At 41.5% G+C, this 60,948-nt stretch overlaps 2 protein-coding genes across 4 annotated transcripts; both read right to left on the reverse strand.

Moving 5' to 3' along the window:
• Window positions 1-15,384: 15,384 nt before the first annotated feature.
• On the reverse strand, window positions 15,385-16,691 carry LOC119648827. 2 transcript variants are annotated; one of them, XM_038050687.1, is made up of 4 exons: window positions 16,264-16,691; window positions 15,892-16,023; window positions 15,687-15,830; window positions 15,385-15,468 (listed from the first exon to the last, which is right to left on the reverse strand). In XM_038050687.1, exons 1-4 carry the CDS (start codon window positions 16,547-16,549, stop codon window positions 15,392-15,394), a joined length of 639 nt encoding a protein of 212 aa, XP_037906615.1. In that variant the 5' UTR covers window positions 16,550-16,691; the 3' UTR covers window positions 15,385-15,391. The 2 variants fall into 2 exon arrangements, with proteins under 2 accessions (XP_037906615.1, XP_037906616.1); XM_038050688.1 differs by lacking the exon at window positions 15,385-15,468 and adding an exon at window positions 15,519-15,635 and having other exon boundaries at window positions 16,264-16,689.
• A 19,530-nt stretch (window positions 16,692-36,221) lies between these two features.
• Window positions 36,222-56,460, reverse strand: LOC119649519. 2 transcript variants are annotated; one of them, XM_038051703.1, is made up of 5 exons: window positions 56,210-56,460; window positions 56,022-56,147; window positions 36,612-36,743; window positions 36,412-36,555; window positions 36,222-36,360 (listed from the first exon to the last, which is right to left on the reverse strand). In XM_038051703.1, the coding sequence occupies exons 1-5, from the start codon at window positions 56,235-56,237 to the stop codon at window positions 36,284-36,286; spliced, it is 507 nt and encodes a 168-aa protein (XP_037907631.1). In that variant the 5' UTR covers window positions 56,238-56,460; the 3' UTR covers window positions 36,222-36,283. The 2 variants fall into 2 exon arrangements, with proteins under 2 accessions (XP_037907631.1, XP_037907629.1); XM_038051701.1 differs by having other exon boundaries at window positions 56,022-56,454.
• Between the last annotated feature and the right edge of the window lie 4,488 nt (window positions 56,461-60,948).

The following is a 60,948-nucleotide window of genomic DNA, read 5'->3' on the forward strand; positions in this document are numbered from 1 at the left end:
CGCCCCAGTTGCCATATGTAAAGGGATTCACAGACCACAGTTTCCCAGTAAATCGAGTGTGACTGACAGACAGAGATTGGATCGATTTTAATAAGTTTTTGTTGAATGAATTGAAATAGATTGAAATAGCTTCAAATAATGAGTAATAAAATATAAAGGTGGGAATAGTAAAGTAAGAATGATCATAAAACAAAAGAAATCCGGTCACCAATCCTTAGAGCCCGGAAGGGGGGAGGAGGATAACTAAGAGGTAAAATTCATCTTTAATGAATCGACATTAATTATCTTATATCGAATATTTATGTTATGTTGTTTTGTTGTGGTTTGTTGGTGGCCTCCTGTAATTAACGTTAAAGTAATCCTTTTGCTTCTCTATCTTTCTAGGTCCTTCGAAACGTTGTACACATGAACAGGAGAAATCCAACCAGAAATTATCAGAACTTCCGAAAAAAGTGTTGATGATGAGTGGAATTTAACGCGATAGTTTTTTCATCTAAGAAGGATAATTAGGTTGTCGCAAAGCAATGCGATTGTCGTTGCCTCTCAATTAATCCTAATTGAATCAAATCAATTACTTATATTTGCAATATAATGGCCCAATCAATGCAACCACATGGCGTGAAGTATATAATATAGTATATATATAAAATATACTCAAATATCGATACAGGATTGATTCACAAAGATGTTCTGTATTCGCCAACATTCCGCATAGAACGGCTCGGAATCGTTGAAGTTGCATTTAATAAATTGAATTTCGAAATAGTTCAAATCACACACAAGTTCTGTTTTATAAATTTGTCTCTGTTTCTGAAATCTGTTTATTTTCAGACCTTCCCTCAATTCTAAAAGAATCCCTAAAATCTTTGTACATGCAGCGTTCAAAGTAATTTTTCAAGCCCTATCGCATAGATCTTTATTGAAATACAGAGCAATTTATACACCCATTTCTAAAAAAAGGTGTTTTTCTGCTGACACGCTAGATGGCGCTGCGATCGTCTTAGAGAAAAAGGTAAACGGCATTAACGGACTTAACTACAATCCGCAAACTAGGATTATTAAAAAATATTAAAAACTAAATTGTTGGTGCCGTTTTAAACTTTTTTTTTTGAATTTTGGCGTTTTTTTACGGCTTCTTCAATGAATAAAAAAAAACTACTAAATGAATCGCAATTATCCTAGTTTACGGACCGTAGAAATATGTTCTGAAGAAATCCTGAAAATTTCAAAAAATTCGGGTGAATAGATTTTGGGCTATAGTAGCAGCCGATTTTCAACATACGGTTTCGAGAAAAACGCATTTAAAAAGTAGAATGCGATTTTTGGCCATCAAACCTTTACCGACCATTAATCTTCTATACCTAGCCCATAAACCTTAGTTTTCTTCAAGGATGTATGGCCTTGGCTTCAATTCTTGTCTTACTAGCGAAGCCATTCGATCGATATTCGGACCGATAAATACGAGTTTTATTACCGCGATCGACATAAATCTGGCATGTGACTTATCACGTGTTTAACACTATAATTTCCGAATGACTCCGAATTTCAAAATATCACTTTGCCCATATATTCTACACTATATCTAGATACAATTGATGCCAAAAAAAAAAAAAAAATTCGATTCTGCGAATCCGACACACGGGATGACCCCCTTAAGCCATAGCCTTGCCTGCCTACTTTTGCGTCTTTGCACGCTTTGGAGTGAACTCCAACTGAAGTCCAGATGATGGTCGTTTTGATTTGAGTGTGAAACAATGGAGCCATGTTTCGTCTATTATCTTATATCGGCACAACTTCGGGTACTTTTATGGAGCGGCGTATGTGGCTATTGTCCCTAGCAAGGGAAACAAGGGAGTGATGCTTCTATAATTGTTGCACTGTGTGATATGCATTAATTTCCTGTCTCAAATCAAAGTTGAAGAACCGCTTAATCTAATTGGTTGTTTCTATGTTTAACCAATTTGGCTGTTATTCAATCGGCTCATTGCGACTTCTGGGTTTCAAGTCAATGAATTATGCGAACTGTTTTTTCCATGCTTGGTGTTGGCAGCATTTGCCCCACGTCTTAAGATAGCAAGACTTCCAGTTCGCCGATATTTTGGTTGTTGAACAGTTCATCAAAATATTCAATCCATTGCTCCAATTGCCCATACGTTCAGAAATCAGGCTCGCAAGATAAGCATCGAGGTGTATAAGGCTTTATCTTACTGATTTGTTAGTAAAAGTTCCGTGCCTGGTGCGGTTGCTTCCTGTGCTTTTTGAGTTCACAGACTTATCGGTTCTTTCTCAACTCATCGGAGTTCACGGTAGGTCTCTGCGAGTGCAGTATCGCTCGGTATGCAGCAGTCTTCCGTTCCGTTGCTACTCTACATTCTTCTGGCATCGTTCAATTTATATGTGGTCAATTTGGTTGGAACTGGTCTCGCCTGTAGAGGCCCAAATTTGTTTGTAGACCACTCTCCGCGCCAACCAGGTACTTTCAACAACCATCTTCGTCCTTACTTGACTGTTATGATTTTGATATCATACTTGGGACAGGCTTCGAGGGTTCGCTTAACTGCCTCGTAGAAGGTATCCTTCTTCGCCACTTTAGTCTCATCTGTAGGGGCGTGAAAATTAAGTAGGCTTACATTTCGAAATTGTCAGCCAAACGTGGAGTGCATAGCAGCCTGCTTATGTTTTCAAAGCCGCTAACAGCAGGTTTTTTCTGGCTGCCTAGGAAACCTACTCCGAGCAGGAAACCGGTCCTTGTTCAGCCCATCTCTTGCAACGCTGTTACTTCAGCCCGTATTGGAACAGAGTATTCGCGAACTGCTTGGCAGCTTCTTTTCTGTACAGAAAGTGCACGTTCCGTGAGAAAAAGTACAAATCGTTGGTTTGTTGTTCGTTGTGTTGTCAATCCAGTTCAATGCTTCTTTCGTGGCTCCGAAACTTTGGTTTTCCATGTAGGGTTGTCGGCCCTACCCAACCCCCAATCTAGAGGACCAGTTGGTATAAGTGGCTGTTTTTAGGCACTGGAAACTCGCCCTCTCCTTATCCGTTTTTAGTTTTTCATGAAGAAAGGACTCCCAGCGGTAACCATATGGAAATGGAGATAGGGTTTGGTAGTAGAGCTCTTGGTGGCCTTTCAGCAACCCTTTCCCAGGTGTCATGCTCCATAGTGAATATCAATCCACCTTTCGCCCTGGTTCGAATTCATCCATATTTCGCATCGATCCGTTTTTGCTCGTATCTGCTTCTTTGCAACGACATAGTCTTCGCAAGAGCCCCGCATTCGCATTTACATTTGTAATTATCAGGTTTATGGTGAAAACAACAGCAAAAAGGTTAATAATCATTTCCAGAATATTTGAAAATTTCTTTATTATTAAAAATATCTAAGGTGTGACATTCGATTTTTCCACATTATTTCATTTTTTTTTTTGGAACTAGAAAATAATTCGCGATGGTTTTGAAATTTTAATATGACTTCAATGGAATTGTATCTTTGAAAAGAAAACTTTCTTTGCTTAATTTTGCATTAATTTATTTTTTTTTCATGGCGAAAGTAAACTCCTTGAAAAGAAGATGACTTGAGTCAGGGAACCATACAGCATTCTGCGGTGATCTGAATTTAAAAAAAAGAGAATTATTATTATAAAAATTATATAAAATAAAATTTTTTTGAGGTTCCGCAAATCGGCATAGGAGTATATAATAAGACATTCAAATTTCAACTAGCTCGGTTAAGTAGTCTTTGTGAGTGCTTCCCCGAAACTTTTGACTTTTCATAACAACGCTGACTGATAACATTTTACCCGGAAAAGTAAAACAGGTATCGTTCTCAGACCCTGTTCAAACAAGACACCTTAAAAAATCACAACAATCACGAACCTGTATGAAATCGTGAAAGTACATCCTATTCCGAAATCTACTCAAATATAGTTAATGATGGCATATTACTATCTTTTAGAAATTTACTTAAAAGCTCTCCTCAACTTCATCCTACAAATACCCGTGAGTCACAATATAAGACATGATACTGGAAATTTCTAAGAAAATCTTACTATTATTAACAAAGTTATAGAAGGTGATAATTTCATGTGAATTTACTGTGCCATAAAACATTGCACATAGGATATATATGTATATAACCATCATACCATAATAGACTGTGCTCACATAAAGGGAGGGGGTCGGATGAAAATGCCTCAGGAGTATTTATATGAGTTATTCGAGACATATATACGTATGTATAAGAAGTGTGAAAACTACCTTGTAGATATCTTGAATGGTTTGGAACATATTAAGAGTTGCCATCAAAATTCTTTTTTTTTGGGGCGCTTCTTAAGTTATTGGCCACTTCCCGTGTCACAACACATCGCAGAATGCGACTATAAGGGATTGAATGCTCCGGCGCCCTATACGCTGCTGTTGTAACAGGTCGGTAAACCGGAAGCTCGGCACTTCAAGTATGAAAGGTTTTGTTTGTTTCTTCTGTAAGTATATTTGAGTGCAGAACTATCTCATTTGTACGTAGCTCGCGATTGCATCCAGATCAGACATTTGATAGAGCCAAATGGCGAAGCCGATCTCGACGAGCCGACTCCTTGTGGACGGGACAAAGGCTGAAGAAAAAGAAGAATGTTACTGCATTATCGGTGCATTATTCATGCTGACTTGGCTGGAGGACGTATAGGGCTTCAATGGACTATGAAATCTATCTTCAAACACCCTGGAGTCGCTATATCTGCAACATCCCGGTTTTGCGCCGAACTATTCTAATTTTATATCTCTCTGTCTGAAGTCCTTTTTCTACCGCAGCTATGGGGTATCAAATGAAAGGTCTCGATTAGTACTTTTCGAATCAGTGAGAAGTTCATGGGTTCGAAAAGGGGCAATTACTTCAAGGACCCATTTTCAGAAACTATCCAACCGAAAAATCTGGAAAAAAAATACTCTCCGTTACGATATCTGCTCAAATAAAGTTAATAATATACATTGTTTAATTTTGAAAATTTACTGCGAACTCCTTTAAGTTTATCCTAGATTGGTAAAACTTCTGAGTAAAATAGGTTTCGATAAGAAACATCATACTGAAAAGTTTGGTGGCACTATTATTAACAAAGTTAAAATTAGTCAAATTTGTTTCATTCGCATCAAATAACTACTTGCTAAGAAATAAAATGTTAGTACCACATCGAATTGAATATCGGGTATATTCAACGTATTTACACTACGAGTTATATATATTTATGTATATTTCAAAAAGCCCACGGGGGCGACCAACCTAAGGATGGGCTGAAGGCAACATCCAAAGGCCCGCATCACAGCGATGATGCGTTTTAGCGCAAAGTGTGTGCGACCATGCGGAAATGTATTGCTACATCCCGATTGTCGCAAACACTTCAGCCAATGCCGCGGAGGTCCTACACTACAGAGACATGGATCTTATATTGAAGACAGTGCGGATCAAGACTGAAACCCATTAGGTCAGATTGTTACCGGACAGGACTCTTCGGACTATAGCACAGGTTGCAAGGATAACTGCTTTTTGCATCTCCATGTATAGTCCAGCCCTAAGATCGAGCGTTTTCAGCGCTTTATGTAAGTTCTGCGGGACTAATCCCGTTGCTGAAATTATTACTGGGACTACTTGGATCTTTTGTAGTCTCCAAGTCTGCTTCATATCGTCTGCCAAGGGGCCGTAGTTCCGGATTTTTTTGTGCTGTTTTTCAACAGTGTTCCGGTCCAACGGTACGGCTACATCGATTATAAAGCACGCTCGTTCTTCCTTCAGAAGCAGAACTAGATCGGGTCTGTTATGATTTACACTGTGGTCGGTGGCAATAGTGTGATCCCACAGTAGTTTGACCCGATCATTTTCCAAGATTCTCTGCGGAGTATACTTATAGTAAGGATGGTAGGTTGCCACTAAGTTATACTTCAACGCAAGGTTTTGATGGAGAATCTTGCAGACGGAGTTATGACGATTGGTGTACTCGGTACCGCTCAACATCCTGCACGCAGATGTTATGTGCTGGATGGTCTCCTCTTCACAGTTGCATAACCTACAACTGGAGTTGGTGATTGAGGAGTCGTGAAGAATGTACCGTTTATAATTTTTTGTTGGGAGCGAAGCATCCTGAATTGAAGTTAGGAATGCTTCGGTCTCATAGAAAAGTACACCATTTGTCAACCATTTGTTGGAGGCTTCGATGTCAATGCCTGACAACAACAAATTTTTTATATGACCTCCGTGAATGGGTTTCTATTTCCACATGTCGATCTTCTGTTGGACTGAAGTAACATTCGACATGGGATCCCATTCTCTGCTTCTCAAGTTCAAAGGAGATAATTTATTATCTGCCATGACGGTAGCCTGATGTATTTGGCTAGAGGATTGTTTCTCATAGAAAAACTCACGAAGAGAATGCACTTGATTGTAGTGCAACGTTTTTAAATCAAGTACCCCCCTTCCTCCCTGATGACGTGGGATAGTGATCCTCAATTTTTCGGCAGCTCTATTGTGCATGTTGTTGTTTGCAAGAACTACCCTTACCCGTCTATTGACAGATTCTAAATCAGTATTACTCCACTGTATCACACCGAAAGTGTATAGAAGGACGGGAATGGCAAAGGTGTTGATTGCCATGATTTTATTTTTCCCGTACAGCTCAGTTTTAAGGACAAGATCCAGACGCCGCTCAAATTCCCCCAGCAACTTAGATTTAATTATTGCTACAGCAGGTGTTGTTGCTTGCAATATGCCGAGGTATTTGTAGACGTCGTCCGAATCCATGCCCTCAATTCGGATGTTATTTTGGCTGTATCCTTCGTTGTCGGTGTGTTTTCCCCGAACAATTGTTTTTATGCGACATTTCTCCAAACCCAACTGCATGCCGATATCCCTGCTAAACTGGATGGTGATGTCCAGCAAGGAGCGAAGTTGGTTCTCGTCTTTGGCATACAATTTGATGTCGTCAATGTACATTAAATGGCTTAATGTACATTTCGACAATATGCCATGCTTGACTTGGAACCCGTATTTGCTTTCATGCAAAAGATGGGATAGCGGATTCAAAGCCAAACAAAACCACAGTGGGCTTAGAGAGTCGCCTTGGAAAATGCCACGCCTGATTGGTATCTCTCCTGATGTTTGCGAAGATACCGATAGCTTCGTGCTCCAATTCTTCATTACTGTTCTCAGTAGAAGAACAACATTCGGGTTGATTTTATACAAGCGTAACACTTGTAGTAACCACGAATGTGATATGGAGTCAAAGGCTGATTTATAATCGATGTAGGCTGTCGAGATGTTTCGTTTTTGGTGGACAACCTGCTTTACAGCTACCGTATCGATTATAAGCTGTTCTTTGCAGCCTCGGGAGCCTTTTACGCATCCTTTTTGCTCCTCAGCTATCAATTTATGAACATCAAGATGTTTTGAGATGTTCGCGCACAGAACTGAAGTGAAGACCTTGTAGATGGTAGGAAGACAAGTAATTGGTCGACATTTTGAAGGGCAAGAGACACCCTGGCCCTTGGGGATGAGGAAAGTTATCCCCTTGGTGAAAAATGGTGGAACTAAATCAGGATCGGCAATCATCTGATTAAATTGATTTGCCAATATCCTGTGAGTGCTCTTGAACCGCTTCAGCCAGAAGTTGTGAATCTTGTCAACTCCTGGCGCCTTCCAGTTACCTGCCTTGTCAAGGACTGCTTTAACGTCGACTTCAGTTACGTCAGGCATGGTCATTTCGGGGAGGGCCTCGCATGAACGCATAAGGTGTGGGAGCCACGCTGCTTCTAAATTGCAACGACTGGATTCGCTCCAAACACTTCTCCAGAAGTCTTCTGCCTGATCCAGATTGAGGTTACTTTCCCTACCTGAGTTGATGAGATTTTTGTAGAATCCTCGTTGGTTCTGGAAGAACAAGGTGTTGTCTGTCCTTCGCTGAAAGCTTTTCTGATACCTACGGATGCGATTGGAGCATACCGCAAGTTTCTGCTTCAGCACCTCGAGGATTTCTTCGATTGGCATATCATTGGACAGATGGTAGTTTCCAATGATGTTCGCAACGCATCTGTGCACTCTTGGTGATGGATTTCCAAGGAGTGCTTGCGTCACACGACCAATCTCCTTTCTCAACTTTTCGACTCTTTTGTTGAGTCGAAACACCCAGAACGGCAAAGTCCTTCTGCGCATACCTCTGTTATTCGCTCTAAGATGTTGGTTATGGAGACGAATAACCGTGGCAGCTGCAACGTAGATTAGGCTGTGAATCTCTGTAGCAGTAATCTCGCTAGCCAAACGATCAGCCAAAATTCTGTCAACGGCAGCAATGATGTTAGTATTAGTAGTTGCCGAAGTAAACTTCAGTTTTGGGATCCTTGGCCTAGCGTCTGGGAGAATCTCAGCATACTCTGTGAATGCGACCTGGAATGCGGTCAAAGCCTCATTATAAATTGGGTCGACATCCCCAGTTACTAAGCTTCTCCTGGCTACTGGATTCATGGAGTGCCTTACAGGTGGAGTACTTGTGTTACTCCTTTGACTAGTCCGGTAATTTGATGACTCCAGCCCGAGCTCAAGTGAAACCTCTTGGAAGATTTGTTGCCTAGTTGGTAAGGCAACTCGGTTGTTATTCACGATCACTCGGTACTGGTTGACGACGTTCTGTTCCGGAACATGACTTAGCTCCGGAAATCGGGTTATGAACGCGTCATGTAGTCGATGTCTGTACCCTGATGGATTCCGTTCCAAATCCGTGACACGGTAATAGGCGCGGACGATAAATTCGTTGAGTTGGTTCGTCCAAACCATACGACGCCTAGGTCTCCCGTCCCTGGAGGTTGACGGCATACCCGCCAAAACATCCAAGGGCGAAGAGCCGCTCTGATGTTGTTGAACGACCCTTATCCGTGTTGGGTACTGTCTTCGTGTCCCTGGGGTCCCATTTAAAGAATTTAAACCAAAGTCCCCAATTTTATTCCCACGAGTAATGGGGAACCAGTCAGCCCTGCAACAGAGCCCCAATGTTGCAATGCCCCATGGTTACCTCCAAAGGTAGGGAAGGTATTTGGAGGGGAGCCGCTGAAATACAGTGTAACGTCACTGCAATTCATCCGATAGGCGCGTCGATCCCTTCACCCCGGATTACGGATTTGTTAAGGAGGTTTACTCCCCCTGAACGGGAAGAATCGGTAAGGGAGGACGAACACAAAGGGAAACGTTCTGCTTGTCCGCGGCTACTTATTTACAAGATTAGCTTGCGATATTCGTAGCTGACCCGGTGGGTCATGTCATTATCCGCAACCCATGACACGCGCCTGGTCGCATGCAGCTCTGCGTTTGCAACTCAGGTGAGGGTAAACCTGGTACGCCAGGAATATATTGTATATATATATTGTATATATATATATTTACATAAAAATCAACATCTTTCATACCGAACGCCGTGCCGTACGATCCAGCTTTCCTCTGATTTATGCACCTCCAATTAAATTGCACGATATTAGGTTCACACTCATGTCTTTCCTTAACTTTGTTCTCTTCTCCACGAACTTCAGACGACGGAACATTACTTATTGGGGATATTTAGATGCAGGCGTGCATTCGGGATAAATAGAGTGATGTAACGATTTCTATTTTTATGTACAATCTACACCACATGGCAATAGATTTAGATATATGAACGTATTTTACGCATGGTGTGAGTGATTTGTTGGCTTCCGTTTTTAAGGTATTGTTTGTAAAACAAAACCATATTAAAATCGGTTCAATGTCTGTCTGTTCGTCTGTCTGTCTATCTGCCACACGCACTTTTCTCAGAAACGACTATACCGATTGATAAGAAATTTGATGAGAATGTTGGAACTGTGAACGCCCAGATATGCAGAGTGAGTGATATCCTTCTACGTTGATATTTAGTGGGGAAGGGGGGGTTCCCATACATGCAAAAGGGGGGTGTAATTTTTTTTTTCACCGAATATAGTCATGTTGGGTATCATCTGGATTATTACGTTGCGTTATGCTCCTCGCATAAAACAAAACACACAAAACCTTTTATTCCTGAAGCGTCAAGCTTCCGGTTTTCCGACCGGCAGTATAGATTTGCTTTTTCTTGTTATGTTTGTTATATATATATTATATATATTATATATTATATGTTATATATATATTATATATATATTATATAAGGGTTTGTGCGAACCAAACCCTCATTGAAATCGATTCAATGTGTCTGTCTGTCACCCCGGATTTACTCGGAAACGATTAAACTAATTATCACAAAATTTGGTAAGAAGTCTGTGCACCCCTTTACACATGATAAGTGGCGCAATGTTGTGTTGAGTTTGAAGGGGGACTCCCCATGCATGTGAAAGGGGAGTGTAAAATTTTTTTCACAGAATATGGTCATGCGAGCTGAAAATGTGCGCACCAAAAAGTGAAACAGGTCTCGTTCTCAGAATCTATCCAGCCGAAAATTCTGAAAAATGGAATCTTCGTATAAATCTAGGCCTCAAAATACATCCCCTTAATTTCATCCTAGAGGTGTGAAATTTGGCAGTGGTATACGGGATAATATAAGGGATAATTTTGAAAAGTTTGAATGAAAAAACCAACAACAAAATCTAATGGCTGATGGGTCCATAGGCGGGGCTCTCACATAGAAAATGTTCCATTCATTCCGCTTCCTCATTATAGGATGGACACGTATCATCTTGGATAATTCCTAGTCTGAACATACGCCCAGCTAGTGAATTATGGCCAATCAGAATGCCCACAATACTTCTGCAAGTCTCCCTGCTTTTCGTCTGGATATACTTTGCAATATGTTTGTTTGGTTCTGATAGTAAAAGTTTGATGTGTCTAGCAGCATTTAGGTTTCGTCACCTGTCATTATGGGAAGACGTCCGTATATCCTGACATGCATTTCTCTGGTTCGTTCCAGTGTTCTCTTTGTTTCAAGATGACATAATATTTTCTACCATACAGATGTATGGGGAACTGAGAGTCGAAAGGCATTGCGAAAACTAAATTCAGTTCTCCCAGTTCCACCTTAACGCACCACCCTACGGATGGATAAGCGAACATCGGCCTAATGATAGCAACATATTTCCATATTACCACCTGGGGCCTAAGTCCCCATGTCGAGGCAAAGGTCCGTCTACACAGCCCATAAGCTGTGAGAATTCGTTTCATCTTTATCTCTACATGTTCGTTCCAAAGAAGTTTCTTGTCTAGAATAACTCCCAGATGTTTCATTTCTCCGGAAAGTTGAAGGGTTGTATCCCCCATCTCCGGAAGGCAAAGACCATTCAGTTTCCTCCATTCTGTAAATAATACCATTGGATTTACTGAAAGTCAATGCCTGAGACAACAACTGTCAATCAAATCAACGGCGTGTTGTTTATTTCTAAACACCATTCCAGATCGCGACCAACAGCCATCGCAGCCACGTCATCCGCATAAGCTTGAACGTGTATTGGCAAATTTTGAAGTTCGCATAGTAGTGAGTTGATCAGCATACTCCACAGAAGTGGCGATTGCACACCTCTTTGGGGGACAGCCTTTTATCGCTTTCGTTGTGAGGTAGCGATGAACTCCCACTTCAGCACACAGCAATCTCTGCGTTAGCATAGTGGAGATCCACTTTATTGGAGTTTCGTCAACACCAAGCTCTCTGGGGGCATCACAGAGCTTTTGGAAGGGCGCACAGTCAAAAGCCCTTTCAATGTCCATGAGCACCCCCATTGCGTACTCACCCTTCAGAGTTGCATCCTCTATCTTTGTGACCAAAGAATGAAAACCGGACTCAGCGGACTTTCCACATTAGCAAGCATGTTGATTCTCATTTAGTGGGTGCGACCTTGGTACTTTCTCGCGAATGTGACTCTCAACCAATCTCTGGAGACCTTTTAGGGAAAATGATGCTAAGCTGATTTGCCTCAAGTTCTTTGGATGTGAATAGTCATCTTTCCAAGGCTTTGGTATGTAGACTATCTTTACCTTCTGCCAAGGGGAAGGCACGTAGCCCAGAGGAAGACATCCTCGAAAAATATTTGTTAGAAGTTGCTCTAAGCGCCCTATACCCTTCTTTAGCACTTCTAACTAACTTGGCCAAGTCATACTTATTAAGGACTCTGCACAGTCTGGAAGTCCCCTTTCATCTTCCAGTTCCTCACAGTATGCTCTAAGGGAGTCTCGTTTCGAACATTTTACGAGCCTCTTATATTCACGTTGTGAGTTCCAGAAGTTTAGCCAGTCTCCATTTTTATTGCTTTTGCAACCACGATTTAGTTGTCTGGTTGATTTCCTTAGTCCACCATGGAACCATTTTAACACGTTGGCTTCGGGAAATAGTACAAGCCTCTCCAAAGCACTCTAAAAGTGTGCGATTCCAAAGAAGTCCTCAGTCGCCTAGTGAGCTCAACTTTGTCGCCAAGAAGTTCATTAGGTTTTTCACTGAAGTGGAGAGCCTGGCTTTATATGAATTAGGTGAGCCTCTAAAATCCGTGCCTCGGGAACGACCTGATTTCTCAAAGTTGCGGCTGGATTCTTTCCCTTTGAATGAGTAACGGTAAAAACCCTATGTTTTGGCTTTTGGTTCGATTGGGGAGTTGTTGAACGGCAACTTTCGAATTACATTTAGAGTACACAGCGGTCAGCCAATAAGTGCGGATGAATGAAAAAACATCTGCCCAATTGCGGTTTTCTTTAGACGTGCGTTTTATTGGTATTTGCGTTAAAAACAGGGCTCCCAAAGTAGTGACTTCTGTACGAGAAAAGAGATTGAGGAAGTAATTTTGCTGAGTTATGTCACAGCTGACGTAGAAGGTTTGGAGCTACAGCGGAAGAACGCGAAATACCAACATTCGGGTTGTTCCCATAACACCGTTTGAGGTTCTAATATATTTTTAATTTCTTTCCTATTACTGCACCTGCATCCATACGTCGTGATTATGTAATTTCGCCAAAGAGACAAAGAGAAAGAACCACCAAAAACTCAATCTCTGCCCGATGGAACCACCATACAGTCTTACATTACACGACGAATTTAGCCCACTCGAGCTTGGTCTCTTTTGTTTTATATATGGCGTTCGTAAAGGTGCTTTTGTGGTCTCCTCTCCTTTCCCCAGTTCACTCTGGATTTATTCAAGCATGGAGTTGATCGCATCCCAATCCTCCTGATATAGTATCATAGTCTGCACTAAATTTTCTGGTACCACCGCCTTTTCTAGAGTTTCATCTAGGCTCCTCCTTACTTCCACAAAGCTTAGGGAGTGGAAGAATACATGCTCTGGATTTTCCGGGATTCCATCGCCGTTTGGATAATTGGGTGAGGTAGACTTTTACAGGTATTGGCAATATATAATATATTATAATTGATCTTCTCACGTTTTCTCTTCAACCATTCCTTGATAGTAGGGGTCAGCCGGTGCACCTGCCGACCCTTTCCGGACCATCCCCAAGGCTAATATATTTACGGATGTTCGTTTGCGATAAAGGAGAAATTGACTTCACATTGGACATGCTCGTCATGGAAAAGTGTCTCACATGGAAAAGTGTCAGTCTGTATCATTGCTGAGGTAACGAACGCCACATCATCTGAGACAGTTCTGATGGCAAAACACTAACTTATAGATGTTCGTCTGTAGGCTTCACTCAATTTATAGTGGTTTCTTCCAAACCCTAACTTGGGCCGCGAGATAGAACTCACCCCCTGTCACTATATTCAATTGCGAAAAAGCTTCTAGCATGTTGCACTTCCTTGCACTTGCTTCCCTGCTACACCGCTCGAGGGCCCAAGCCAAAAAAATGACAGTAAGTGACGTGAAGTATAAAGGAAGGTTAACTTAGCATCCTAACCCCTTAATCAGGAGACTGGTACATCAGCCTAGTGTCAGTCGATTATGAAAAATAACCATTATAGAACGTAGATAAAATACTTACAAAATGTTGTGTAAGCAAACACACTTCAATCCTACTTTTTGAATAATGTATTCTGAAGCACTGGAGTACATCTGAAGTTTAGCTATAAGATTTGAACATTTAGTCGTTCAGAAAAAGTTTTCAGGTTCTTAAAGTGAGACTGAAGTGGGAAAAGGACCCCTCCTCCCACATTCCTGAGTCTAGCCAGCACAGAGGCGTGCAAGCATGTGCCGACAGGGCACTCCTGTGGAGCTTCAGGATTTGCGGGCGGATCTTCAAGGGATACTTCTGCACTCGTGGTCGACAAATCGACAAATCTGATGGTCGCTAGCCATGCTCCGATACCATATGCTATTACAAAGTTTACTTTGGTGGAGATAATTGCATTTCACTTCCTCTTGTGAACGCTCTCAATGATCCGCCAACTAATGCAAATATAAAGCGTTAGACTGGGAACCTTGGTTTTAATTATATTTATCTTTATTTAAACTCTGTTTGCCTCCTTCCCTGAATTATTTGGCCAAGGCACAATGAAAGAGCGAGTAGATGTCATTATCGTAACCGAGGTTTTTTAAAAGCCTTCCACGTCCACATACCTTAAGAGCCCGATCCAATTAGATTGTTGCCCAATGATTTTTATTATTATTATAATATCTCCGGAATGCTTGGCTTCCACTGTTTCACTCAAAATTGTTGTCCTTTTTGGGAATATTAACGATCGGCTACGTCTTCTACTCTCTGGGAAATATACTAGATTTCTTATATTCCCGAATAAGTGGAAGTAACAGTTCTACGGAAACTGCGGGAACTGTGATGAATAATTTCGCAGGGAAATCGTTAATAGTCTAAGAGCTGGCTACATAAAATTTATGGAAAAGTGCTACTCTGTCGGATGGATGGATATCAATGGATGACAAATACGAATTTCGATGGTTCAATGGATTACAGCTTCGGAATCCTCGTTTCAAAATGTTTTGTCCTTGAGCATGGGCGAGATGTAACGAAAATCCGATCAGCTGTGTTGGACATGCTACCCGGACTTGCCAATCACTGGTGAGATCGGCAAGTTTCTGCTTATGTACTCGTATAAGTATATCGCGGCAGTAGTACCAGAATAGCAAAAGCTCGCCGATTTCTCTCTTTCCAATACGATTTGACGAAGATTATGCCTTTTCCTTGTTTAGCGTCTCTGATGTGTACAGATAAGCTTCTGGAGCACATTCGCAAGTCAGGTCATTTTAGCGTGGGTACTGCCTAATAGATATACTGCGACCCAAACCATAATCCCCCCTCACATGCCCAAACAAGGTGGTGTCAGAGCCCACTTCGGATCACCCATCACGATCAAAATGAACCTTAAGGAGCCATCAGTTGCTTTTAATGCTCGGTAGCCTAAACATTATTAGAGTGAAACTACAGAGAAAGTGACTGAAATGATTTTGTAGAATGGAAAATTTCACTTTTACCCTTTATTTATGGTTCGAAATTTACATATGCTTGACAACGTCCTGCGTTCTCGCTGCAACCTCCATCAATTACCAAAAGAGAATCTGCAATGCAATTGTTGAAAGGATCCATATAAACAATAGATTGGCGCTTCTTGAAATAAAAACATCTTTTTAATGGCAGCTCCGAAATTTTCTAACATCTCCCAAATGATCAAATACACATAACTAGTAATACGGGTCACTATCAAGCGCACGCATCATATCATCATCTATAAGAGATACGTCTACAGTAGCATATCGGCGGACATTTAGACAATTACCTTCCACTTCAGTGCAGTTGAAGAACCAGCGGCTGTCAGTCCTCCATGAGTATAGGCAAAATAACTTCACTTCCGTTAAATCGGGAGCGTCAGCCATCAGAAGCGGCTCTGCCTGACTTGGAATTGATATGTGTAACTGTCCACCTAAAAACGATGTTTCTTATTGCTTCCTTGATACTTACATATATCAACTTTTAAAATTTACTTGTTTTCTGTAGAACAACAATTGGAGTTGGATAAAGTGGTGAGAGGATATTAGGCAGACGACTATCCTGTCCGACTATAGTATCCTGTCTATTACTAATCCAGGAATATGTATTTTCCACACCTCCAATAACTGGAATAGAAACAATTTTAGGAGAAGTCTATTAAAAAATGGCAAGAATAAGGTGCTTTTTCAAAACTTGGTTCTTGTTAAAAACATTAGGAGATGGTGTTATATTATGCACTATTAATAACGTATGTACATTAAAGTTCATATGCTCTACTGAGATAATGTGGAGTTTCAATTGCCGGGGGTCGCTTATCTCTGTAGCTTTGCAGTTGAGACGCCATAATCGAAAATGAAAGTACCCACCAGCTGTATACCGAGCATCGTTTTCTCCATAACCACTCGAAAGTACAATGTTTGCATCCCTTGCGGCCATAACATAAAACTTTAAATGGATTTTATTTTCCTTCGTTTTATAATTTTTAACACTTTCAATTGGAAAGAAGTGCATGCACCTTTCCGCATTCAGAGTGAATTCTTGACAAGTTGCTAACTTTGAAAACGGTACTGGATTTTGATTATATACACTCTGACCGGAACCGGAAAGCAGAACAACAAGCATTATCGGACGAACCACCCGCGTAAAGAACATAATTAAATAAAATAATACAAATTCTAATACGCGACAATTGACTGTTTCAGGCTAAGATCTTGCCTTGTTGTTAGAATGCTCATTATCTGCTACACGATCTGGAATCTCAACTCTCAATCATAATCTCCTTAGTATTATGCCAAATTCGGCTTTTTTCCCCCCGTCAATGATACATAAACTCGCATCAAAGCTTTCTAAGGCAGGGGACTGCCACACTGAGAAGAAGTCCAACCATCACAACTTAATGGAAAGCTGAAGCGATGCTTTTAAGGTTTTGTGTGAAACAAAACATTATTAGAATCGAGTCAGTGTCTGTCTGTCTGTCACACCCGATTTATTCGGAAACGACTAGACCGATGGTCACGAAATTTGGTGAGAACATGTGTCTGTGAATCGCTTCACATGTAACAAGTGGCGCCATTTGGAGATGAGTTTAAGAGAGGGGCGGGGGGAAGTGCACATTTTTGTTACCGAATATAGCCATGTGGAGTATCAAATGAAAGGGATCGGTTGGCACTTTTCGAAACTCCCATCTTTGATATCACTTGAGACGTAGGAGGATCTGAAAAAATCATAGTGATGTATCTAAACGAAAATCTAGGCCTGAAAATACATCCTGTTCCGAAATCTGCATAAATAAAGTTAATAACAGTATATTAGCATATTTGGCGGGAACCCCCTTAAGTTCATGTTATAAATTCAAAATTCAAAAATGGCTGTGGTAGAAGGGATAACATAAGGCATAACTTTGTCAATTTTGAGGGAAATCCTGCAATTATTAACACTTAAAGAAGGTGAAACTTTTAACGTATTATTTCGTCAATGCTATAGCAAAGTGAGCTTATATGAAAGGAAGGTCGTAGGGAAGTGTTTCGTTTTAGTTTTTTAATCATTTATATATCAGTATCACTTACTGGAGACAGAAATAAGTGTACATTTACACAGTGAGTCAAAAAAAGTATTCGTCTGCTTACTTTTCTATGATTAACTTAGGATTTTTATAACTAAGTAAAAAAGACAATATTCAGTTCGTGTCCTCGATTTTCCATTATTATCTATTCTTTAGGAATAAAATAAAAAACACTTCACTCCATTATTATAAAGAAAAAAACAAAAACATAAAATACGCCCCATAACTATACATCAAACAAATATTCGTCTCTCATCCCTTTCATAGTTTTGCTTCTTCCATATTTTTATTTTACCGTCCTATCTGAATATATTAAATTTGCTTTCATCTGTGGAGACGACTTTCTCCTAAAACTTCAGGGGTTGGTTCCTGCACATTTCTGCGAACTCAAGCCGTTTTTAAAGTTTTTTGTAAAACAGAACCTGATTAAAATCGGAGACTGTCTTTTTGACCGTCTATCTGCCACACTCATTTTTCTCCCAAACGGTAATAGCGCCACCAAATTTAGTGGAAAGGTGGGAACGGTGAACGCTCATGCATACAGTAAGTCACATAATTCTACGTCGAAATTAGGGGGGGGGGGGGGTGCGGGGAGGAGCCCCATACATGCAAAAAAGGGGTGTATATTTTTTTTTCACCAATATAGTCAAAGATCTTGGTTAGTACTTTACATGGCCGATCTTAGTTATGACATTTGTTGGAAAGGTGGGAAGTGTAGTGCAAGAACACTCCGTACAGTTTCATTCGATATGATTTTCCCTGCCTCTTTTTTCACCTCAACAACTATTTTTGGCGCACTTTGCCTGGGTATTTTTATCTAAACTTTCAGATTACTTGCCAGATCTTCAGGCGAAATTGATATTTTATCGCACGGATCCATTCTCAGAAACTACTCAACCCAAATAACTAAAAAAACTTAGAGGCTGCCACTATATGGTGTTAATAATGGTTAATTATTGTATACTACTATAATTTTTGGTAACTGGCTGCAAAAGCCCTCTAGAATTACGAAATTTTGTAGCAATGTAGGTCATACTCTACATTGCTGCAAACACAATAGAGCACGATTTTACCAAGTTTGATGGACACTATTATTAACAAAGTTTTAATAAGCCAGAATTGCTTCTGCGCAAATTGAAGACAAATGTAACTCAAACGTTTTTATCAAAGAAATACACAAAAACTTTCACACCTGAAGCGTCCAGATTTCACGTTCCCGATTTGTATTTGTTAATTTTGGTGATGTACAGTTTCCTGCGAGCTGTACGCCCGTGATATCCTCATGAAGAACACTCCATACAGTTTCATCCGATATGATTTTTCCTGCCTCTTTCTTCACCTTTGGTTTTTTTTATCTAAACTTTCAGATTATTTGCCAGAATGAATGTACGACCTTGTTTAAATAAATGCAAAAGGGGGGTGTACATTTTTTTTTCATCAAATATAGTCATGTGGGGTATCAAATTAAAGGTCTCGGTTAGAACTTTTCGAAGCCGGTGTTAGTTTGGACATTTGTTGGAAAGGTGGGGAGTGCTGGGGGTTGAAAGTGATCCTTTCTTTAAGAGGCCCATTCTCAAAAACTACCCAACCAAAAACTCTGAAAGAATCAGGAGGCTTCCATTGTATGGTGCCGAAATATCTCCCATACCGATATCTGTTCAAATAAAGTTAATAATAGTATTACTCATCATCATCATCAACGGCGCAACAACCGGTATCCGGTCTAGGCCTGCCTTAATAAGGAACTCCAGACATCCCGGTTTAGCGCCGAGGTCCACCAATTCGATATCCCTAAAAGCTGTCTGGCGTCCTGGCCCACGCCATCGCTCCATCTTAGGCAGGGTCTGCCTCGTCTTCTTTTCCTACCATAGATATTGCCCTTATAGACTTTCCGGGTGGGATCATCTTCATCCATACGGATTAAGTGACCCGCCCACCGTAACCTATTGAGCCGGATTTTATCCACAACCGGACGGTCATGGTATCGCTCATAGATTTCGTCATTGTGTAGGCTACGGAATCGTCCATCCTCATATAGGGGGCCAAAAATTCTGCAGAGGATTCTTCTCTCGAACGCGACCAAGAGTTCGCAATTTTTCTTGCTAAGAACCCAAGTTTCCGAGGAATACATGAGGACTGGCAAGATCATAGTCTTGTACAGTAATAGCTTTGACCCTATGGTGAGACGTTTCGTCTTTGTAAGCTGAAATAGGTTCTGTTGGCTGACAACAACCGTGCGCGGATTTCATCATCGTAGTTGTTATCGGTTGTGATTTTCGACCCTAGATAGGAGAAATTGTCAACGGTCTCAAAGTTGTATTCCCCTATCCTTATTCTTGTTCGTGCTTGTGTTTGACCAATGCGGTTTGATGTTGTTGGTTGATTCGTCTTCGGTGCTGACGTTGCCACCATGTATTTTTGCTTGCCTTCATTGATGTGCAGCCCAAGATCTCGCGCCGCCTGCTCGATCTGGATGAAGGCAGTTTGAACGTCTCGGGTGGTTCTTCCCATGATGTCGATATCGTCAGCATAGGCCAGTAGTTGGGTGGACTTGAAGAGGATCGTACCTCTTGCATTCACCTCAGCATCACGGATCACCTTCTCGGGGGCCAGGTTAAAGAAGACGCATGATAGCGCATCCCCTTGTCGTAGACCGTTGTTGATGTCGAATGGTCTTGAGAGTGATCCTGCTGCTTTTATCTGGCCTCGCAGTAATACAATAGTATTACTATATTACTATAATTTTTAGTAATCGGTTGCAAAACCCCCCTTAAATTTACCCTAGCACCACACCAATTTTGCAGTGATGTAGACTAGATTATAAAGCATGATCTTACCAAGTTTGGTGGAAATCGCAATATTACTAACAAAGTTATAATAGGTCAAAGTTGTTGCTTCTTTGCAAATTCAAGACTATGAATGTCAATATCACCCGAAAGTGGATACTCTCACATAACATATGCGTATAATACGTGCTACTTATAAAGAAATACGCAAAACCTTTCGTACCTGAAGCGTCAAGCTTCCGGTGTCCCGACCTTTTTGATGTGTAATGACGAAATTCATTTTGTGCTTTTGTCTTTTCTTTGTAACAATTGAGTGAAGTGCTTGTTTTCTACTTTATTTCGAAATAATAGATAAGAAAGGAAAATTGTGGACATGAATTGAATATCGATTTTTTCATTTATTTACCGAAATTCTGATATAATCACAGAAAACGTAAGCAGACGAATACTGTATGTATATGCTAATGAAGGTTTGGGGGAGGATCTAATTCAAATAGACAGGAAATAAGCCGAAACTATAACTGTCATATATAATGTCAAAATTTTACCGAACCTAAAACTCATTCTCGTCTATAATCCCATTGGCTCGTTTAAATACTTGACGTTTCGAGTTGATGTTTCCAACACCTCACTTCAAATTTTACTTAAGAACGTTTACATAATGAATAAAGATAGAGACTAACGGTTTCGTCCAGGGCAGAGGCAACTCATCAGACGCTGCCTCACCTCTGCCCTGGGAGCAGCGTGACCGTAACCGGCAACAGATGGAAAACGCTTTTTATATATTCGCGAAAACACGCCCCGCGACCCATGCCCCAAACAATGGATCCGTGGATCAAAAAACATGAGAGTAAGAATCTGTAATTGTTAATCTACTCTGCTAGTATCAATAATCATGGGCAGTAAAATAACAAGTCGGGAGACCGGAAGCTAGACCGTTCAGGTAAGAAAGGTTTTGTGTATTTCTTTTATAAAGAGATTTGAGTGTGCATTTGTCCCATTAACATGTAGCACGTAAAATATGCATATATTATCTGAAAATTTCTACTTTCAAGTGATATTCACATTCATAGTCTTGAATTTGCAGAGAAGCACAGTTTTGACCTAGTATAACTTTATTAGTAATAGTGCGATTTTTACCAAATTTGGCAAGAACATGCCATATGCTGTAGCCTACATTACTGCAAAATTTTGTGATTCAAGGGTGAACTTAAGGGTGGTCTTCCTGTCAATTACTAAAAATTATAGTAATGTTCTATTATTAACTTTATTTGAATAGGTATCGGTATGGATGGTATTTCGGAGCCTAGGCACCATATAGTGGCAGCCTCCTGATTTTTTTCAGATTTTTCGGTTGAAAAGTTTCTGAGAATGGGTTGGTTAAAAAAATGATCACTTTCAACCCCCCACACTCCCTACCTTTTCAACAAATGTCAACACTAACACAAGGTTCGAAAAGTACTAACCGAGACCTTTCGTTTGATGCCACACATGAATATATTTGATAAAAAAAAATGTACACCCCCTTTTGCATGTAATTCGACATAAAAGGATGTAACTCACAGCGTGAGCGTTCACAGTTCCCACCTTTCTACCAAATTTGGTGCCAATCGCTACAACTATCTCCGAGAAAAATGCGTGTGACGGACAGACAGACAGACAGTAAACCGATTTTAATAAGGTTTTGTGTTTACGTAAAACCTTAAAAACCACTTTCATATATAACGTCTCCATTTGTCAATTTCCCGATTAAGTGTTCGTTGCCGGAGGTGAGGTATTAAGCCAATTGAAGACTGATTTTGATATGCAGAATATAAATAGATAACAATTTAAAATAGATAGAGTTTGCAATTTGTAGAATTATTATACTATTAATTAATTTACTATGTATTTTATTTCGTCCAAAATGTCAAACGGTCCAAATTAATCCTTATTCGATACCTGATTGGTTCCGTGGGCTTTTGTTATTCTGGCACTACTACACTAGGCAAACACATGTCAATTTCAACAATTCATTGGCAAGTGCCAATTCATTGTCAAACACAGCTGATCCGATTTTCGTTATATCTCGATCATTCTCAAGGTCAGAGCAATTTGAAATTGTGCGTATTCCCTTTTTTGGGAGCGAGCGGGAGTGGGGTAGCTACATAGTATTTACCTGTAATATCTAACTCCGAACGATATGTACATATATTTGTAGTTTGAAAAAATATGAAGAAATATTTGAGTTTTTAGCCACATACGAATTCCGGTAATCCGACTTGCGTGTATCTGTTATAAGTTAACTTCTTCACATTTGCTAATCACATTGTATTTCTAGTGTGAAACGTGTGAGGTTGACTATTATGAACACAATGCTTTCCAGATCAAATTTGTTTGTGTAAAAGCTTTTTAAAACTAGATAGAAATGGAACTTTTAACTATGTACACATCCTCCATTTCTCACTTGCATTCTTCACATAAGGAAACACGTTCAAGCAATTCTAAGAAAAAAAGAAATCCCTTACGAATTTCCCGGAGAATAACATCTATAACCTCACCAAGTATACTTTGTAAATATTGCATATCTACATTTTTTTTCGCGGTGGCTGAACGCTTCAGGCATGAAAGTATTGCTGCATTGCTTATATAAGCATATTTGAATGGGCATTTGTACGCAGCAATATTATATAATACATATAGTTTATAAGACCATTCACTTTAACATGACACTGATATTCAAACTCTTAGAATGCAAGAAATTTGCACAAGAGTGGCAACCTTGAGCTATTATAACCCTGTTGATAATAGTGCGGTTTCCATTAACCTTAGTTTCATGCTCTATAGTATACCCCGCATTACTGCAAAAGTTGATGATTCTGCGATAAATCTAAGGTGGGTTTTCCGGCAATTTCTAAAAATATACTTATAATAAATATGGTAATATACTATTAATAATAATCGTTGGCGCAACAATCCATATTGGATCAGGGCCTTGAAGTGTGTTAGAGCACTTCATTCAAGACCGTAACGGTACACCACAGTACACTGTGGGAGGCAATGTGGTCAGCATTGCGCATATACTATTACTAACTTTATTTAAACAGGTAACGGTGTGGATGGTATTTTGAGGCCTGGATAAGATAAGATATCCATGGATCACCATATTTGTTTTCAGGTATTTGGCATTCTGAGAACGGGTCCTTGAAGTAACTGACCCTTTTCTTACTCTCGCAACTAATGTTCCTGCACCCCTTTGCAACTAATTTCAAAGCTGATACCAGCTTTAATTTGATACTCTACATGACTAGATTCTAGAAATTACTTACTTTAATGTGATATTGATATTTAGTATTTGGGGTTGTAATAAATTTACACGGAAAAGATAACTTTGAGCTACTGTAACCTTATTAGTAATGGTACGATTTTGATCACATATCATGCGTCATACTGTAGTCCATAATATTGCAACTCTAGGATAAAAGCAATCAATGTACCCAAAAACATAATGATATACTATTATTAACTTAACTTGAGTAGATATGGATATAGAGACTATTTTGAGGCCTGGACACGGTATAGAAACAGTTTCGTGAATTTTTCAGATTTTTCGGTTTAGTAGTTTTTGAGAATAATAATAATAATAATAATAATGCATCTCCAGCAACTCCGGGAATTCTATCTCAAATCAATGATGAGATTGCATCTCGACTGTGTGCTGATATGTCGCTGCTGCAACTACAATCACTTGTGTATTGTGGTGCAGTTGCGGCTATCAGATTGCACGGTCAGAAGATTCGCTTTCGCGTTATTGGTTTGAGTGACAAAAGAGATCCACCATGGAAAATTCGTCTGGAACGTCGGCGGGACTCACTCAGGCAGGACATTGCTAGACTGATTCAGATCAGCACTGGCAATGCCAGCCGGCGGGTGAGAAATAAAGTGCAGAGGGTTTACCGGAACTATGCCATCCCCTGTGAGACACCCGTAGTTGAAATTCTGGACACACTAAAACAGAAACTTTCTGTCATATGCAGTCGGTTACGACGGTATGGCGAAAGTTATTCCAGACGTGTCCAGAATGCAACATACGCGAGGAACCAGCGGAGCTTTTTCAGATCTCTCAACGAATCCCAACAGAGCGCCCAGACAATACAGTTCTCGGTGACGGAAGCGAAAGAGTATTGGGGTGGACTTTGGGGGTTACCTGCCCAGCATGCTGAGCATGCTGAGTGGATCACCGCCGAAGGCACCCGCCATGCCAATACACCTGGCATGAATTTCGCGGATGTTACCGAAGAGGAAGTTCGACGAGCTATAAACATCTCGAAGAACTGGAGGGGCCCAGGTCTGGATCGGGTGCAGAATTTCTGGTATAAGAAATTTACCAGCGTACACAGTCGGTTGGCACGCAGTATAAATGAGGTCATGAGTCGGCCGGAGGAATTTCCACCTTTCCTCACTGCGGGAATTACCTACCTTATCCCTAAGAAGGACACGGTGCAGGACCCCGCAGACACAAGGCCGATCACTTGCTTACCAACCCTCTACAAATTCATCACGTCCATTATTAGTGGAAGGATCAATGCGCACCTCGAGACCAACAACATTCTGTCCGAGGAGCAGAAGGGCTGCCGAGTTGGGTCAAGGGGTTGCAAAGAGCAACTCATTATCGACTCGGTAGTTGTAGGACAAGCAACTAGAGGCCAAAGAAACCTCTTCAGTTGCTATATCGATTATGCCAAGGCTTTTGATAGCGTTCCGCATACCTGGCTAATCGACATCCTACATCTGTATCGCATTGATCCGAAACTAATAAAGTTTTTGGCGACAGTCATGGAAGGGTGGCATACCACCTTGTCAGTCTGTACATCTGAGGGTGCTAATACCTCAGAGCCCATCCGTATTCGGAGGGGCATCTTCCAGGGGGATTCATTGAGTCCTCTTTGGTTTTGTATGGCACTGAACCCCCTTTCATGGCTACTGAATGATGCTAGAGGGCATGGTTTTGCAATAAAATATGGCCTACGTGCTAAGTGCGAACTGACACACTTGATGTACCTAGATGATATCAAGCTGTATGCTGGTACTGACAACCATCTTAGAAGTGTGTTGCGAATAATAGACATGTTCAGCCGTGATATTCGGATGGAGTTTGGATTAGACAAATGTCGAATCCAAGCCATCCGCAAAGGTCATCACGAGCCACATGCCGGACATAGCATTGGTGACCTCCACATCGAAGCTATAACCGAGACAGACTTCTACAAGTACCTAGGAATTCTGCAAGGAACCCATGCTCGAGTTGGTGATCTGAAAGAAGCTCTGCTGTCCGAATTCCTGCGACGTGTAAAGCTGGTGCTGAAATCGCATCTCTCGGGGAAGAATAAAATAAGCGCGTTGAATGTATTCGCCATCCCTTCACTGGCTTATGCATTCGGAATATTGCCGTGGACGAAGACCGATCTGGAAAACGTCCAGCGGCGGATACGGACAACTATGTCCAAATTCCGAATGCATCACCCAAAGTCGGCCGTGGAGCGGATGAACCTGCCTCGTGACATTGGAGGTAGGGGCGTGGTTGACGTGGCGGCACAACATCATCGCCAAGTCGACTCACTGCGCGCTTATTTTTACAGTAAAGAGCAGGCGAGCCCCTTGCATGCGGCTGTCTGTAAGGCAGACTGTGGACTGACTCCACTTAACTTGAAGGATCGATCTTTCAATCCTCTGAGTGGGGTGAAGTCGGACCAAGAGCGGATCCATGAATGGAAGTCGAAGGCAATACACGGTAAACACGTGAATTGTCTTTGGCAGCCATTTGTCGATTTGCATCTGTCGAACAGATGGCTGTGTGCTGGGGAGCTCTTTGCTGAGACGGAGGGGTTTATGTGTGCCATTCAGGATGGCGTGGTCGCCACCCGAGCTTATAAAAAGCTCATCATGAAAGAACGGGTGGAGAACGACCAGTGCAGAATGTGTGGTTCGGCGTTAGAGACGTTGGACCATCTCATTTCTGGCTGTACTGTTATGGCACCGGTGCAATACATCACCAGGCATAATGCTGTATGTAAGGTTATCCATCAAAACCTTGCATATAAGCATGGGCTGATCACGGGGACATGTCCGGTTTACCGATATGAGCCGCAAGCAGTACTTGATAGTTCTGCTTACAGCATGTATTGGGACCGGCAAGTTCTGACTGATCGCCATACAGCACACAACAAGCCTGACGTACTGTTAGTTGACAAGACGGGTCGCTCCGCGTATATTATTGATGTTGCTACCCCCCATAATAGCAACATTGAACGGAAATACGTGGAGAAGAAGGTGAACTATGAGCCATTGGCTCGGGAAATCAAAGAAATTTGGCGTCTCGAGCGGGTGGTTGTAGTTCCCATAATATTGTCAGCTACAGGTATTGTACCCAAATCCCTCACGGCTTCCCTTGATGTCCTGGGACTTTCGCACAGTCTGGTTCAAACCATGCAGAAGTACACCATTCTGCATACGTGCTCGATGTTGCGGGGGGTACTCGACGGATTCTCCCACTGACCTACCACCGGCCACCATCACCAGTGCCCCTTTAGTTTTTAAGTAGGTAGGATCGTCCGAGCCTAAATGCTTGGCACTTAGTGCTAGTATTAGGTAAAATCCGGCATCTGCCGAGATTGTGATAACTCGGAATATAATAATAATAATCGTTGGCGCAACAAACCATATTGGATCAGGGCCTTGAAGTGTGTTAAAGCACTTCATGTAAGACCGTAATGGTACACTACATGCTACTGCGATTTGAAAATTTGATAATATTATGATTATGGTCAATACAATTTTGATGCAATTTGGTAGAATTGAGATTTTTGGTTATAATTATATTGTCTGTTATTCTAGTTATACTAGGATTTTGGTTCTTTTGCAAAATACAATTTTTCGGTTCATTTAGAAGTTCGCGAGTACATTCTTCTGACACAGGTATTAATTAACTTTCTTCGTTTATATGGTTATATATAAACGATTTGTCATTTGTGTAAAGAACTTCTGAATGTGGTGACACACACACAGTTATTTTTGTTTGGCACTGGTACTATAAATAGTTTATGAAAAGTTTTTCTTGTAAAGTTTGGTATTTGAACGACTATCAATATTTGCTTAGCTTTCTGGCCCCCTGATACTCTGATATTCTTGAGTTTTTCAACGTCTATTTGAAATTTATTAATCTCTTCTATTGTAAGGATATCTTTACTTAAAACTTCTAGTCTTGATAACAATATTACCTCTGCTACTTCTGAGATTGAATCCAAAACTGCTTGTACATTATTTTTCAACAAATTATACGTTTCCAACTGTATTAACTGTTTTTATAGTCCCTCATTTTCCTTCTTTAACGTGTTAACTTTGTCAACAACTATTTCTTGCTGTTTATTGATACGTTTTGCTAAATTTTGAATGTTTTGTTCAATTTCTCCGTTAATTTAAATTTGTTTTTTGTTGTTGTCTACAAATGACTTCAAAATTTCTTTCAATGTATTGTCTGTCCTGATCGTCCATTACACCTCCAAACCATTTCAATAGAGATCCATATGGGCTAAATATTGTTCTTCTAAATTTGTGGGGCTCTAGATAATTTATTTTTAAGTTTATTGAGCATTATCTGAATATTTGGGAATTTCATCATAATTTCTGATGAGGTTGTTTTCTTGATATTTTCCAGAATGTCCTGGTATTTTTGTAATTCTATTATGTGAATGACTTTAGAAAAGTTGTGGATAATTGGAACTTTTCGTCCCTTATTAACGTATATCCGTTTCCCTGCGGTATTTCGGTAACCTCCAATAGTTGTCCCTTGACGACTGTTAGTAAACATATCAGGAATATGGGGTAAACACCTGTTGAAGAGATTTTTGAAATTTATTTAATTTCATAAAAAGTTTTTTATTTTTTAAATTAGTGTTACTTAGTGACAAATGGCATATTATGTTTTTTACGTTGAAATTTATTTTTGATATACTTTGAATTTACTTGTTCATCTTTCCGAATCCTATTTTTATTTTCAATGCTTTTATCTTGTTTTTTAATTATTTGGTCTCTTATTATTGGATACTCCGAAGAGGGGGTAATTCCGTTATTTATTTCGATTGGTTTATGGTTAGTTCTGGAATGTATAGTATTATTATGGTACTTCATGATTTCTTAGATGTCCACAGAAGATGGAGATAATTTTGCTTCTGTAATTTTTATTGGAACGTGTTCATTCAATGTATTATGTAACCTTTCTATATCAGCGTTTCCAGTTTTGAAACCAGGAGTTGTAAAATGAGGTGTGGCTTCGTTTTGGAGAAAGTTTTCCAAATTACTAGTAAGGGTGCTTTCGTTGTCGGTTATTATGTGATTTGGCTTTCCCTAAGTCGCAAAGTGTTGGTTTAAAGCGGATTGAATATCCATCCAGTTTCGAGACTTGATTGCTATTGCCTGGCCAAATTTGCAGAATTTATCAATAAGTGTGAAATAGAAATGATTTATATCTAAAAATCAAATGTCCATATGAACTATTTCATGAGGTTTTTCAGAAATTGGTGGTTTTTCAAATGGTATTTTTGCTGGTTTCCTCTCATACTTGCTTAGTTGACAAGTATGACAATTATTTATTACTTTTGTTATTTCGGACTTTAATTTAGGCTAATAATATTTGGTTTTTATTTCCTTATAGACTTCTTCAATTCGAAGGTGGTTATTCCTCTTATGTTCCTTTAAAATTTCTTCTTATATCTCCCCTTTGTCGGTGCAATCGAAAACAATGTAACTACATTTCACAAATTTAAGTTTTGAATGAGAACTTCTCCATTTTAAGTATTTATTGTGAAATTGAGAATATATCGCAAGGTTGGGGATATATATCGCTACGAATCCTTTTTTAGCTGTATGATTATTTAAGGTATACTGTAAGTACTTTTCGTCGATATTTTTAGATATATAAGTCACGCGAAGTCTTCCGAAATATTTCCTCCTTATTATTTTATTTTCTTTTCCTTCTTTAATTATTATCTGATTTTTAAAGGTATTTAAAGAGGCTTCTGAGATGGGTATATATTGTAAATTATCTTCATTTGCGCTATGATATGTTATATTAGACCCGTTATCTTCATTATTTTCATTAGTTATGTCATTTGCGTGTATTAATTTTACGCTATGATCAGCATCAAGTGCAGGACGGGATAATGCATCAGCAACATAATTTTTTTTCCTTTTATATATGGTATTCGATGTCATAGTTAAACTCCTCGAGTTTCAATTTCCATCTTTGCAATTTGCAATTCGGTTCTTTCAAATTAGCCAGCCAAGTTAGCGGTTTGTGATCAGTTTTGATCGCAAATTTCCTTCCATATGAATATAGCCTGAAATATTTAGTGGCCCAAACGATTGCTAATAACTCCTCTTCTATTGTAGAGTATTTAGTTTCATGTTTATTGAGAGTGCGTGAAGCATAACAAATCGGATGGCTACCTTATGAAAGTACTGCTCCAATTGCATAATTTGAAGCATCAGTGATAAGAGTAAATTTCTTTTCGAAATCTGGGTGTTTAAGGATTGGACCTGAAATTATTAGTTGTTTTAATTTTTCAAATGCGTCAAGGTAATCTACATCTGTAGAATCGATTTTGAAATTTTTATTTAACCATAGAACCCAACTAAATCTAGAAATTACTTTATTTGTGTAGTTGTTCTGGGAATTGCGAAATTTTGGATTGCTTCAAATTTTTTTGGATTGGGTTTAATGCCGCCAGTAGTTACTACGTGACCAAGAAATTTTGTTTCTCTTTTCATAAATTCACTTTTATCGATTTGAATTAATAGATTAGCTGCTCTTAGTACATCAAAAACCTGGTTTATGGGTAATAAATGTTCTTCCGATGAGGTACTGAAAATAATGATATTGTCCATGTAGACGAGACAGATTTTACCAATATATTCATGAAGAATATCGTTCATTAGACGCTGGAAAATAGCTGGAGCGTTTTTTGCCAGTCGAAAATGCTGTTTTGGGAATGTCTTTTTCCTCTATCTCTATTTGGTGAAAACCCTTGGCTAGATCTATTGTTGAGAAATACATACACTTTCCCAGTGTATCCAGGATGTCGTTAATATTAGGTATAGGAAACTTATCATCGACGATTATGCTGTTTAATTGGTGGATTTTAGGCACCACAATTCGCCCCTTCATTTTCCCTGAAGCATCGCCTTTTTTCGGGACCACCCATATTGGTGAGGAATAAGTGAATTTACTTTGTCGTATAATCTCTTGGACAAGCATATCCCTGATTTGTGTTTCTACCTCCCTTTGATCTACCTGCGGGTACACGTACGATTTTGTATATACAGCAGTATTATTGGTCGTTTTTATTTCGTGTTTAATTTTATGAGTGAAAGTCAAATTTTCACCTTCTTGAAAGAATATTTCCTCATCATTTTTTAACAGGGTCAAATGTTTTTCGTTTTCCACATCGTTCAAGTGCTCCGTTCTGAGTAATGATAAGGGATCATTTTCCTTGTAAACATCGGTTATGTACATATGATTCACATATTCGTCCAATTCTTCTTCATCCATAGAACCATATAACGTTAAAATATTGTCATTGAATTTTATGGTTTTGTTATACAAGTCAATATTTACATTATAATTTGCAAAGACGTTGTTTCCGATTAAACCGTTGAAGAAACTATTAAATTTGTAGGAACCAACGAATTTAAGGAACGAATTTAACGAACGAATTTAATTTTTTGGTTTCCCCCTAATTCCTTGAAAGGTTTTATTTGCACAGTGTACAGGGATGGGATACTGGAATTGAGAGTTACAATTCCTATTAGGAACTCTGAGACTTGGGTGGCAAAGATCTGTATCTATTAAACTGATTGCTGGTTGGTGGTTTCCGAGGCAGGTTCTGGAAAATTTTCGGTTTGATCAGTGTGTACCATTTGCATGGATTCATCTATTTCCATGGGTTGGGGCCACCGAATTAGTTAACATATTTTTGAACTGAGTCATTTGGAAGAAATTGATTCTGATTTCGGAAAAAAAATTGGTTTGTATAATTCTGATTCTGATAGAATGGATTTCGAAAATTTTCCTTTTGATTCTGAAATTTTTGGTTTTCGCACCTTTTGTTTTGTAAATTTGAATTTTGTTGATTTTGATTATTTTGGTTTGGTTGGGCCTAATTAGTATATTTGTTTTGTCTTTTATTAAATCTATTATCTCTTTTGTGGTACAGATGACCCGTTTCTGTTAATACGAAAATTGCCTTTTTCATTGCATCAGGATTTCTACAGAATAGTATTGTTCGACAAGGTTCTGGAATATTACTTTTCATAATGTTTAGTGCAATAAGTCGATTATCTCTAATTGTCTGTTGATAATGGGGACTTTGTTCTACCTTTAAATTTAGATTGGTTAACCGTTTTTGTATTATGCTGATAAAATCTAACACAGAACCCCTGAATTCAGTACTCCTTAATTCATTCAATAATTGTGTGCTGTTTCTCTGGTCTGAAAAATTGGCATATAATATTTTTTTAATATCTTCCCATTTGATGATATGAGGACTGGCATCCAGAATAAGTTTAGCTTTCCCGGTGATTCTACTCTTGATGATATTTCAAATGATGTTCTGAGATTGATTGTCGTATTGCTGCAATATTGGTACTATCACGTCCACCATATCCGGTAAACTCTTCAACTAGTCCCTACTACCATCGAATGTTGGTATGTGTGATGCGTGTTTCACAAGATCCAGGGTAATATTCAATTTGGTGTTAATGATAGGAGATCTCGCTGAGAATCAGCACTTTTCAGTTGCCAATACAAGTTTGTTTGGTTTTTAACGAAAAGAATCCTTAATCGGAATTCACACTTTTAAATTATTAAGTTATCCGCGAATTTAAAAATGCACTCGTTTGTACACTTAATTTAAATTCTACTAATGAAAACTTATCTTGCGAATGCGTCATAAAGAGTTAAAATTTGAGTGCCAATAAGCACTTTAACGTTTTTCACAGAACTTTGTCGCTCACATGTGATAACTTTTTACAAGTAGCACTTGACATATCCTACCGACTGCGCCAATTATGATCACTGAAAATTTCTTCAGTTTAAATTAGATAAAAACTTCACTTATCTTGACAACTTTTCATTAATTTGAAAAAAAACTGTACAATAACAACGGACGACGCGTTTATGGACCAGAATGTGTGAATGTCCCTTATATATGTACTTTCTAATCTGTTTACATTTTCCATTGAATCATTTCTATCCATCATCTTCTACTCTGAATCAAATTGTTTATAAGAAAATCAATTAAGATGTGAAAATCGAACTCCGCCATGCTATTAACATAGTATGCTGGTACCAAGCCCAGGTAAAGGAGGAGGGTTTGAGGCAACGTACTCTGTACTATCCTCAGTAAAACAAAAATAAAATGCTGAGATCAGGGAAAAAGATAAATAGAGTATAGTTGGAGTTATTCTACTATGCTAAATCCTACATGATCTCTCTTGGTGACAGGCCCTGCGACAGGTCGACCAAGAAAATGCATAGAATGTCGTTACAAACATGATAATCGGATTAAGTCACAGGCCTCGGAGAAATGCTAGGGCGTCCACCTCAGTCGACGCGGCAGGACGGGCCCCGGTCCTGTCGAGAAATGGGCAAGGGTTCTTGACGCATGGACGGCGTCAGGACGTAAGCAAGTTAGTCCGCACACAACGAACAAAACAAATACGTGTCTGCACGCTAAATGTTGGTACTCTAACTGGAAAGACCGAGGAACTCGCAAGAGCCCTTCGGAAAAGGCGCATTGATATCTGTGCTCTGCAAAAAACCCGTTGGTCTGGTGCCAAAAGTTGCGACATTAAATGCGAACGCGGTAAAAATGGCTATAAACTTCTCTATTTTGGTAACCCACACACTCAATATGGTGTTGGCGTTGCCATCTCAGAGGGTTTCCGTGATGCCATTAAAGAAGTAAAACGATTTGATGATCGGCTGATGAAGCTCACCATTATATCAGCTGATCGCACTATTCACTTCTTCACCGCGTATGCACCACAGACAGGCCGACCTGATGCTGAGAAAGATGCCTTCTGGCAACTTCTCGATGAAAAGATTTGTCACGTGCCTGCTGACGATTATATAATCATTGCGGGCGACCTTAATGGTCATGTGGGTGAAAAGGCAGACAGTAACAAGTGCCATGGGGGAAAGGGGTTCGGAGCACGCAATGAGGGTGGCGAGCGTATAATTGATTTTGCGGACACCCATGACCTTGTACTTACGAATACATGGTTCATCATACGATTGTCTCATCTTCCTACATTTTATAGTGGGAACAGTAAAACGCAAATCGACTATATTCTCATAAGACGCCAACATTTTACCACTGTAACTGATTGCAAAGTCGTTCCCTATGAGACCACCTCAACATCGGCCGTTGATTGCCGTCCTGCGAATTAAGCCACCGATAAAAGAGCGTGAGAAACGCACTGGCCCGCGACGCATTAAATGGTGGCGATTTGGTGAGAAGAAAGAAGAAACGATCTCACTCATACGATTGGCGACCGTTACGAATGTGGAAGAATCATGGAACCAAATGAAAGACACGATCCACAAAGCGGCCTCTGCAACCCTCACCAAGTCGGGTAAGTGGTACACCAACCGAGATACTTGGCTTTGGAATGATGATGTTGAAATGAAGGTCCGTGAAAAGAAACGCCTCTCCCACAAATTTCTCGGCGATAAAACGCCTGCTAATCGGCAAATTTATTAGAATGCCGTGAAGCAAAGAAAGCGGCTGAAATATACGCTATTAACATTTCTTTACCATGTCTTTAAAATCGCGCTGGGTGGTTCAGAAGCAAAATAATTATCGAGCGACTTTAGTACATCTTTAACTTTCATGATCACTGAAAAATTTGCTCATCCTCCACTTCCACCATCACTGCCGATATTTTGGACCAGTTGCACCTGTCAGCGCAACTGAAGTCGAGGAGGCAATAAAACAAATGAAATCAGGGAAAGCCACAGGACCTGACGACATCACATCTGAGCTCTGTAAAGCAAAGAGCTGGGACCCAACACTGTGGCTCAGCGAATTCTTTAACCGGGTTATTCAGGAAGAAAGAACACCATCTGACTGGCAAGAAAGTACCACTGTTCCAATATGGAAAAAGAAAGGTAGCCCAGCAGAATGTTCAAATTATCGTCCGATCCGGTTACTTTTCCATACCATGAAGATTTTTGAACGCATTCTTGATAATCGTATTCGCGAAATCGTTGAAATAACCGTGAATCAAGCCGGATTTGTCAAAAACTGCGGAACTACTGACGCAATACACGCTTTGCGGTTACCCATGGAGAAACACCGTGAGAAACATCGCCCCCTTTACATTGCCTTTGTGTATCTGGAGAAAGCGTTTGGTATGCTTTACGACAACACTTCTTCTGCTCTACCACGATCGGAAAAGTAAAGTTCGAAGTATGGCGGGTGTATCAAAACCGCTTCGTGTCTCTATTGGTGTTCATCAAGAAAGCGCCCTCTCACCACTCCTCTTTGTTCTTGTTATGGACTCCGTCACACGGGATATCCAACGTACAGCGCCCTACACACTGCTTTATCCAGATGATGTTTTCCTAGTATCTGAAAGCAAAAATGATCTCAAACAACTTGTTCAAAAATGGAGTGATCGCCTCCTGCAACACGGTCTCAGATGAACTGAATTTTTGACTACCGATCCCCATGAAACAGGCACAATCACTGTCAGCGGCAGTGATCTGGCCAGAACTGAGTGATGTAAATACCTCGGGTCAACATTATCAACCAATGGAGAACTGCGTTATGAAATTGCTTCACGCATTAACGCAACCTGGATGAAGTGGCGTTCCACAACTGGTGTTCTTTGTGATCGACGTATCAACGAACGTCTCAAATCTAAAATTTACCGCAATGTCGTCCGTCCAGTCGCTCTCTATGGTTCTGAGTGTTGGCCAATTATAAAAGACAATGAACGGAGTCTTGCGGCAATGGAAACGAAGATGTTGCGTTGGACTAGTGGCGTCACACGTTTAGATCACATCCGAAATGAGGATCGTTATGGAGTTGCACCGATCGTGGAAAAACTGCGAGAGAGGCGTCTTCGATGGTATGGTCACGCCAACGAGAATTCACTTGCCAAGATTGGTCTGAACATCGAAGTCGATGGTAAACGACCAAAAGGCAGACCTAAACAACGGTGGCTTGATACGCTAGATGGAGATTTGAAAACCTCGAGATTGCACCAGTTCAGGGATTCGATAGAGCTAAATGGCGAAATCGATCACGACGAGCCGACCCCACTTGTGAACGAGACAAAGGCTGAAGAAGGAAAAAAATTAAGATGTGAAAATCAATAAGGAGGTGAACATCAATTAAGATGTAACAAATTATTAAGTACGCCATTAGCATTCCGTTAATAATTGTTTATTAAACATTTAGAACGATGGTTCAAAATGCTTATTTTCAGCTTCGGAAGTGTATCAGACTATTTGCTTATTTATCACAGAATTTGATTCTATGACAGTTCTGATGAAGAAGATTTGATTGACTACTTACAGTACCGCATATTACTTCCAAGAGAATAATAGCGCCATCCTTACATAGAGAGAAATATCAAGTGTAGGCATTCGTAGCAGCACCGGCAAGCGCGTTTCACATGACTAGTTGGAAACTGATTACAAATCAGTTTTGTTTTAGTCGACCCATATGCGGTTTCTCATTCCCACACGAAACGGTTGCAGACCCAACGGTTTTGTAATATCCATTGAATAGAAGTTATTATAATAATAGCATGGAGCTAAGTTACTGAAAAGTTGGGTGATAAATCTTACTCGGGTATTACTTGTGAAAAAATAAATATGTTCAATATATTTTTTGACTCTTTTCGAAAATATTAAGAATTAAAAACGGCGTTGACAGGAAAAATAGTCTTTTAATTCTAAATATAATTTGATATTTCATGTTCTCTCTAGATTCACTTTTCAAATCCGACAAATAACTGGCATTGTCCTCGCCTGCTGTTGCAATCCGTATTTTTGTCCAGAAGAATATCTGCGAAATAAAAATTGATCAATTGGCTAATATCAAGGGACCTGCATTTACCTTCTGGTTCAGTGCAGTTATAGAACCATCTACTTTTGTTTCTCCATGCATAAAGGCAAAAGGATTTAACTTCCGTTAAGTCGGACGCATCGGCCAACAGGAGAGGTTCTGCTACACCTGGGATTGAAACATCCAAAAGTCCATCTAGAATTTATCCTTTTGAATATTTAGAGGCGTAAAAATGTATTCTTCGAATTTACTTGTTTTTTGTCGAACTACAATAGGCGTGGGCCAAAGTGGGGAGAGAATGTCAGTTAGATGACTCTCTAATCCCAATGTCGTGGCACTTGTGTTTGTTAGCCAGGAATACGTATTCCCTCCGCCTGCAATCACTGAAAGTGGAAGAAACATAAATATAAATATTTGCTTTTAATGAGTGGACATTCTTTTATTTAAATTGTTGAGCATTTTATCAAAATAATAAATATACTACTATGAATTGCAGATTTCAAAAAGTCAGAAACCGGAAGCACGGCAATTCAGCTACGAAAGGGTCGAAGCTTCAATTCTCAATATCCAACCAACTATCTTCAAGATTCAACGAACTTGAATACGAGAGTGAATGAAATAGGACACTAGTAAGGTGGAAGGTAAAACGATTAATAAGAAGCAGAGCACATAAGGGCATCCAAAGTAAAAAACAACCGTGAACGAAATCCTGAAATATGTGATTAAAATGTCTTCAAGGAGCCTCACACACACACGGCTCGGGAAAAGGAAACTTCAACCACAAAGGAGAAGGGGCTACAGACTTGCCTGTCCAGGAAAAGCGAAGAAAGGGAGCTGGTGATGTGGAAGCAACTGGTCTAATTCTATGAACCTGGGAGGCTTCCCAGTCGGCGATACCGGAAGGCACTACGAAAGAAGGCCAAGTTTTTTGAGAGTGAGGAGATGGGCGTTTTTCCACCACCAAGTGTGGCGATATCCAAAGATATCGGACGCAGAAAGCGTAACTTTCGGCAGAAGATGCGGACAAGCTAGTAACTCCGGTGACATTCACACTGGATGCAGCAGATTTCTCAGTTAGCGGCGCTTTTTATATCATACTTCACTCACGTCTAGAAGCATAAAGGGTAGTCAAATTAACCTGCAGCTGGCAAAACTGCGGGACCCTCATTATATAATTCTGGTATAAGAGACATGGGTTCGTTTCAGCAAAATCTGTGATATTGGATCAGTGAGAAGAGCTAGGGTTTTCTTCTATTAGAAATCCTCGAGACCGGGGGCGTACGTCCTGTTGTCAAAATTGTTAGAGGCAATCATGCTGGGGCAATTCTGTTCCCGGCGCCCGGATCACGGTCAACTTACAATACCAGGTTAATGGCAAGAGGAGAAACATTATAATTGCCTCTGCCCTATGATTTTTTAGATCCTCCGCCAACGCAAGAGCTAAGGGATCTGGTAGTGTAGAATCAAGTGGCCTAGAACTCTCAATAGGTTGTAATGCGAATGTTCTGCATATTTATTGGGGCGGTAGCAAATACAATACTAGAGGAGAGAAGCTGTTTGATTTTATCACTTCAGCTGGTTTGACGACGTAGGATGCGCCCCTATGATCGTGGGGCCAAGAAGACCTAACAGTCTGCACTTCGAAGTTGTTAGAGTTGATTAGAGATTTGCGAGTGCTAGAAGGAGTCTGACTCTCAGATCACGGTTACTGAGAATTTAGTCTATTGTAGGCGACCATTCTGTAATACAAAGGCGGGATCCTAGGAGCACGGATTGAACAAGGTGCAATGAACTTCTTGACAACAAAGTGCAGTTCCCTCGCAACCAAGGACTCACTTGACGATAGAAGATCAATTGGAAACTCTGAATCACACACTTTAAGAATGCTTTGAAAAGGCTTATACTATTTCCCGAGGCCAAAGCGGTGAAAGGGTTCCATGGTGGAGAACTGCAAAGACTCAGGAAATCAAGACAGACTTCTAAATATTGCTTGCAAAAGCAATAACACTGGTTAAACTACCGGAACTCATAGCGGGAATATAAGAGGCTTGTGAAACGTTCGAAACGAGGGTGCGGATGGAACTTTAACGAGCTTCAGAGTTCAGTCTATACAGGCTCTGTTGGAAGTACACCAAGCGGGAGAACAGAACTGGGAAGAAGAGGATTGGTGCAATTGGGATGCAGCGAAAGCGTTTGTTATAAATGAAAAAGCGAGAGTTGCTATACATTCCTTTCAATAGTTCAAAACATCTGGCATGGATGGCATCTATCTAGCGATGCTAAATATGCGTATAGAGCACTTAGAGCTACTTCTAAGAAATATTTTTCGCGAATGTTTTCCTCTCTTTCTAGGTGCTTTTGCTTGCTCTTGCTACGTGCTTCCCTCTTGGCAGAAGGTTAAGGTAATCTTCATACCGAACCCTAGGAAAGATGACTATTCAAATCCAGAACTTCAGACAAATCAGCTTAATATCATTTTCGTTGAAATGTCTGGAGACTGGTCGCACCCACTAAATGGCAACCAACATGCCCACCTACGTTGAAATTCCAGTGAGTCTCCTATTTACTCTTTGGTTATAAAGAGTGGAATTTGTATCGTGATTTGACGTCGGGCACCAGTCGACTCAGCTGTGAATGAGTACCTGAGTCGAATCTGGGTAATAATCTCGGGCGAGCGCAATGCTGACCACATTGTCTCCTACAGTGTACTGTAGTGTACCGTTACGATATTGCATGAAATGCTCTAGCACACTTCAAGGCTCTGATCCAAATGGATTGTTGCGCTAACGATTATTATTTCCGAGTTATCACAATCTCGGCAGATGCCGGATTTTACCTAATACTAGCACTAAGTGCCAAGCATTTAGGCTCGGACGATCCTACCTACTTAAAAACTAAAGGGGCACTGGTGGTGGTGGCCGGTGGTAGGTCAGTGGGAGAATCCGTCGAGTACCCCCCGCAACATCGAGCACGTATGCAGAATGGTGTACTTCTGCATGGTTTGAACCAGACTGTGCGAAAGTCCCAGGACATCAAGGGAAGCCATGAGGGATTTAGGTACAATACCTGTAGCTGACAATATTATGGGAACTACAACCACCCGCTCGAGACGCCAAATTTCTTTGATTTCCCGAGCCAATGGCTCATAGTTCACCTTCTTCTCCACGTATTTCCGTTCAATGTTGCTATTATGGGGGATAGCAACATCAATAATATACGCGGAGCGACCCGTCTTGTCAACTAGCAGTACGTCAGGCTTGTTGGGTGCGGTATGGCGATCAGTCAGAACTTGCCGGTCCCAATACATGCTGTAAGCAGAACTATCAAGTATTGCTTACGGCTCATATCGGTAAACCGGACATGTTCCCGTGATCAACCCATGCTTATATGCAAGGTTTTGATGGATAACCTTACATACAGCATTATGCCTGGTGATGTATTGCACCGGCGCCATAACAGTACAGCCAGAAATGAGATGGTCCAACGTCTCTAACGCCGAACCACACATTCTGCACTGGTCGTTCTCCACCCGTTCTTTCATGATGAGCTTTTTATAAGCTCGGGTGGCGACCACGCCATCCTGAATGGCACACATGAACCCCTCCGTCTCAGCAAAGAGCTCCCCAGCACACAGCCACCTGTTCGACAGATGCAAATCGACAAATGGCTGCCAAAGACAATTCACGTGTTTACCGTGCATTGCCTTCGACTTCCATTCCTCGATCCGCTCCTGGTCCGACTTCACCCCAGTCAGAGGATTGAAAGATCGATCCTTCAAGTTAAGTGGAGTCAGTCCACAGTCTGCCTTACAGACAGCCGCATGCAAGAGACTCGCCTGCTCTTTACTGTAAAAATAAGCGCGCAGCGAGTCGACTTGGCGATGATGTTGTGCCGCCACGTCAACCACGCCCCTACCTCCGATGTCACGAGGCAGGTTCATCCGCTCCACGGCCGACTTTGGGTGATGCATTCGGAATTTGGACATAGTTGTCCGTATCCGCCGCTGGACGTTTTCCAGGTCGGTCTTCGTCCACGGCAATATTCCGAATGCATAAGCCAGTGAAGGGATAGCGAATACATTCAACGCGCTTATTTTATTCTTCCCCGAGAGATGCGATTTCAGCACCAGCTTTACACGTCGCAGGAATTCGGACAGCAGAGCTTCCTTCAGATCACCAACTCGAGCATGGGTTCCTTGCAGAATTCCTAGGTACTTGTAGAAGTCTGTCTCGGTCATAGCTTCGATGTGGAGGTCACCAATGCTATGTCCGGCATGCGGCTCGTGATGACCTTTGCGAATGGCTTGGATTCGACATTTGTCTAATCCAAACTCCATCCGAATATCACGGCTGAACATGTCTATTATTCGCAACACACTTCTAAGATGGTTGTCAGTACCAGCATACAGCTTGATGTCATCTAGGTACATCAAGTGTGTCAGTTCGCACTTAGCACGTAGGCCATATTTTATTGCAAAACCATGCCCTCTGGCATCATTCAGTAGCCATGAAAGGGGGTTCAGTGCCATACAAAACCAAAGAGGACTCAATGAATCCCCCCGGAAGATGCCCCTCCGAATACGGATAGGCTCTGAGGTATTAGCACCCTCAGATGTACGGACTAACAAGGTGGTATGCCACCCTTCCATGACTGTCGCCAAAAACTTTATTAGTTTCGGATCAATGCGATACAGATGTAGGATGTCGATTAGCCAGGTATGCGGAACGCTATCAAAAGCCTTGGCATAATCGATATAGCAACTGAAGAGGTTTCTTTGGCCTCTAGTTGCTTGTCCTACAACTACCGAGTCGATAATGAGTTGCCCTTTGCAACCCCTTGACCCAACTCGGCAGCCCTTCTGCTCCTCGGACAGAATGTTGTTGGTCTCGAGGTGCGCATTGATCCTTCCACTAATAATGGACGTGATGAATTTGTAGAGGGTTGGTAAGCAAGTGATCGGTCTTGTGTCTGCGGGGTCCTGCGCCGTGTCCTTCTTAGGGATAAGGTAGGTAATTCCCGCAGTGAGGAAAGGTGGAAATTCCTCCGGCCGACTCATGACCTCATTTATACTGCGTGCCAACCGACTGTGTACGCTGGTAAATTTCTTATACCAGAAATTCTCCACCCGATCCAGACCCGGGCCCCTCCAGTTCTTCGAGATGTTTATGGCTCGTCGAACTTCCTCTTCGGTAACATCCGCGAAATTCATGCCAGGTGTATTGGCATGGCGGGTGCCTTCGGCGGTGATCCACGCAGCATGCTCAGCATGCTGGGCAGGTAACCCCCAAAGTCCACCCCAATACTCTTTCGCTTCCGTCACCGAGAACTGTATTGTCTGGGCGCTCTGTTGGGATTCGTTGAGAGATCTGAAAAAGCTCCGCTGGTTCCTCGCGTATGTTGCATTCTGGACACGTCTAGAATAACTTTCGCCATACCGTCGTAACCGACTGCATATGACAGAAAGTTTCTGTTTTAGTGTGTCCAGAATTTCAACTACGGGTGTCTCACAGGGGATGGCATAGTTCCGGTAAACCCTCTGCACTTTATTTCTCACCCGTCGGCTGGCATTGCCAGTGCTGATCTGAATCAGTCTAGCAATGTCCTGCCTTAGTGAGTCTCGCCGACGTTCCAGACGAATTTTCCATGGTGGATCTCTTTTGTCACTCAAACCAATAACGCGAAAGCGAATCTTCTGACCGTGCAATCTGATAGCCGCAACTGCACCACAATACACAAGTGATTGTAGTTGCAGCAGCGACATATCAGCACACAGTCGAGACGCAATCTCATCATTGATTTGAGATAGAATTCCCGGAGTTGCTGGAGATGCATAGAGCCTGGGAATACCTGGTCTATGCAAAGGATCCATATCCGAGAATTCTATACACGCTCTTTGGAATTCGTCCCGAACTTCAGCGGAAACCTCAGCTGGATGGTGGAGAAGAGTGCTTCGGCAAGTACTGAACCTGTTGCCTGCAGTGCGGCGTGATGTTGTTGATGCCGCCGCCTCTGCCCTCATCGACTCTCGGTCACCAGTTTCCCCGATGACTTCAAGTCGAACACGTTCCCTGATGGTGGCCGGGATTGTGTCACTGCGAGTGATGAAGCGGTACTGGTCTGCGACTCGCTGCACAGTCACGTGCGCGAATTGCGGGAAACGCTCGACGAATCTCTGGTGCAACAAGGGGCGGTAAGATGTTGTACCCGCCCCCGCCGTTATTTCGTAGTAGGAGCGGATGATGAAGAGGTTCATTTCTTCAGTCCATTTCATCCGCTTCCTACGCGAACCTGCTGAAGTGGTCGTCACAGATTGTGGCGAAACAGCTGCAGCAGGCGGAGCTGTGCTCCTGGTCGTCGTGGCGCCTAGACGTCGAACCGCCCCACGACTAGCGGTTTCGACGCCGTGCTGTCCATTACGACAGCCCGACCCAGTCACCAAGTCAGACGACTCCCGCCGGTTATCCGTACCGGACCTTAAATTTCTTCTTCTTCTCATTGTTGGTGGTGCATTTTATCCCTAGCTGCCAGGTGTGTAGATAGCTTCCTTAGTGAGTAATCTGCAAGACTGCAAAGTTCCTGCACTTTCCTCACCTACCCCCTGAGACGCTGCGGTGGCGTACAGCCATTCAGACTGAAGCTATCCATCCCTCCTCCTTTCACAACCGGGCTTGGGACCGGCTTCGGCGGAGTTATTATTATTATTATTATAAAGATAGAGAACGCAACTCTGAAAGGCCAATGCGCGATGGGGTATTTGTGGACATTGAAAGGGGCGTTTAACTCTACGCCCTTCCAGATGCTATGTGATGCCGACAAAGAGAATGGTTTAGTGATACTTTAATTAATACCTAATTAACCTAATAACGAAAGCGAAGAAAGGCTGCCCTCAAGGAAGTGTGCTATCACCACTTCTGTGAAGTATGTCGATCGACTCACTACTATGCAAACTACAAAATTTGCCAATACACGTTCAAACTTATGCGGAAGATGTGGCTGTGCTAGTTCTTTGTCGAGATCTCGGAACGTTATGTAGAAATGCACAACGCGCCGTTAATTTGATTGACAGTTGGTGCCTCAGGCATGGACTTTCAGTAAATCCAATTAAAACCACAATGGTATTATTTATAAAAAAGGGGAAACTGAATGGTTCATTCATGGCGGGAGAGAGGAGAGGTACAACCCTTTAACTCTCCGAAGATTTCACTTCTAGTAGTTATTCTAGACAAAAAGCTTCTTTGGAATAAAATTTTAACGAGCTTAGGCCTCAGGTAGTAATGTGGATATATGTTGCTATCATTAGACCGATGTTCGCTAATGCATCCATAGTGTTGTGGGTTAAGATGAAACAAAAGAGTTGCCCCTGTATTGTTGGTGCCATGAGCACGACATTCGGAGCAGCTCTGAATGCATTACTCAATTTGCAGTCCTTGGATTTGTTTATTCAGCACACTGCAATGAGAGCAGCTCATAGACTAATGCGATTAGATTAATGGGGAAACAATGAACGTAAGATACACTGTGTATTCGAAGAGTTATTGGGAGAACTGAATCCAGAATGATGTTATCTTGAAGCGAAGTGTAAACTGAGACCAGAAGAATGCGTGTCAGGTTATACTGAGTTCTTCTACACCGATGGTTCAAAAACAGAACAAGGCTCTGGAGCGGAGGGCTACCTGTTGAACAAACAAAAACTATAGGCTATTCCCCTGAGAAAATATGCAACGATTTTTCAGGCTGAAGTGTATGCGATCCTAGGGGCGGCAACCTGGATGATTGACGAGCAAATAAAGGAAAGGTGCATCGCAACCTGTAGCGATAGTCGAGCTGAGTGAGGGCATTGTGTAGTCCTTTGATTACTTCAAAAATCGTTCAGGAATGTAGAAATCGATTAAACTCTGTTTCTAGATTCAATACGGTGTCACTACTCTGTCATTGTGGCGTAGAGGGAAATAAAATCGCGGATACTTTAGCAAAAGAGGGTTCCTCCATACCTAGACCGGAACCATCAATTAGAGTGTCAGAAACATTGGCTAATGCTGCTATCAACAACTGGGAACAAGCTTCCTATAATGGCAGGTGGCTGAGCCTTAATGTTGCTAAATAGATCAAACTTTTCCTGTTAGAACCAAACAAATGTAATGCAAAATTTATTCAGTCGAAAAGCAGGAAAACTTGCAGAAATATAGTAGGCACCGTGACCGGTCATAATTCATTAGCTGGGCATATGTTCAGAATAGGAGTTATCCAAGATAATATGATACATGTCCATCTCTCTAATGAGAATGCGAGATCAACGGAACATTTTCTATGTGAGTGCCTCGCCCATGGACCCATCAGACATCAGATTTTTGGTGCTGATGTGCTACAACTGCCTCGGGTAGCATCACATCCAGTAGCGCAAATCCTGCGATACATAAACGAATCCAGAATATTCCGTTATACGGGGGAATCGACTACAATGGACCTCTAAGGTCTGAGTGTTCAAAAACTTTGCCCCTCCCCGCCTTAAACACACATACACACCTTTCCAAAGTGCCCACAATAAGAGAAGAAATCTGTGTGCTCTTCATTTCATTGGCGGAGGCTCCCAACCTACAGCAGCGGAAGCTAATGTGGAAGAAGACGAAACTTTCTGGCGATGCTGCACTATTAGGTGTGGTAATATCCAGAGAAATCGCGTGCAAATAAGCGATAATCCAATTAGACCTAAACTGGACGCAAGAAATCCTGCACTGCATTATGTCTACAACAAATAAGGATTTGTAAAAGTAACTAGGAGCATACCAAAACTTCTCCATGTCTACTGGAAGCGAGGCTAACAAAGTTGTAGGAATGCCCTTCTATATTTCTGGTGCAAGGGGAACTGAAAGGTGAAAAAGAGACTCCAAGGTTATGCACAGTCATTACCTCTCTTAGAAAACCGGATGGGACTTTCACGAAATCCAAAGTTGAGTCTCTGCTTTTCGAACTACACCATCTGAGGGAACAGCTGATAGAAATAGAAGAGAAAGATTGGTGGTTTCTGCGAGACTTTCAAAAGGTCATAGACGCGATATGAGTCCCTATTCAAGACATTGTTGACGTTTTGGTACCCACAAATCCCTTTTAATCTCTTTTTACAATAAGCGAAAATACTCTGAGTGTATTCTTAAAAATCAATTCATAATGTCGGCTAAAACAGTACAAGTACGTGCTTGATTGAAGAGGTATTCCCCACATCAAAGTAGAATTAACTTCTGCGCGATTGTTCCCCCTACTGGCAACTATTCCAATAGGTCATTTACAGTAGAATTGGGGGGTAGTCTCTCAGATAGGCAGGTCGAATTCCGAAAAGCGAAGTCGATGTCTACATGATAAATATAATAACGAAAAGTGCGGAGGTAGCAATGGAGGCCAATAAATCTTGTGCGATGGCAAGGAATCTTCAATTCTGCAAAATAGATCAAATTATTTGAAAGTTCGCCAAATTATATACTCCCAACTATCTGGTGCGTGTTGTTATACAATCCCTTCTAGAGGGGTTGTTGTGTTATGATTCGGACCGCGAACATAAAACCTATCATAAGAACAGTGGGGTCCTCTCATAATGTAGAACAGCATTTTGACTTCAAAGCTTCCTCCTCATTGACTTCTTGTTCTTGAGTTCTTGGCTATAAAAAGTTGATCTCGTGCACGCAGAGTACAAAACTGAGATAGTTAGAATCGAAACCAAGAAATAGAACCTCCACGATATTCGCAAACAATACTCAAATACCTAGGAGTCATGATTGCCTAGAAACTACAAACCACGCCATGAGAAGTATAGCAACAAAATTATCTCGAGTAAATATTTCCCTGTCAGAATATTGGAAAATCTGTCGACTACTTATCCTGAGGGTTGTTAGCTCGATCTTGCTTTATGCAGATCTTATCTAAGCCTTAGGAAATAATGGGAGCTCCCAACCTGTATGCTGGAATTGCAAAAGAGGCGGGACTTATCCATATATTCTTCTCAGGGAGGCAACGATCCTCTTCCTCCACAGAAAGAAGTCAAGTAACACTGAGCATCTTCGACAAATTACAGTTCAGAAGCCTCCTGTTGAAATAAAGGGCGCCTTAATTTATAGAGTTCAGCCCATGTGTTCTCATACGAACGATATAAAAAGTATATATAGATAAATAGTTTTAGTATGGTAACCGCCCTTTTCTAGAATTTATACATAGCTAATAACATGAAATGCACACATACTACTATGTGTGTAAAATACCCAATGAAAAATGTACATAATAGAATAATGGTTCAATTAATAAATATCTACTAAAAAGAAACAACAAATTCTTCGTTTACATACGAGTATATACTTAGATGCACAGTTTGGAAGACTACAAAGTCTTGCAGAAAGAGAACGTATTAAAAAAAAATACGATTCCGATTTTAATTGAATTCTCTATATAAGTTTCCATAATCTCGTTATAAAAATTTTCGCGTGAAAGATACGCTTGTAACATACATTTTCCAATCAATTATAACCCTAACCCTTTAAACCTGTCTTTTTCTTCCGCTATAAAATTTGTTTTAGTGTAGAAAAGTTACGTTCACTCGACGCACCCATAACTGGTAATGTTAAGATTAACTTTCAAAGTTTAAAACTTTTAACGAAGATAGATCAGCTTGTAGGATATACTGAAATATTTCATGAAAAACTTGCCCTTAAGTCCGCTTCCGCTTCCCAAAATGAGTTCTGTTTTTAATTAAACGGTATCAAACAATTCCGCATATGTTCCCGATAGGATGCAATTTTCTTATACGAACGAACCAATAATATCATCAATCACACAAAATCAATGTAACCTCTCGTGGACCAGCCTCTTAAATACATTTTCGTGGATAAGTTACGTATAATTCAATTTTCGTTTCTAATAAAGTTTATAGCCTGTTATAAATCTTGTGTTGCCTTTAAAAAACCTTCCCGCTCGGTCCGAACACGTAATTCACTCTCTTGACCTGGGAACTGATTTCCGACAGGCTTCTAACTGCAAGGCTTCGGTCCAGGTTAAGGAGCGTCACAATGAACGGAGACGTCGGATATAGTGGAGAAAGATGCTTTCTATGAGTAATAAAACACGGCTCATGCGAGGCTTCCTAAAGGTGACATTGTGATCTGAATGCCAAGGTGGATCTCACAACACCTTGCGCGGGCATGTGATGGGGAAGAACAGTCTTTGTGACCGTAACGGTAATGGTGACAGATTCGTGGATTTCTGCAACTTCCACCGCCTCGTCATTGGAGGGCACATTGTTCGAGCACAGAGCCTGTCATAAGGTCAGTTGGGTTTCAACTGATCGACGATCGACGCCGTACGGGCAATCATTTCGACCACTTCGCGATCAGCAGTAGACTTTAGATTTGCCGGCTGGATGTGCGTAAGAAGAGACGCGCTGACATCGGCCTCGAAAGAGATCACCATCTGATAGTCACTTACGTCGCTTGCGTGTTACATCCACCACTTATTGCAGGGCCGGGGAGCCACGTCCCCCTAAGTTCAGCATCGACCGCTTACACGGCCCAGCTGTTGCTCGACAGTATGAGGGTTACCTTGCTGATCGAGGGGCACATCTACTAAGTAAGCCGTCTGAGAATATCGATGAGCATTGGACCGCCATCAAAAGTGCTCTTATTTCGGGTGTTACACAGGTCGCCCGTCACGTCCTGAGAGGGTGTCATAGGATCAGGCTAACTGCGGAGTCATGGAAGCGGACCGGTGAACGGAAGGCATGGAAGACTCTAATGACCGTTGCAAGTGATGGAGGGTGTCAGGCGCTCAAGCTCTGACACCGAGCGAAATCTCGGAAAGTTCATCGTAGTGTACGCCGTGACAAGAGAGAATTTGCTATTGCGCTGGTCAGGGAAGCCGAAGATGCCACAGAAAGGAATGATTTCAGAACTGTATACCGCATCACGAAAGAGCTTGAATGAAGTCGCAAATCTTTCGATGGTGCTGTGAAGGACGTCAACATTCTCCTCCACATTCACGATGATGGACAACTAAAGAGGCGGAGTAAACACTTCCCCAGGGTTCTGAACCGTATCACATCCGGTGAAGCTCTTCCTCTTATGGCTGAAATGGCTAGTCACCGTAACATGCGAACACGGACTGTTCCTCCAAGCATAAGAGAAATCATTTTGGCCATCAATGCACTCAAACGGAGTAAAGCCGCTGCGCTTGACGCTTTCCCCGCAGATTTATTTATCGATGCACCTGCAGTTACTGCAGATGTTCTGCTTCCACTTGTGCGGAAATGTTGGGAGTCCTACCGTCGCAAAATAATCCTGGAAAGCATCAAAGAACATCTCGAAGGCTAGATCGATAGTGAGCAGGCTGGCTTCCGCTCTGAATCCTCCTGCCTTCACCACAGAAACACCCTACGGATCATTTTGGAACAGTGGCCGGAATTTAGAACTTTGCTGGCCCTGGTTTTCAGGGATTTCAAAAAAGAATTCGATATCGTGAACGTGGAGTATATCTGGAGTGCTCTACTTAGGAGGGGAATTCCGAAGAAACTAATAGCTAATATCAGAATGACATATAATGGCCGAGGTACCGCAGGTAAAATCTCCGAGGATTTTGAGGTCCAAACTGGAGTCCGCCAAAGTTGTATCCTGTCACCGGTATTATTTCTTCTTGTTATCGGTGACACTCTTCATGCTGCCAACACGCTGATAACATCTGTTTGCTCTCTCACCGGGTCATGGACATGGCAGATCCACGATGTTAGCGTTCAAAGCCTTGAGGATGAATTTGAGTTTTCTTGGTCTTCCTCTCTAGGTTATTGGAGTCAGCGGTTCGGTGTCCGATGAGGTGCCGGCATTAAATTTATATGTTTCTTCCAGGGATTTAGTAGAGATTACCGCCTTATCAGCGGGGTCAGCAATCCAATGGCCTTGGTCACCTTCGTGTGGTGTTTCTCGTAACCCAGTATTCTTCATACTGTTATTAACTTTTCAGATCGGGTAGTTGCAGGCAGCTGTATGGTCAAACTAAGGTATAAATCTCTGAACTTTAGTGATTTTTCCGTTACAAACTTCTCTTTTGAGATGCAGGGTGGCCTCAAAGAGTATTTTTTTTTTTGGTTTTGGGGATCGATACTTTTGCCATTCATGGTGTGCTTTACATTTGAAGCGCATCAAATACAGGATACAGGTGGTCAAAGGGTAGTATAGGTCCCGGGGCGAAACGTGGATTGGTACCCACGATGGAGAATAAAACCTGGGAAATGCCTGCTGAACCAACACCAACAGCTCTACTACCAAACCCTATCTCCACCTCCACGTGGTGACCGCTGGGAGCTCTTTCTTGACGAAAAGCTGCAGACGGAGAAGGATGAAGGCGAGTCTCCCGCGCCTAAAAACGGGACAAATTGTACCAACTGGTCCTCCAGGTTGGGGGTTGGGTAGGGCTGACAACCCTACACGGAAAACAACTTGTTACGAAGCCACAACAGGAGCCTCGGATAGGACGGATTTTAAAACGCCGGACCCGGCAACGACAAAGGAACAACGATTTGCGCATTTTCTCATGGAACGTGCGCTCCCTGTACAGAGATGAAACTGAGCAGCTAGCCGATACCCTGTCCCAATATAGGGCTGATGTAACAGCGTTGCAAGAGATGCGATGGACAGGGACCGGTTTCCTGGAGAAGAGCCACTACACCATATATTATAGCGGTCATCCAATAAACCATGTGCTCGGAGTAGGTTTCTTAGTCAGCCAAAAAATGAAACCTGCTGTTATCAGCTTTGAAAGCATAAGCGAACGGCTATGCACTCTGCGCTTGCGAGGCAAGTTTAGAAATATAAGCCTCATAAACGTTCACGCCCCTACAGAGGAGACTGCAGAGTCGGAGAAGGATACCTTCTACGAGACAGTAGAAAGAACCCTCGAAGCCTGTCCCAGATATGATATTAAAATCATACTTGGGGATTTTAACAGCCAAGTAGGGAAGGAGCCCGTATTCAGGCGATACGTTGGCTCCCATAGCTTACACGAAAAAACAAATGATAACGGACTGCGGACTATTCAATTAGCAGGGTCACACGAAATGGTTGTTGGAAGTACCTGGTTTGCGCGGAAAGCGGTCCACAAACATACGTGGGCCTCTCCACATGCGACCACTTTCAACCAAATTGAGCACGTGTTGATCGAACGCCGCCACCTCTCAGCCTTGATGAATGTCAGAACATATAGGGGGGCCAATATAGACTCGGATCACTATCTCGTTGGCATGGTGCTCCGAGCTCGAATAAAAATACCACCTAGAATCCCCTCTGACAATCAGGTGAGAGTGAACACTGAAGCCATCCACAACACAACCCTCCGCGACACCTATAAGAGGGAAATGGATGCCGCAATAACCGCAGTCAACACAGGACCTGGAGATAAAGCATCAACTAATGATCTTCACAACCACCTGAAGAACGTTATCATGGATACGGCCACAAACATACTTGGCCCCAGCCGCAAAAGGAATCGGAACGGCTGGTTTGACGATGAATATAAGCTAGCAACGGAACGGAAGAATGCCGCATACCGAGTAATGTTGCATTCTCAAAGAACGCGGGCACGCGCAGAGACTTATCACGAACTCCGTCGAGCGGAGAAGCGACTTCACAGACGGAAAAAGGAAGCCTGGCAGAACCAACAAGTCTGCGAACTAGAAAAGTACAGGGAGCAACCGCACCAGGCGCGCAAGTTTTACCAACAAGTCAGCAGGATGAAGCCTTATACACCTCGATGCTCATCCTGCCGAGACAAAGAGGGAAATCTGATTTCCGACAGAATGGGCATATTGGAGCGATAGGTTGAGTACTTTGATGAGCTACTGAACAACCAGAACATCGGCGAGTTGGAGGTCCCGCCAACTGAAGACGACGGACAAATACTGCCACCACCAAGTTTAGGAGAAACAGTCCGTGCAATTCATCGGCTAAAAAATCATAAGTCGCCAGGAGCCGATGGAATTACAGCCGAATTGGTTAAATATGGAGGCGACCAGTTACACCAAGTGGTTCACCAACTTGTGCTCAAGATATGGGACAGCGAATCATTGCCTGACGATTGGCAACGAGGCATCATCTGTCTCATACATAAAAAGGGAGATATCACACAGTGCAGCTATTATAGAGGTATCACGTTGCTGAGTACCATCTATAAGATATTCTCCACTATCTTGCTAGGCCGGATAGCCTCATTCGCCCAGAACATCATTGGCCCATACCAAAGAGGCTTCACTCCAGGCAAATCAGCAACAGATCAGATTTTCTCTCTGCGGCAAGCGATGGAAAAACTGTTGGAATATGGACAACTTTAAAGCCGCCTATGATAGCATAGCCAGGGTAAAACTATACACGGCCATGAGAGAATTCGGTATCCCGACGAAATTAATAAGACTGACTAGGCTGACCCTGACCAATGTGCGAGGCCAGATAAAAGCAGCAGGATCACTCTCAAGACCATTCGACATCAACAACGGTCTACGACAAGGGGATGCGCTATCATGCGTCCTCTTTAACCTGGCCCTCGAGAAAGTGATCCGTGATGCTGAGGTGAATGCAAGAGGTACGATCCTCTTCAAGTCCACCCAACTACTGGCCTATGCTGACGATATCGACATCATGGGAAGAACCACCCGAGACGTACAAACTGCCTTCATCCAGATCGAGCAGGCGGCGCGAGATCTTGGGCTGCACATCAATGAAGGCAAGACAAAATATATGGTGGCAACGTCAGCACCGAAGACGAATCAACCAACAACATCAAACCGCACTGGTCAAAGAATAAGAATAAGAAGAAGAATAAGGATAGGAGAATACAACTTTGAGGCCGTTGACAATTTCTCCTATCTAGGGTCGAAAATCACAACCGATAACAACTACGATGATGAAATCCGCGCACGGTTGTTGTCAGCCAACAGAACCTATTTCAGCTTACAAAGACTGTTCCGCTCGAAACGTCTCACCATAGGGTCAAAGCACTTACTGTACAAGACTATGATCTTGCCAGTCCTCATGTATTCCTCGGAAACTTGGGTTCTTAGCAAGAAAAATTGCGAACTCTTGGCCGCGTTCGAGAGAAGAATCCTCCGAAGAATTTTTGGCCCCCTACATGAGGATGGACGATTTCGTAGCCTACACAATGACGAAATCTATGAGCGATACCATGACTGTCCGGTTGTGGATAAAATCCGGCTCAATAGGTTACGGTGGGCGGGTCACTTAATCCGTATGGATGAAGATGATCCCACCCGGAAAGTCTATAAGGGCAATATCTATGGTAGGAAAAGAGGACGAGGCAGACCCTGCCTAAGATGGAGCGATGGAGTGGGCCAGGACGCCAGACAGCTTTTAGGGATATCGAATTGGTGGACCTCGGCGCAAAACCGGGATGTCTGGAGTTCCTTATTAAGGCAGGCCTAGACCGGATACCGGTTGTTGCGCCGTTGATGATGATGAAATACAGGATAGAATTCCTGGGAGCACTAGGGATCTATTTGGAGCAGCGTGGGGAGCCGGTGTGACTGATTCTGCACAGGTGGTGTCCGCCAAGAGAAGTATGGGATTATCGATGTCTTCGTTTGATTTAAGCTTGATGTTTGGGCAGAAGGTACTGTTAACAAATTTTTGAAACTTGCTCGATTTGGTTTTCGGATTAGTTAGTTTGTCGGCTTCCATAAAGGCGTCAAGATTGCTGCTTAGGGTGATGATGGTAGGCGAGTGATCTGAGGAAAGATATCACTGAAACTGGTGAACAACAGCATTGCGCCGCACTGCGGGTTCAGTACTTCACCATCCAACTAAAGTCTCCTCTCAGCTTCAGGTCGAATTTCAAAATATAAAATTTTCGGAAATTGACACCTTACATAGACCAGGCGCCATACCAGATAATGCCATCCCTAAGGAGTAATTGAAATTTTGAGCACAGTCAAGTAAAAGCTTTCTGTTGTATGCAGTCGATTGCGACGATACGGCGAAAGTCACTCCAAATATGTTCAAATTTTTCAAATCACTAAACGAAGGAATCCCAAGCGTCTATACAATGTAGTTTCCGGTACGAAACTAAAAAAATATTGGAGTGGAATATGCGTGAGCTAAGTGGATTACCGCCGAAAGCAACAGCCATGCCACTATAATGAGCATGAATTTTGTGAATGTTATCGAAGAGGAGGTTCAACGACCTATAAACAGCTCGAAGAATTTCAGGAGGCCTTTTTCTGGAGTGAGTATAGAATTTCTGGTACAAAAATCGAGTAATTGGTCAGTCGTAGGGATATCAAACTTCCGCACTTCGGAAATTATCTACGTTATCCCTAAAAAGGACGCAGTGCAGAATCCCGCCTACACCAGAACAATTACTAGTTTACCAACCCTCAACAAATTCATAACGTTTGTTATCAGAGGATCAATGCAAACTTAGAGGCCAACAACATTCTCTCCGAGGAACAGTTCGATCAAAGGGTTAAAAATAGCAATTCATTATTAAATTGGTAGTTGTATGACGGGCAACTAGACACCAACGAAATATTTTGTTGTGATATCGATTCTATTAAATACCCATCCGCATATGTAGAGACATTTTCCAAGAGTACTCATTGAGTCCTCTTTAGTTTTTATGGCACCGAATCCCCTTTCATGACTACTGAATGATGCTAGAAAGCGTGGTTTTACAATCAAATATGGCCAACGTGCGAGCTGACACACTTTATGTACAACGACCTACCTGACAAACGAAAAGGATTAACGATTGGCGCATTTTCTCATAATATGTACAATGTAAAAGTCCGAGATCCACAGACAAACCTGAGACTCTCCAAACTGATTGACCACGTGTTAATCGAAAGCCATGACCTCCCACCTTAGATGAATGACAGAGCATAGAAGAGGGCAAAATAGACTCAGATCACTGTCTCGTTGGCATGGTGCTCCGGGCTCGAACAACACACCGCCTAGAATCTCATCTGACAATCAGGTGAAAGTCAACACTGCAACCATCCACAGCACTCCGTAACACCTATAAGGGGAAATGCATGCGGCAATAACCGAGTCAACGGAGGTCCTGGAGATAAAGTATCGACAAATGATCTTTACAGCTTCCTGAAGAACTTTATTATTGATAATGCCACAAACATACTTGTTAAAAAAAAAATCGGAACGACTGGTGATGATGATTGTGAGCTACCGGCGGAATGCTGCTTAACCGGCAATGCGGCAATATTAAAGAGGCAACTTTACAGACGGAACGAGGAATCCTGGGAGAACCAACGGGTTGAACCCGAGAAGTGCAGACAGCAACCGGAAGCCAGGAGGAAGAAGCCAAATATACCCCTGTGCTCATCGTGTCGAAACAAAGAGAAAAATCTTGAAAATGTGTTTCCCGACGGTTGGACTAGTCAACTGAGACCGATAAAGATGGGAGAATACAACTTTGAGACCGTTGATCATTAATTTTAACTAAGATCGGATATCACAACCGATAATAGCTATGACGACGAAATACGTGCCCAATTGTTAGTAGCCTAAAGTCTATCTCAGCTTACAAAAACCATAAGGTTAGGTTGTGGATAAAATCCGACTTAGCAGGTGCGAATTATCCGGAAAGTTAATGAAAGCAATATCTATGGTAAAAAAAGACGTGGTAGACAATAAGCAAAAAATATTTAGTGAAAATTTTTTTACAAGTAGTAGCTTTCACATTATTCATGTTCAAATATGTCGTTTTTTCATTGAAAACCCAGTATTTTTTAACGATTTTTCGCAAACAACTCGAAACATACATTTAATGTAGAGATATTATTAAGAAGAAACGAGCCATATTAAATTACAAAAAGAACGAAACTTTACATTTTTTATAGGTGCAATATAGACTCAATAAAAACAAAACCTGGTTGTCTCATATATATTGAAACTAAGCCGAATCCCTTGAGAATTTAATGTATTTAAGCCCTCGCAATAAATTCTGAAAATTTGGCGGATACACAGTGTGTAATTTAAAGAAAAGTCTTTAGTATCAGTTCTACATGAAATGCATAGTTTTCGAGTTATTTGCGAAAAACTGCTGAAAAACACACGTTTTTTTCGATAAAAAATTACATTTTGAACATGAATAACTCGAAAACTACTACCTGCACGAAAAATTTTCACTAAACACTTTTTGTTTAGAATTGACCATTTTATCGATTTCTGTGGTTATTTTGAAAAACAAAAATTTACACCCCCCGGTCCTGACTGAAAGAATTCGGAAGTTGAAAGTTTTAATGACTGGACTATCCATCAATCATGCTTGAATATAAATATAACTAGTGTAGAAAAAGCTTGGAAACGTCATTAAATTGATAAAATGTTGGTTACAAGAAGAAAGAACCCTTAAAAACTGAATAGCCAAAGATAAAAAATCACAATCCTGACACTACCCCAGGTTGGGCGCAATTACAGGCATATGTCATTTTACAATAATGTTATAATGTCATTGTAAGACTATCTTAACTGTTGCCTTGGTTATCTTCAATCTAGTAATGTAATGCGTAGGTGTCAAAAGGTTATCTGACCCGATTTTTTCGTTGGGAAACTACAGATAAAGTAAAGTGTTTCCGAGAACTGGATTTTTTAGTTGAATCGTGTACTACTTGCCCGCTGTATACCGAACAGTTCCTTCGCCATATCCATTAGTAAGCACAATGTTTGCATCATTGGTAGCCATTACATAGAACTTCAAATGGAGCTTATATTCTTTCGTCTGGTAGTTTTTGATCGTTTCTAGGGGGAAAAAGTGCAGACACTTATGCGAATCTATATCAAACTCCTGACATGTTGCTAACTTCGAAAATGGCACTGGATTCCTATCATGGACACTATCACTGAATCGCGCACAGAATAGAATAAAAGTTACAAAAATCACTATTCCCGTTGCGTACATTTTTCGATCGGAGAAGCTGGCTTCACACTGAAAGCAACTTGTAAATTCTCCAAGACGACTCGTTTGATAATATTCTTGGTAGCTTGATAATGTGATTCACTGTCTTTATTGACCGACCGGTTTTCTCAGACGCCAGGAAACCCAGTAGTTCCAAGTATCATGCATTATTTCATTTCGGCGCAAAAGGTCGTTTTACTTTTGTCTATTTCAATTCGTTTTCCTACATATATGAATAGAACAGGTTCATTGATTGTGATGACCACAATCGCATCACGAAACATCTTTGCATCTCAGATTTACCTTTGATACTTTACATTCCAATAAACGTTCCTGACAAACAGTTGCTGAGCTTCTTACTTAGCATTAGTAAGTTAAAGGTAAGAAGATATACTAAAGTATGAAAGAGCTGAAAGGCGGAGCAAAGTCAAGAAGGTGTTTCGTACTGTAATTCAGTATCCATTTTACTAATTGTGTTTTTACCTAGATACATCCCGCGACAAAGAGATCGTTCATATTATAATGATTAAAGGGGTTATTTACTCTTGCAATTTTCTTGATTTTTTCTCGACAACTTAGTAACTGTTTATTAAAAAAATGTCAGCAACATCGATTGATACATGTTGTGGGATATTTATAAAAAATAAAGTTTTGAGAAAACAATTTTAAAATAGCGGATGGGAATGGCCTGCCCACCGTAAGTCATTCCCAGAAAAAGCAGAAAAAGTGCTGCCACACGAAATCTCAATAACAGTTTATCCAAAATCAAAATTTCACAAAATTCCATTAGTATATCGTATTGTTCACGCCACGGTTTAAACAAAATGTTTACTTTTTCGATTTGTTAAATTTTCAATTTTTTTACTTAAAAAAATATAGCAAAACTAAAAATCCTTAAGTTAACGACTAGCTATTATCATAATAAATAAGTGGTAAAAATTTGGCGTTGATTGGCTTAGTGGTTTTCCCGTAATCGTGTCCACTGCGAAGGACTTTCACAAAAACACAATTTCGAGGTAAGTTTCAAGTTTGGGTTTTTCATATTAAAAATTTATTTATTTACTTACGTCGAGTCGTCGGTTCCAGTCATACAGTATTCTTTTTACAGATTCCAAGCATCGATTTGATGCTGGCTACAAGCCAATATAGTTTCTCTTGTAGGCCCAACTACAAGCAGCGTACACAACACGAAGTTTCGAAAGTCTATACACAACTAAGCGGGAGCTGTGACAATAACTTCGGACCTAAAGCTTCAATGGTTATGAGACTTGGTGAGAACTTCTTGAGATAATGAATGCAATAACATTTTTCGATTTTCACTGCCATCACTACTGTACATATATATATAATCCCCCAAAGGAAAGCCCAGTGATTAAAGAGAAACTAAGTATGTGGAATAATGTTTCAAAAGGGCTGAGGTACATTATGATATGGCTGATTTGCGGAAATAATAATAACTTTACATATTCTGGGAAATTTTAATAATCGGGCTTCTCACACACGTCGCAGAACTATAGGACAATAACGGTTTTTAGTGGGTAACACCACTGTAAACGTAAACGGAAGCTAGACGCTTCAGGCATGAACGGTTCCGTGTATTCCTTACATAAGTGCATATAAGTGGCCATTCGTCCCATTTGTACCTAACTCGTAACGCTTATTCATTTATTTTATCAAACCATTCACTTTAGTATGACTCTGACTTTAAAGTCTTAAAATACACGAATTTTGCACAAAAATAACAACTTTGCTCTATTATGTGATTATGTACGTGTTTCCACCAAAGCTGGAACTATCATGCTCTATAGTATAGCCTATATTGATGCAAAGGTTAATGATTCTAGAGAACTTCCCAGTCAATTTCTAAAAAATATACTTATAATAAAAATAAATACTATTATTAAATTTCTTTAAACCGGGTATTGATATGGAGAATATTTCAGGGCTTAGATACATTGTGCGCGGACTACCAATTTTCTTTCTGACTTTTCGGTTGGTAGTTTCTGATAATGGGTCCTTCAGGTAACTGACCTTTTTCGGACCCTCGCACTCCTCCCAGTTATATGCAATTGGGGCCTTTCATTTGATACCTTACATGGCTATATTCGGTGAAAAAATGTGCACCCCTCTTTTAGGTGTACGGGGACTCCTGATTAAGTGTTACGTGCAGCAGTGTAATTAACGTATGCGTGTGGGTTCCCAGTTTCAACCTTTCTACCAGATTTCGTGTCAACAGGTATAATCGTTTCTGAGAAAAAAGCATGTGGCAGACAGACACCCTCTAAGGAGTTGCTAGATCTCCCGTTAGGCACGACTGCCGGTGGCGGATCGGAGCACACCTATTGATGTGTGGTTGATCATCTCTGGTATGTGGACCAAAATGGCTCTGGGAAAGATACACAGAAATAAAACCAACATGGAAGATGAGAGAAGGAGTAAAGTTATAGTCTAAGGATCGAGAATCTAGGCAAAGGCGGCTTTTGGTATTGAGCAAGCGGACGCCCCGCCGTCGATAATCATCATCATCATCATTATCATCAACGGCGCAACAACCGGTATCCGGTCTAGGCCTGCCTTAATAAGGAACTCCAGACATCCCGGTTTAGCGCCGAGGTCCACCAATTCGATATCCCTAAAAGCTGTCTGGCGTCCAGACCCACGCCATCGCTCCATCTTAGGCAGGGTTTGCCTCGTCTTCTTTTTCTACCATAGGTATTGCCCTTATAGACTTTCCGGGTGGGATCATCCTCATTCATACGGATTAAGTGACCCGCCCACCGTAACCTATTGAGCCGGATTTTATCCACAACCGGACGGTCATGGTATCGCTCATAGATTTCGTCATTGTGTAGGCTACGGAATCGTCCATCCTCATGTAGGGGGCCAAAAATTCTTCGGAGAATTCTTCTCTCGAACGCGGCCAAGAGTTCGCAATTTTTCTTGCTAAGAACCCAAGTTTCCGAGGAATACATGAGGACTGGCAAGATCATAGTCTTGTACAGTAAGAGCTTTGACCCTATGGTGAGACGTTTCGAGCGGAACAGTCTTTGTAAGCTGAAATAGGCTCTGTTGGCTGACGACAACCGTGCGCGGATTTCATCATCGTAGTTCTTATCGGTTATCAACGGTCTCAAAGTTGTATTCTCCTATCCTTATTCTTCTTCGTGTTTGTGTTTGACCAGTGCGGTTTGATGTTGTTGGTTGATTCGTCTTCGGTGCTGACGTTGCCACCATATATTTTGTCTGCTCTTCATTGATGTGCAGCCCAAGATCTCGCGCCGCCTGCTCGATCTGGATTCTGGATGAAGGCAGTTTGTACATCTCGGGTGGTTCTTCCCATGATGTCGATATCGTCAGCATAGGCCAGTAGTTGGGTGGACTTGAAGAGGATCGTACCTCTTGCATTTACCTCACCATCACGGATCACTTTCTCGAGGGCCAGGTTAAAGAGGACACATGATAGCGCATCCCCTTGTCGTAGACCGTTGTTGATGTCGAATGGTCTTGAGAGTGATCCTGCTGCTTTTATCTGGCCTCGCACATTGGTCAGGGTCAGCCTAGTCAGTCTTATTAATTTCATCGGGATACCGAATTCTCTCATGGCCGTGTACAGTTTTACCCTGGCTATGCTATCATAGGCGGCTTTAAAGTCGATGAACAGATGGTGCAACTGTTGTCCATATTCCAACAGTTTTTCCATCGCTTGCCGCAGAGAGAAAATCTGATCTGTTGCTGATTTGCCTGGAGTGAAGCCTCTTTGGTATGGGCCAATGATGTTCTGGGCGAATGAGGCTATCCGGCCTAGCAAGATAGTGGAGAATATCTTATAGATGGTACTCAGCAACGTGATACCTCTATAATAGCTGCACTGTGTGATATCTCCCTTTTTATATATGAGACAGATGATGCCTCGTTGCCAATCGTCAGGCAATGATTCGCTGTCCCATATCTTGAGCACAAGTTGGTGAACCACTTGGTGTAACTGGTCGCCTCCATATTTAACCAATTCGGCTGTAATTCCATCGGCTCCTGGCGACTTATGATTTTTTAGCCGATGAATTGGACGGACTGTTTCTCCTAAACTTGGCGGTGGCAGTATTTGTCCGTCGTCTTCAGTTGGCGTGACCTCCAATCCGCCGATGTTCTGGCTGTTCAGTAGTTCATCAAAGTACTCAACCCATCGCTCTAATATGCCCATTCTGTCGGAAATCAGATTTCACTTTTTGTCTCGGCAGGATGAGCATCGAGGTGTGTAAGGCTTCATCCTGCTGACTTGTTGGTAAAACTTGCGCGCCTGGTGCGGTTGCTCCCTGTACTTTTCTAGTTCATAGACTTGTTGGTTCTCCCAGGCTTCCTTTTTCCGTCTGTGAAGTTGCTTCTCCACTCGACGGAGTTCGTGATAAGTTTCTGCGCGTGCCCGCCTTCTTTGAGAATGCAACATTACTCGGTATGCGGCATTCTTCCGTTCCGTTGCTAGCTTACATTCATTGTCAAACCAGCCGTTCCGACTCCTTTTGCGGCTGGGGCCAAGTATGTTTGTGGCCGTATCCATGACAACGTTCTTCAGGTGATTGTGAAGATCATTTGTTGATGCTTTATCTCCAGGTCCTGTATTGACTGCGGTTATTGCGGCATCCATTTCCC

The sequence above is a fragment of the Hermetia illucens genome, chromosome 2, assembly GCF_905115235.1.
Source record: "Hermetia illucens chromosome 2, iHerIll2.2.curated.20191125, whole genome shotgun sequence".
Taxonomy (NCBI): Eukaryota; Metazoa; Arthropoda; class Insecta; order Diptera; family Stratiomyidae; genus Hermetia; species Hermetia illucens.

Coding starts and splice junctions, on each gene's coding strand:
- LOC119648827 (XM_038050687.1), bottom strand. CDS start 16,549: ATGTTCTTTACGCGGGTGGTTCGTCCGATAATGCTTGTTGTTCTGCTT. Junction 15,831..15,891: donor TGTTGTTCTACAGAAAACAA/GTAAATTTTAAA, acceptor CATCGTTTTTAG/GTGGACAGTTACACATATCA. Junction 15,469..15,686: donor CAACTGCACTGAAGTGGAAG/GTAATTGTCTAA, acceptor ATTGCATTGCAG/ATTCTCTTTTGGTAATTGAT.
- LOC119649519 (XM_038051701.1), bottom strand. CDS start 56,307: ATGTACGCAACGGGAATAGTGATTTTTGTAACTTTTATTCTATTCTGT. Junction 36,556..36,611: donor TGTAGTTCGACAAAAAACAA/GTAAATTCGAAG, acceptor GATAAATTCTAG/ATGGACTTTTGGATGTTTCA. Junction 36,361..36,411: donor TAACTGCACTGAACCAGAAG/GTAAATGCAGGT, acceptor TTTATTTCGCAG/ATATTCTTCTGGACAAAAAT.